Source organism: Tetrao urogallus (genome assembly GCF_951394365.1).
Source record: "Tetrao urogallus genome assembly, chromosome: 2".
Lineage (NCBI taxonomy): Eukaryota > Metazoa > Chordata > Aves > Galliformes > Phasianidae > Tetrao > Tetrao urogallus.
The window spans coordinates 16,818,374-16,890,462 of NC_136814.1; the positions used below are offsets into that span (position 1 = coordinate 16,818,374).

At 38.5% G+C, this 72,089-nt stretch overlaps 1 protein-coding gene across 1 annotated transcript; it reads left to right on the forward strand.

Annotated features, from left to right (window-relative positions):
- Nucleotides 1-26,505: 26,505 nt before the first annotated feature.
- On the forward strand, nucleotides 26,506-52,807 carry ENAH (ENAH actin regulator; the record flags this gene model as incomplete). The annotated part of the gene is made up of 11 exons (XM_079532688.1): nucleotides 26,506-26,573; nucleotides 35,892-36,211; nucleotides 37,402-38,202; nucleotides 39,890-40,197; nucleotides 40,449-40,582; nucleotides 40,987-41,041; nucleotides 41,327-41,375; nucleotides 45,364-45,430; nucleotides 51,237-51,315; nucleotides 51,707-51,764; nucleotides 52,770-52,807. 11 exons carry the CDS (start codon nucleotides 26,506-26,508, stop codon nucleotides 52,805-52,807), a joined length of 1,977 nt encoding a protein of 658 aa, XP_079388814.1.
- Between the last annotated feature and the right edge of the window lie 19,282 nt (nucleotides 52,808-72,089).

The following is a 72,089-nucleotide window of genomic DNA, read 5'->3' on the forward strand; positions in this document are numbered from 1 at the left end:
TCATACTTTGACTGAAGTATATTGGTAAAATTTGTTGGAAGAAGTGAGGAATTGGGAAGGAGTTGAATCAGGACTTACAAATTAAGGGCTGAAATCTTGGCTGTTTTGAAGGGCTTCTAAAATGGCCGTGAGTTGACCCTTTCAAGGAGGACATCAGTAATGTATAGCTTATAAGAGAGAGAAATAATCAACTGTTTAAAAAGTGATGTTGAGAGACTAAAAGGTGTGGGAAAGAAATAGGAGTTGCTCAAAGGAAGGTTGAATTGCACTTGCCAAAAAGTAATTTGAATCAAAGGAGGGTGTATTGAGAAGCGTGTGTGAGGGGCAGGGAAAGAATGAACTGGCCTGAGTGCTATAGCAGTTAACTCTGCTGTTAACCATAGATTAGAGAAGTTCTTGCTGTTACTTTTCTGAAGTAGAGAAGATTGTTAACCATTACATGCACTTCAGCGTATACTTTTGTTGCTTTCTAGAGAAGAAAAATCAGATTAAATATAGCATGGACTAAGTTCCTAGCAGTTCCTGTATTTTAGGGAAGGGAAGGTATTTGAAGAGTGACTTCAGAAAATCGCTGTGTTGCTTTGTCTTTGCTGCTGCTTTGTTACTGTTATGCTATACCACTGTGTGTATGGGGTATACATTTTCAGAACATTAGGATTACTAACACGATGGATGCACTTACCTACTTTTGCAGTTTACTTATAAAAATGTAAGTAAACTTAGTAACAGGAAACCACATTTTTTGTTCAAAAGAGATCTGTAGTCACTTTCAGTATCATAGATCCTGGCACGTATTCTGCAGTGTTCAATAAATACCGATTGCGCCATCATCAAAACTGCCACTCATGAAGGTGCTGTAAGTATTTCCTGGTTTGAATTCTTCCATGAATTTATTGTGAACTTGCAGATAAAATCTGTGGCCTATGAGCTGCATCCATATGAAAATGAATACTCTTCATTACCAGATTTTTATTTTTTTTTACATTGATTACATTTTTTTTGTCTGGCAGGGCATGCGGCAGGTGTGTGCTTGAAGCATATGGGAAAGGAATAGCATATTTTGAAATGGGGCTTCCACAACCTCCTTGGGCAACCTGTTCCAGTGTGTCATCACCCTCTGTGTGGAAAAACTTCCTCCTAATATCTAACCTGAATATCTCCTGTCTCAGTTTAAGACCATTCCCCTTGTCTTATCACTATCTACCCTCATAAACAGTCGTTCCCCCTTCTGTTAAGTAATGTTTGTAGAGGGAGTGATGTATGAGCAATTGAAGGAGCAAGGAAATGTAATTTAAAGAGAGAGGAGCAGGAGAGAGAGGTAAAAGAGTGGGATGGTTACAGCAAGTGTAGCACAGTAGAAATGAAATAGGGAAACTTTGGATGAGGACAAGAGGAAGAGAAAATGGTTGTAAAGAGCTTTGGCATACAGCAAGGTATGACTACTGTAATCACTTTTCTTGGAGCAATGAGTTGAAGATGCTGTGATCAGCCTTGACAGGTATTTTTCTAACCTCTTTTTGAAAAAGAATCTCATGTGAAAGGGAGTTCTACCAACTCCTTTGTTAACTGTCCTGATGCATAACAGCAGTTGTTACTAATTTCTTTTTGACTGAACTTTTCTTATAACTTCCTAAAACTATTTTTTCCTCCTTCCTTTTTCTGAACTTGCAGAACAATGACTCACCTGACTTTTAAAAACCACATTTCATTTTTCCTTCCTTATGGAATTTGGTACTCCTACTTAAATGTGTGTTTGCTGGGTACTTTTAGAACAAGAAGAAAACGAAAGGGGAAGAGTGGAAGCATTTTGGAATGTGAATATGGAGTATAAGATGTTTGGGTGTTTGTCCTTCCACTTTATTCCCCATTAGCAGTGTTTCATTTGAAACAGTGTGTCCATATTTCAATCCCACTTCATTATACCTTTAATAGTTGATATATATTTAATAATAGAATTACAAGAAGTTCAGGCAGACCTATTAATTGGTGAAGACCAAAAACTTTGTTTGATCTAAAAAGGAAAAGCATTCAGATGTTTACTTACCCTTGGATCTTCCCAAGTCCTTCAGTTCCATGTTTTTTGAAGTTCTCTTGCTTGTTTCATCTGTAGTTGAGAACTGTCGTATGTCGTTTTCCTTTCAGGCTCACTGAGTTACTCTTCTAATCATAACATTCTAAAATAGCTCAGTCAGATGCTGTTTTAAATATACAGACATCTATTTTGTAGAACAGGTCAGTAATACAAACACACAGTTCATTTAAACCCCCTAGCTTTAGACACTGAGCAGCAGGACTACTAGTGTTTTAAGGTCTTTCTTTGTATGCTATGGGAGAGGCTGGCTGAAACTGCAAGTGTGAAATGCACAATGTTATTTTTGGGAAGAACATTCCAGTAAAATGAGGTGTTAAGGCAGTCATTGTCATAAATAAGGTACTTTTGATGATATGTCTGCAAATCAGTAGGACCTCCTCAAAGGATCTTTTTTCCTTCTAGAATTTAGTCACTATGGGAGTCCTGGGAGTTGCAGTCCTGGGCTCAATACAGGCTGTCCTTGAAGTTGGGTTGGGTTGCTCTTGGCCTTGTCCAGCTGAATTCTGAAGTCTCTTGGGGGGGGGAGGCTTCCACAGCTAGCTTTTCTGACAGCTTGTTCCAGCCATTAACTGCTCTCCTGGTGTAACTTTTTCTTAACCTGGTTGCAAGTTCCTTTTCTATAACCTTTGGCTGTTACCTCTCATCCCCGTGCACTTCTGAGAAGAAGCTGGCTGTATTCTCTATAATGAGCTGTGGAGTAGTTGAGAATGGCAATTTAGTGCATGCTTTTTAGCTTCTTCTAAGACTAAACACACCCAGCTGTCTCTGCTGCTCCTCCTGCATCTTTTTGTCTAATCCCCTTAATGGTTTTCTGACTTGCTCCAGTTTGTCAGTCTTCCTTGTACTCGGGGAGCTCAAAACCTGACGTGATGTTCCAGATATGATCTCAAGTGTTGCATAGAGGGGAATAATCACTTTCTTACAGACAGGTCGTTACTTTATCTCAGGTGTAGTTTTTTGCCCCTGAGGTTTCTCTCAGCTGGTTCATCCAGCCTGCAGACTGCTTTAGCATGGCTTTGCTGTGCTGCATATCTGCTCTCCCAGTTTGAGACAGCCATTCACAGACTTGCTAAAGCTGTTTCCTGGTCACTAATGAAGACATTAAATAGTATCAGCTTTTGACCTGAGTCATTTGTCAGTAACAGCTTACCAGTGAGATTTCAGACTGCTCACTGTAACCCTTTGAGCCTAAACATCTAGATAACTTTTCTCCATCTGCTTTGTAGCCCATGCATTCAGACCCTATCTATTTAGTTTGACTAGCTGCTGTGGAACACTGTGCCAAAGGCCTTGCTGAAGTCAAGTTACATGACATTTGTCGTCATCTTGCAACAGAAGACAATTGGCTTGATCAGGTATAATTTGTCCTTGAGTATCCTTGCTGTCTGTGACCAGCTGCCTTCTTCACTTCCAGACATTTGTACCAAGGCCTCTAAGAGTATTTGCCCTATCATAGAATCATAAAGTGGTTTGGGTTGGAAGAAACATTGAAGCCCACCCAGCCCCAAGCCTCAGCCATGGGCAGGGCTGCCCCTGCCAGCTCAGCTGTCCAGGGCCCCATCCAACCTGGCCTTGAGTGCCTCCAGGAGTGGTTCACCCACAGCTTCTCTCAACAGCCCTTTCCAGGCTGATCTGTGGCTCCCCGGGTCTTAGTGCTTCCACTTGTTTGTGAAGGTCACAACATGTGCTTATTTCCAGCTGTCCAGAAGTTCTCTTGTTCTCTTGCTCACCTTTTAAAGATGTTTATGACCTCGTGACATCACACTTCAGAACCTCCACTCTCACTGAGTGCATGCTGTTAAGCTCTATATAATTCTGTATCCAGTATGCTGAAATGAAGCCCCTACTTAATGTTAATTTGCACAGGCATTAAGTACTGCATTCCTCCAGACTGCCATGAAGCTTGTGGACCCAGGAAGGTGACTTACTGATAGAGAGTGGGGCTGACAATCTCTAGCTTTTTCTGTGTTCTCTGCTGCTAGATACTCCTTGTTTCTGCAGCAGAGCCCTGTTTTCTCTAATTCTTATTAATATCAATGCAGTATTCAGAAGCAAGAGTGTGAAGTATGCTGTTCACTTCTGTATTTTTAGGTGGAAGCAAGTTTTAAAAAGACGCTTCCTACAAGAATCATTGTAATGAGTAGTGAATTGCGTATCTGTGTATTAATGCAGGGGCTGCAATGGCTCAATCAGAGATCAGCCACATCCCCTTTACAAAGCTCTCTACATCGGAAGCATCCATTATATTAAATAAGTAATGTAAAAATGCTACTGTCGTACTATTCCAGGAGGAACAGGGTATCCTTTATCTGGAAGTAAAGTGAGTTACGTGATCCACAGCAGTGGTAGTGTAATGACGGATTGTGTTGCAGAGTGCATTCAAGAGCTCTGATTGCACTGGCAGCCTGGACTCTGGAAGCTGTGATTTGTGCCGTGTGTTGAAAGTTTTACGAAATCACATAAGGTCATTTCTGTTAAAAGATGCATAGAAGATGGGAAATGGGTGTTAAGTGTTTTTTTTTTCACAGGAAATTGTGAGCAACTGTCAATCTAGTTGCTAAAGATGGTGTTGTTCTTCGTGCCCACTTGAAAGCTTCCCATGGTACAGTTGGGCTCAGATTTATGGAACTGGAGCACTGAAAATGACAAACCATAAAAAGAGATAGTTTATAGGAAGGAAGGAATGCATCTGGCCAGCTTTTGGCACTGGTCTAAAGTTAATAGACTTCAACTTCTAAAGCTATGATAGTTCCTTTTCAGTAAATGTATTGATTTTACGACTGCTAGCTTTGCTCAGTCACAGCACTCTGATGCTTGCAAATTGGTTCATCCTAGATTGTGTCATGGAGCTTGTTATCTGTTTGCTTTGTCAAAAGAAGTGTACAAGCTGAAAATCTGATTTTTCAGAGTGTTATGACATAATGGATATTTTTGATCTAAGAAAACTCTCAAGTTGTACAAAAGATCATTGGTAGCAACCTGTTCTACCATGAAGTAAGATCGCCATCCAAACAGTGCTTGCCAGACTGTAGCAGAACTTTTGGCTTGCAATGCCACTGCGTTGAATCATTGAATCTGCACGGAGGAATCTTAATCTACTTAAATTACCACTTAGATTCTGCATAATCTTTTAGTGTCAGTAAACTCCTGAAATGTGTGAAGAAACTGTGGGGGAAAATAGATTTGCTTTTAAGAGTGGAATATATTCGGGGGAAAAAAAAAAAAAATCTGGATAAATTACCAGGAATGGCATACTTCAGAGAGCACCTTGTGTAAGAGGATAAAAGAAAGCAATGGTATGGGTGAGTTCGTAGCAGAAGTGTAAACTGAACCGTCCCATTTGTGGGTCTCTGGAGTCTAAACATAAGATTTGATTTTAGCAGCATGAGAAGGGTGTCTACAGAGATCTTATTCCTCCTACAAATTGGTTGTAATGAAACAGCCAGCCAGCACATAGTTCAGATATTTTTCAAAATTTCTGTTGGAAAACATTTTGATGATTCTTGATAGGATGAAGAATGTAGAAAATTAGGGGGAAAAAAAGATTGCTTTTGCTGCTTAGAGGTTACTTCACTGAAAAAATATTATCTCAAAGTTAATTAATGAAAGCTATTAATAACTTGAAGGAAATAGTTTATCGCTAAGTTTGTATAGAAGGTGAAGACCAAATCTGGTGTATAAAATTCCATTTTATCCAAACTCTTATTTCTTCTCCTCGCAACTTGCAATTTCAAGTAAACCTGCTATTTCTTTTGGTTTTGGAGCTTGGACAAATGTACAGTGTTTGACTGTGCAAAATAAGTTCTTCATTGGGAACCTCGTCTCTGGAAAGTATTGCCTGTATCGAGACGGTGCGTGCATTCTGAAGGCATAACATTCTAGTGCTGCATTTTTTTCCACACCAAATTATTTGTAAGGAGGCCTTTGAATCTGAATGGCAATTTATGACAAAACTGCTCCTCCTTTACAGCCCCAAAGCAGATAAATATGCAGATAGTATTTTAACACAAATAAGGGAAAAAATGAAGGGAAGCAGTTAACCTGCGGAGGGTGAAATGGTGCGGATGGTGTGTTGGCTTGGACCCTGTTATTTAGCTGATACTTCTCAGTATCTGCAGTTTTATGGAATGCATTGTGTACTATGGATGATCAAAATTAAGGATTTTTTCCTTCTTTTTAAAAAACAAGACGTCAAATTGTCATTTCTTTTGTCTGCTGTAACAGTTTGCCAGCTTAAAAAAGTGACAAGAGCCTTCTTTTGTGTACAGAGTAGTTAAAATTTGTTACTTTTTCGTGTGGTTTCTGTGATGTTTCTCAGTCCTTGTACTGTCTGCATTCAGAACATATTCATTGTTACAATTTCTCAGACTATTTTTGCATGTACTTTATTATTATCAATTAAAACAAACAACAATTTGTACAGAAATTTGCATGTCTGATATTTCTGAAATAATATTCTGAACTGTGAGCATTTGTCTGACTCAAGCCAATGTGTTTTCAAACTTAAATAGCAGCTTCTAATGAGAGTAATTGCTGTATTTTTACGTGATTCAGCATATGACAAACCTAGAGATGGTAATCAGTTGCCAACTCAGTGACTGCATGGCCATTCTACGGAATACTTTCATGGTAAATGTGGTAGTGTGCAACAGTATTTAAAAATATAGAATTCATAGGCTTAGAAATCATATGAAAAATACTTCCATTTGAGATTCAGCTGTTGTTTTAAATGATACTTTCTTCCTGCAGTGATTTCCTTAACCTCTCCAATAGCCACCTGCTGCCAGGTCTGTTGATAAAACTGTGAAACTAAAAGAACAGATCTTCAGCAAAATAAGAATTGTATTCTGTAAGTTAGTTACTATAAAAACAGGCTGCTCTTAAATAATGTTAAATGATTTTATGCAGAAATTGAGAAGCAATTTTCATTGTTGAAGGCATTTTCTGAGAGAAAAAAAGCTGTGCAACAATAAAATTTCAGAATAAACCATTGCAAAACACTGTGCCAAAAGTAAAGCTTTGTTCCTTTGCAAGCTTTCAGTCCCAGCATTTAGGTTCAGCTTCCTTTATGCCTCAGTGGTAGTAGGTTTTATGTCTAGTAGAGAGTTTCCCATGCAGATTTGTCTGGTTTCTGATACTCCAGCTAGTCTGTTCTGAGTAATTCATGAGAAGGAAAAAGTGGGAGAGATGAATGAATCTCTCAGTTATCAGTCAAAAAGAGGTTTTTCTGAGCAAAGGCAAGAATTAACACATTGCAAGAGAGCTGTTAGTGAAGCAATCTGGAGCTGCTTCCTCTGCTTTCACCTCCAAGTTGAACGGTAACTCGTGGATGAGTTTGACCTGTTCTAAGAAATCAACAGCCAGTCTTGTCCTCAGGGTGATCCTAATGTCAGAAAAAGATTCTGCATGAGAAGCAGGCATTAAGTATGTCAGCTGCTCTCATATTGCTCTTATTCCAAAGCTTAGAAAGTGAGTTAAATGCTGTACAATCGGAAGTCCTGGAGTGGCCAAGCCATGTTATTTGAGGTTGGATGCCACAAGGTGACATGGCTCGTTCTGCTGTATCAGGCATCTGGTGCTTCTGTGGAGCAACATATTCAGCTAGGTTTTTGTAGTGCAGGAAAAAAATGGAGGTTCTTTCTGCTCAGTTAGTAAGTTAGAGAGAAAAGTAACTTAAGGGCATTAGAAACATCTTATTAACTTTAATACGCTAGCAAATAACTACTGAATTAAGCCAAATGAGCAGCTTAGAATACATGCCAACTTTGTGGAGTATCAGTTTCAGTTGATAGAAAGCAGTGCTGCAGTACCAGGTATATTTTCTTTTAATAACAGAGTGGAGAACGCACATTCTCATTGTATCATGCCAGTAGGGGTTCAGGAACAACCAGAGAGAATCATCTTTCAAAACTCCACCTAGGTACAGAGCTGGATATTTTGACCTACATTGTGCTGCTTGTAAAATTCTATTTTAAGACATCAGTATTAGGATTGTTTGTGGTTTTCTAGCTATGTGTTGCAGTTTGAAAATCTTAAGTAGGCATTTGGTGAATCAGCATCTTTCCATTCCTTTCTGACCTACAAAGACTGCTCATTTGGGAATGTTGTTTCTGTGAATTGGGAAAATACCAGCCAAAAAAACCACTGAATAGCCAAAAGAAGTGGTAGTGGATATGACTTAACAAACACGACTCTAGTTGTTATATCAGTAACATACTAAAGGCTGAGACTGCTCAGGTTCTGAACCTTCTCCTTGCTTTTGTTGGTAAATTGAATTATCTTTTCTATGGCTGCAGTCCTGCACTTCTCTGTATGCATTTGATCATCTACAACCTTCATCCTTTTTTATCCCTTAATGGAGGGAAAACAAGCAGCCCCTTTGCTGGGGGAGACTTAGCTCAGCAGACTGCTGGTGTCACTGTGCACTGAGCTTAAGAACTTGGAATGTGAAAGAGGGAGCACATTCCATTTGGGCAAAGGAATCATGTCTGTTAGGGGTCAGTTTGCTGTGGTTTTTGAACTTTCCATATGATCTCATCGCTGGAGGAGGAAAGTATATTCTCCCTTAAGAACAATCTTATGATTCATTACTACTATATTTTTCTGTGTGAGCTTTTTGAGTGCCAGACCTCCCCTTACTTCCCCCCACCCCCAACAAAAACCAGCCCCCCTGTCTTCAGCTTTATATAATATTGCTGTAGGTGGATTTATTCAGAATAATAGTTGGCCTCAACAGTCAGAGCTTTATGTCTATAGAACTGTTGCTAACGTATATTTATCCAGATATTTGTTAAGCTTTGAATTTTGGGGAGAGGGCTTGTATGCTTTGTTTCCTAAGGTTTGGTAAGCGCTGTTTAGGCACAAATCTTCCTTTCTGTGGATATCATTTCACATGCTTATTTCAGCAAGTTTACTTGGAAATAGATAATCACTTCATTTAATGGAGTGAAGATTTAGATTGTCACTTCAGTTCTGCAGCCCACTGGCCCAGTGAGCTGGCAGTCAGCCCCTGGAAACAGCTGCGTGTTTTGGCAGCAGCCTTTGAAGCTGGAGGGAGATGTCTTGCTTGTTCTCCCACATACCCCAGCAAGAGCTTCTGTTGGCTAGTCAGAATGTAACGGCTCCTGGGACTGTTACACTGGGAAACACACCAGAAGAAGGAAAAAATGTAGAGATGCGAGTCAATGAAGGATGCTTTAGAAGGCCTAGTGGCATGGCAAGGAGGTGATGACCCTTTTCCATTTGCTCCTCAGCATCACTGTAGAGAACTTGCTCATTCCCAATCTGTCTGAAAATGTGTGCTGTAATAATACCACAGTGGCTTTTAGGTGATGAAGGAAGCTGTCTCCTTACATCTGACAGTCGAGTCCTGCAGTCAAAGAAACACAGGCATTATAGCCTCTGTGGGCTGTAAAGAGGTCACGTATAAATACTGAGATGAGTAAAGACCTTCTTCCTGTTGGAAATACAGCAGGGAAGTGCAATAAACGTGAAGAACAAAGAAAATGATAAAAAGCACTCTTCTGTTTTATTTGGCTCCTATCCCTTTTGAACTGAAGTTTGTGTATAGTGGAGAAATATGAAGAGTATGGGTGAGGTGCTGGTGCAACAGTCGTTGCATACAACTTGGTGCTTTCCTTGGAGAAGGTGGATCAAGGAAAGAAAATAAAGCCTTGTTTTTTATTAGACCTGCCGGTGACGTGGTGGTGAGGTACACTCATGGCTGTTTGGTTTGGTGTCGCCTTGTGAGGTCAGGAGCTCAGGTATGACTCTTGTTTTAAAAAAGGAGAATTTTGGGAGGGAGCCTAGCATATTTAGTTTGTAGTGTTGGCTGTTGTACTCAAATAGATGTCAAAGAGAAGGCCTGAGAATCCATTTCTGCTAGAGATCATGCCTTCCTACTATTCTTCACAATAAGTAGCAGTCATTTTAGAGTGCAGAACTTTTCCTAAGAGAAAGAAATTGAATTCATTTCCCTCTGTGTAGTAAAGTACAATTATTGAACGCTGGGAAAAGACTAGAACACTGTGATGGTTTAATTTGTTTCTGATAGCAATAGTTTCATTTGTCTATCTTAAATGCTGCAGGCTGGTAAACAAAGTGATGGATGGTGGGAGCTGTTAGCAGGAGGGGAGTTTGCTGCCTTCAAATTGGTACCTGGATAGGAAAATTATAGGCATGGAATGTGAAAATTTTAGTTTTAGGATTTGTGTGAAATGAAGGTAGAGTGCTTATTTTGTAATAATCAAGTAGGTCAACTGGAAACTGTTGGTATTTGCCTTTTTTAAACGATGTGAATCATCCTGTATCTTTGTATGGGTAAGAATTACCCACTGCTATTAAGAAAATTATTTTATTTCAAATGGAGCATGAAATATTAGTGATTGAGACTTTTGTATAGTATTTCCAGTTGTAAGGCATAGCCCGAAAAGTGGAACTAAAAATAATTAGAACAGTTGTTAAAGAAAAGCTGGAAGTAGAACTCAAGGCCACTTTGTTTGTGCTTTAAATTGTGCCACTTACATTCTGAATAGTTGTAAAATAAGTAGTTTTTTTCTTATGTTGGAAAAAAAGAAAAATCATGTAAAAACAGAGCTTCTCCAGAACTTAGCCACATGGAAGGACTGTGATAGGGCAGAGAATAAGAAGGCACTGAAAAAGAGCATCTGAATTTGATGGTCTGTACTACTAATTAAGTCTTCTGATCACTGTACCATTACTTAATCATTCTCTGGTACTACCGTGCTGTAATTGGAATGTATTAGCTTATTGTCTCAATTTTTAATAGGATCTAAATGATTTTTTTTTTTGTCTGCCACATGATTGTGAGTCTGAGATGAATTTATTTTTTGATGGGAACTCTGCAGACCACGTGGCTCTGTTTCCAAATCAGTATCTCGGTCCTGTCACGTTTGGTTTATCATGCTTAAGGTGAACCCAGATTCAGATGTAGCAAAACTGTTGTAGGTTCAGAAAAACTACAATGTAATGTAGAAAACCACTGCTGTTTATTTTGTACTTTGTGATCAATGCAGAGCACTTCTGGATCTGAACATTGCCAAGATTGTTGCCAGAAGACTCTAAATAGGGAAATCTAATATGTTTTTGAATTGTGTTCCTCTCAGATGAAGGAACAGCATCTACCTGTGCTGTGCTTTTTAATATGGCTTGTGAAGCATCTGAGATTTGCAGCTTATTTTATTTACAGGATTACAAGAGTCTTTGCATTTCTCTTTGGACCAGATGTGGCCCTTCAGGTCTAAGCGATAGATTTTAAGATATGTATACAGCGCTTCTTTTCCCAGTATAGTTCATACGTTATACTCTTACTCTACTTGTGTTTACCTAATTTCTGTCTGGAATAAAGGTGGCCCACTGAGAGATTGTTCTCCTGTTATGAGCTTAGATAGTGAGATTAGAATACGTGTCATTTTAGAATTGAGAGTGTATTTCTTCACCTGATCTTGAATCTGTCGCTGCTGTAAGAAGCATGATCTCTGTATTCTTTCTTCTTCACCATTCTGGTGTTGAGCATTTACTCTGTTAGCTAGAAAGCCATGGGGGAAGTGTGATGGAAATTGGTGCAGTGTTTTGTCAAAACCATTGTTACTGAAAGCTAGCAAAACAGCTGGATGCATTTCTGTATTTTCTTGTGTCAGGAGATGCAGATGAGATATTGGAAAATCTCTTGATCCTTTTCTTTTTTTAGTAGGAATGTGGGGGGAGTTGTCTTCTCCACCTTTATATGTTATGAACAAATATTTCATTACTGTCCTTTTGTTATTTATTAAAAAGAAAAAAAAGAAGCATGTCTCCTCAGTTTTCTCTGTTCTCCAAATGGTGCACTGCATTCCTTGCAAGCCAGGCATCTCATGTGTTTTCTGTAATGCTGGGTCTGCTGAAGTGCAATGTTCAGAGAATTTGGCGTACTGATAAGAAATCATTCCTTTCTATTTTTATGTCCTGTCTGCATCTGGACTTTTCCCGCAAAGACAATTTGTGTTGTCCCATCCACACCCCTGCAATAAATCATGTTTACAGTACATTCTGCTTTCCTTAGTTTCATTTCTATTATGATGCCATTTGTGATTTTCTGCCTTTAACTTTAGGCTGTACCTTAGCTTCTGGATGACTGCTGTAATCAGGATTAGCTGTGAATGTCAATAAAGTCCTCTGATGTTGAAATTGCAGTTTTCAGTAATTAACAGAACCCTTACTTAGGAAGGAGATGTAAATTCTAGGTGCGAACTGATGTAAAATATATCAAAACCAAAAAGCATTTCATTTATGAGTAGATAAACTTCTGTGTGCTGAACATCATCCTAGCATCTATGTATGCATGCATGCAATTGTGTTCGTTTCCTCATACATATTAACAGGAGCCTGGACATTCCATCTTAACTTCTTGTAGAATTAGTTTCCCCTTGGAAAATGTAAATTGTATGAAGCTAGTACAGCTCCAGATTATTTGCTCTTTACTAGTGGTCCAAAATGTTGTATAAAGAAAACTGCTAAGAAAAGGTGCAGAAAAAAAAAAAGAAAAGTAAATGCTTTTTTCATTAGTAGCTATACTGCATTTGTCTTGACTGTACATGTTCAGAATGATTGCCTGTTAGCAAAATGTCAAAGTGATAGCAGTTTTGAATTAACGGAAAGTAAGAAAGCTGCAAGGAGTGCTACTTCAACTTTCTGAGTGAAAAGAATTTGCCTGAAGTAATCTTAATGTTCTGATCTGAAATACTTGTATGTTAACAGCGAACAGAGTATCTGCCAAGCACGAGCTGCTGTAATGGTCTACGATGATGCCAATAAGAAATGGGTACCAGCTGGTGGATCAACTGGATTCAGCAGAGTTCACATATATCATCACACAGGCAACAACACATTCAGAGTTGTGGGCAGGAAGATTCAAGATCATCAGGTAGGTGAATCTCTAAAAATTTTGAATACGAACGTTAATTTTCTGCTTCTTTTTAACACTAAGAAATGCATCTTTGGTAATGTGGGAACTTCAAGTAGTAAATATACTTTCATTTTGAATTTTTAAAAAAACTTTATTATGACCTTTTCCCCATAAAACTAAGCACTTTGTATACATTTAAAATTATTCTCCTTGTACAGTATTCACCTTTCCTTTCCGGGAAGGAAGAGTGGTAGTGTAGATGTAAATGGTGCGATTCTCTTTTTAAGTCAGAGTTTGGGTCTAAGGACTTCTGTTCTTCCGTGTTCTCTGCAGTTAGCTAAGTAGTTACTCATTTCCTCAGAGAAATTTATAAAAAAAAAAAATCTGCTACTCTGAGAGCTTGAGAAGGGAGCAGAAATGATAATATTGTAATTCCTCAATGAAGAATTTAATAGATCTTGATTAAATAACAGACTGGCACTCTTGTAAAATTTGCTGCGCTTTGTGATAACTTGGGGTGGAGTTGTAGTCTTTTTTTGTTTGAGGAGAATTTCTTTATATAACCCCTTTTCCAGCTTTTCATGAAATGAATCTCTTCTGTTTATCTTCTAACATGTACCTGGGACATAGACTGAAAATACCTTGTGTGATTTGTCACTAAAAACTTGTTGCAAGTAATAAATAGTACCTGTGTATTCATCTGAGGACAGTTTTCTTTTTGATAGTCAGTGGAAAAAGCTGAGAGGATATAGTTACCAAATGCAATGAGATCTTTTGGATGGCTGGTAATAAATGGTTGTTGTACTGGCTAGAATTTATCACCATTTGTGTGAGCTGTAACCATCTTGCAGGATGATGCCTTATGATGCATAGTAGAAGTCCATGTAAACTGCTGCTGAAAGTGCTGCAAGCTAAGGGATGCAGCATCCACAGGAGGAAGGTGATAAGTTCGTTAGAATATATGTATATTTTCAACAAGTACTCTGAGGCTAATGGAAGACCAAGGCAGTCTCTGAAATCTGGATGCATTTGCACAACTACTCTGTTACTAAAAATCAAAACTGTTTATATTGCTCCATAAAATTGAAATGAAACTTGCAATGAAACAGCAATTTTGTTTATTCCATTTGTTAACTGTTGTAGGTGGTAATAAACTGTGCCATTCCAAAAGGGCTCAAGTACAATCAGGCTACACAGACCTTCCATCAGTGGCGTGACGCTAGACAAGTGTATGGTCTGAATTTTGGCAGCAAAGAAGATGCCAATGTCTTTGCAAGTGCCATGATGCATGCCTTAGAAGTATTAAATTCCCAGGAAGCTGGTAAGTCTTTTAACTTTTTTTTTTTTTGGAGGTAGATCAAATAGGGATGAAAACATTCAAATGTTTATGCAGAAAAGTCAGTAGGTCTTCTAGTCATGATTAAGCCTCTAGTCCATTTAATTATTTGGGTGTTTTGTGTACCTAACTGCTACTGATTAATAGTGCTTCTCAACCTGATGCTGTCCGTGTGGATGCAGTTCTAAAAACAATCCATTTTCATGGCATCACTTACATGTAGAAACTTACTGACTCGACTTTTTTTGGGAAACAAAAAAAATGCCTGATCAAGAAATGTGTAACTCTTAATCAGGATATTTTTCAGGATTTCTAAAACTGTTCAATGTTTTTAATACGTATTGGTATTTTTTCCTTCTTGAGGAGTAATTGTTTATTATGAACATTTTAGACTTTTTTTTTTACTTCTGAACTTAGGAATTGGTGTTGTCCTCTTGATAGTAGAATAATGTTCTTAGCATACAGTTCTCTTGCATCAAGACTTCAGATCCTAGGAGTAACATTGAGATGAGCACATACAATTTAGACAACAAATCTATTATTTCATTTGTTCTCTTTCAGTGGGAGAATAGGTGATATTGAAGATTTAATTCTTAATGGTGAATTTAGTGGCTTTAGGTTTTCATGTGGTATCTGTGATCTATTCTAGATAGATATTACAGCAAAATGATCAGTATAACATAGGGACATCCGCAGAGGGAGATTTTATTTTACAAGACTTTCTAGAGACTTTTGTGTTCATGTAATCAAATAGAATTCTTTTGTCCTCATTAAATTTTAAAGTTTGCCCTTGTAACAAGAGAGAGTTCTTCTGTGCCAGGTTGTTTTCTCTTGTGGAAGAGATGCTGTGGGTAACCTTACTACAGCTGTCCTAACTGCAGCAAAAAAAAAAAAAAGGTGACTTTCAGGTTTCTTTTCATTGTGAGAGTTGTTTCAAGAACTTGCCTTTAGATTCTAAGTTGTCTGCACCAAGAGGGATGATGCATTCTGCAGTGCTTGTATATGAGGCCAAAGAATAAAGGGTAGCTAGAATTAAGATGTCTTTTGCCACCTGAAGTAATCCAATTGTGTATCCTGTTCTGCCTGGATGTTTTCTCTTAGAGTTCTCTTTTCCTAAGGACTATTTGACTGTAAATGTTTCATGTGCTCCAGGTGTTTATTATCAAACCATCTCGCTTTGCAGTGCTGGTTGTAAAAGCATTCACATGCATACATACAGTTTGTTTTAGTACATGAAAGGCAACATGCTATATATTGGTTGGTTTTGTTTCTTCTGATTTACCTGCTAGACTTGTAAAAATTTGTATGATGTGTATCTTAGCTGTTGTTGTGATACTGCTTCAAAAATGTGTACCTAAAGAGGAGAGCTTGTCTTTCCTGTAAAATAAAACAAAAGAAACTGCTGTGTTTCTTGGTGTATCTAAAAGAACATTTAAAATCTAAGTAATAAAATCCAGCATAGATAAACCTCACTTCTAGAAAATTGCTTACAGTGGAAGTTTGATTCTTGCAGTATCCTTATTTCCCGCTGTGTTTTTCATTTTGGTAATTCCTTTCAGCAGTTTGGTTATTTTTATTCGTAGAAGGAAATCCAGTTTTAATGCTAGCTGAGTGTACTGTTAAGAAATTCATAAAGCTATGGCTTTATGCTAAGGTTCACAGAAATCTAAATGACTTCTGGGGAATATTAAAGATTATTTTGTTGATGTGCTTTTGGTTTGCCAGGGAGCTGTTAGAGCTTACTCTTTTTTTAAAATTATGTAGTCTTCATCTCCTTCTCCTGCATGTATTGGAAAAATGTCTTTGGTCTTCTACTCGTAGTGGCCTCATTGCAAGCTTAGTTTAGTATCTCTCTCCCTCTAGTGGACTTGCAGGGGCAGACAGGGTGCATGCAGTACTGAGCACAACAGGCTTTTTATCATTCGAATGAGCTTAGAAGGCAGAGTGAAAGTGTTGGAAGTTGGAGCAGAAGAAAAACATTACTGTAAACAGCAATTTCCTGATTTAAAAAAATAAAAAGTATTTTTCTCAAAGCTGGCTTGGCAGTGAAACTGTTTGAAATGTGCTGCATGTCTAGTTTTTTTCTCTCCTTGATCTGGAGTGCTGATTATGTGATTATTGCAATTTCTCTTACATTTGAATGCTGGTTATTGGAATAATACAGAACTGAATGTGTTCTCACTCAATTTTGTGTGGCTGCAGTAGCTGTGCGAGCAATCCCTGTGCTTCTGCTGAGCAGAGCAGCTGGGCCCCCTGCGCACCATATCAGAAGGACAGCATGCAGAGTGGAATCCTTCTGCTGAGACTTGAAGGCAGCCTACTGAGGCTACGGACTCCTGCTCAGGAGATGTATTAAAAGAAACCAAACTTTGTTTCTGGCACTCACTTGGGAAGATTTCATTTCATTAAAGTAATTGTTGCAGGCAGTCAAGAGGTACTACACCTTATCCAAATGACAAATATGTCATCAGTTTAAGAGGTCATTTGAAGAAGATTTCTGGCTTAAAGGTTGCATGCTGTGTGTTCCAGGTATTTGGTAATTGGTCTTAATTGTCTTGAATAAAGATGACTGCTTGCTGTGTAGGTTTTGTGTTGCATTGTAAGTACAAAGTGACTCTGGAACAAGAGAAGCGTGGCAATGAAGGCAAACAGATGAGTAGAAAAGGGAGTTGTAGGTTGGGAGGTAGGAAGAAGAAACAGATATCATTCAGTTTTACTGCAGAATATGTTTTTGGAAGTAGTATTATTTTGTAGCACCTTTATCTTTAGTCCCAGGAAGGCTTTGCTAACAGAAGAAAACAGGTATATTTGCAGTTTGCTTCTTAAAGTTGTTTGCAGTGAAAGCTGGTGAGGGAAAACTGAAAGGTGTTGTACAACTGTCAGTAAGCCTATACTAATTCTTTTTAATATAATCATGCGCATGTAGGATTCAATTTTGGGTTTTTTTTTTTTTTTTGTTTACATGATGTGTTGATTCATATGAAAATCAGGAAGAAGAGAAGAACCTTTTCCTTCCCAAGATGTCTTTATTTTGCTGATCCAACAGTAAAAAGGGAACTGGAAGTCATGTTGCTTTAAAATGATTAGTAACCCTGGGAGTTAGGTTGTTTAGTTATTAAAGAATCAAACCTTTACAGAGGAAAAAATGCATGCTTTATTCACAGCTTTGGAGTTACAGCTACATATGGTCCTTTCTCTTTTGGCAAGATAGTTAGTTAAATCTTTGAGTGGACTTATTCATATCATAGACTGAATAATTTAGCGTCTTTAGGAAATACAAACTGGGGGTGGAAACTGGAGTTGCCTCATGATATTACGTATAGAGATTATAGGAGGCTGAAATGAGAAGTACACAGGAAGTAGGGGGAAGGAGAGCTTCTCCTTGCACTGTTGTGTTTCTCATCATGCTAAAACTTGTATCAAGAGAAAAATGATTCTGCTGCAGTGGTGTAATTATTCAGTACCTGTCCTCTCGGTGACTCTGGAGCAGGCTATCAGCACTCCCTGTCAGAATATAGGAATGTGACGTGGTATTACCTGTGTTGTCAAGAGCAAGCTAATATCTCTGTTTTTGGTAGTAAGCTTTTCCTCTTGTTTTTGTATATTGGATTGATTAAAGAGAGGTTTTTTTAACTGTTAGCTTCTATAATAGCTAATCCTGATTTACATGCCAGAATCCTGATATGAAATAAATTGAGCTGCTGCTTACACAAAATATTTCCAGTTGAGTTGCGTGTAAGATTATCAAAACGATCATCAACTTCTTTGTGGTACTGAGAAGGGCAGGGGGAGTTGCTCAGTTTTCAGTGATATGCTCACCTCTAAGTTTTTACCTTTGTGGTATTTCTGATTTGTATGGTTATTGAGGATAACTGTTATATCACATGGAAGTGTTGAGGTTTGGACTGGAAATCCAGAGAATTTCATGAAAAACTGATAGTTGGTCTTAACTGAATAGCAATCATAGGTAAAAGTATATTAATTTTATGGATAAAGTTCTGTTTAATAAGCATGGGATAATGATATATTTTTCTCCTGAGAGTTGTATTTGTCTTAAATATTCCCAGTAGAATTTGTAGCGAGACTAAATCTGAAGCCTTTTTCAAGCAGCTTTGTCATACAGTCAAGAATGTAATTGAGGAAATATCACTTTGTTATAAATGTTCATTTCTTTAGCATTATACAAAAGCAGTTACTGCTTGTAAGATAGCTATTTAAAGAAATTTTTACAGAATCAGGGAAAAAATGTAATAGCTTGCAGTATATTGATATATTTAACTTTTGACTTCTTTTTGAAGACATACTGTGTGATTTTGTTAAGTGACCTTAGTATTATATTCTAGAAGCTTTTGTCTCTGTTTCCTCCTATGTAGAATGGTGGTAGGGAGGGAAGCCACAAGCGTAAGGTCGCCAAACAAGCTTGTTCCCAAGCCAAGTGTAACACCCAGCAGTTTTATTTTCAGGGCTCTGCTGCTGCTGATAAGGAGGCTCTGCTGGCTTTGATAGAATGCTTATCTCTACTCAAATTCAAATGTATTTTTATGTGTTTTGAAGGTCTTTTTTATTCTTGGCCCCTTTTATTACCTTGATCAACTAAAAGTATCTGTGAAGTGAAATGAAAAGTATTGACTTTCTATATAAAAAGAACGAAAAAAGTAACCTACTTATTATTCTGCTAAAATAAATCAAAATGAGTCTATTAATTCAATTGAAGGCAGTTATAAAAAGAGAGCCATATATGAGGATGTAGATATTGGAAGGATTGGGAAGTCTTAAATGGAAAATGATTAGCTTATGTAGAAGTACTTGAGTAGTGTTTTTTTTTACTTGTTAATGCCCTGGTTTTTGACTGCTGTAGTTTTATTTATGAATCCCTAATCCAAATCTAGGTCTAGGTGAGTGGTGCCACTTTGCTTTTGCTGAGGAGTAGATAGCAGCACTGCCAAGGTTTTATTCTGTGATGCACAGCAGTAGGACAGGCTCTGAGCAGAAGAAGTAGAGACAAATAAGAGCTTACTTTGCCATTGCTACTTTTCCTATTTTAGGGATTGGTAGCGGGAAATAAAGTCTGCTTTCCATTTGTTTAAAAAGATGAAGCATTTATTTTAAAATACACAATTTTATTATTGCATTATAAAAGTTCTTACATTCCACAGCAGAATTGTATCTTTTTGTTCTAGTTTTGAACTCTCATCTGGAGTGTGTTCTTTGCTTGGTAGATCTGTTCAAGTTGTCCTTTATAACCTTTTGGAAAAGGCTTTCATTACTATTCTTAATGCACTTACCTTTATAGCGTACGCTTATACAAATTAACTTGCTGTCTGCTTTCACTACATTTGTCCTTGAAAAGTCATTCCTACTTAGATTGGAATATCACGCTACATAATGGATATGTTATGTAGTTTTGGAGCTGATACGCTGAGGAATTAAGCAATGGGAATTCATAATTACTGGGTTGTTTTTATAACTGCTTCTCTGTATATCTTCACCCCCAAATAAATTTCCTGTGATACAGTTGGTCAAGTTTTTCTAAAGACACTTGATTTTTAAAAGCTTGTATTATACTGCTGTATTCTGAACAGTGCAGTTGTATTGGAGTTGTATTTTTATACGTTTGTTGGCTTGACCTACCCCTGCATGACCAGCTCTGAAGCAAGCCTGTCCTACTAAATGAAGAGATGCACTTCTGTAGCCTTGTGTAGACCTTGTACAGGTCCTTGGATATCCTGTAGTTCATGGATTGTTCCTATATCGAATAGTAGGTACCCTGTTGTTTTTTATGGTTACTGCCTTGCAGGAATGTACTGTCTTCAGGTGCTTTGGCAATGCTACTAAGGTAAAACAAGGGATGTTAAAAAAGGCGAGGTGAAGAGTTTGAAGTAAAGCTCCAAAGCAGGACAACATAATTGCAGATACTGAGGGGTGGGGGGAAAGCAGGCTGAAAGGCATTGAGAAAATCATGCGTTTCTGCCGCCAACTTGCTAGCTGCACCTTCATAGCATTATGCAACTGGAATTAATAAATTCAGCTCTTGAACAGTCATGTGGAGTTAAGTCAATTTTAGAAAGATGATACTGCAGATGCTTAATTTGGCCCATGCAGCTGCCTGCAGCCTGATGTCCTGCTTTGAGTGGTGCCAAGAGTCATCTGTGGGAAGAACCAGGACAGACCCTGACCTGCTGGGCGAGGCAGCTTTGGCAGGCTTTTCCCCTGGGGAGATTCCTGATGCATTGGATTTCCAGTCCATCTCTCATTAGCCAGTTGTCCAAACTGTTGCAGAGAAAGGGGGATGCAAAGGTGAGAACAGGCTGAAAAACGGAAAGCCTTTAAAGGAGATGGATGAAATATGAAATCATATCCTCTGTTAAAATATGCCAGAGTGCACTGTCTGTACATTCCTGAGAGAAGGAAAGATGTTAGATTTTCCTTGAAACTTAAAATGCATGGACCATTCAGCCTCACGTTGTACTTGGTTTCTACTGATCTTTCAAGATAGTAATCCTGCTGCTTCAGGCTTCTTCCAGGCAGGGTCTGTGGTTGCTTCTCTGTGAGCTTGGTGTTACCGAAGTATCCTGAAGCCTCTGAGAAAGCTTTTTATTACCCAGTTCCTGCTTGCTTCTGCTTTAAGTTTTTATAGCATCTTGCCCCCCTTCTGAAGGGTTGCAGTTTAGCAAGGAAATGGTGGTCTTGGCTGTTGTAACAAATGAATTTATAGCATCAGACATGCTTTGCCACTTGATAGGTACCTTTTAACTTGCCTACATCCATCAGCATGGTGGGGTCTTTATAAGTGTGTGTTTGCAGAGAGAAACTTGTTGGTGAACAGGCCAGATGGCTCTGCAGCTCACCATTTCTTTTCTAAAAGCCTTTGTTATGCTCAGGTTGCATTTTCTTATGGCAAAAATATGAGGTACTAAACCTAACCATGTTAATTGTTAGCAGGTGTTTGGGTTTCTTGCATGTACAGATGCAAAGGAAGTACCAGAACTTGCTAGGGTGGGTTGATTAGATTCTGCAAGCTTGGCTTGCCTGTTTTGGCACCATGTATTCTGCAAAGAAGTTTGAGGCAATGAGACACAAAGCTGTGATCCATGGTAGAGCACGATCATTTTAAGTACAAATTCTATTTGTAGAATAACAAAAGCAAGATGCAACCAATCTGTGTTACTTCATTTCCCTCCTTTCCCTTCTGTCTTCAGTGAACACTTTATGTGGGTGTAGGTTTGATCAAGTTGTTTCCACTATGTTATAGTTCCAGTTAGTGAATGAGCAAAGCCATCATCAAAAGTTGTTCTTATTTTTTTCTAATTTCTGTTCTTTGTTTTCTAATGCTTAGACCTATGTGGTTTGTTCAGATAAATGACAGGTCTGATTGAAAGGAATATGTGAGACGTAGCCAGCACTTAGTGGCATCCAGTACCTTTGTGCAGCCATACAGCTGCTCCTGGATAGTGTCTAATTCTAAAAGGCCATGAAAGGCTGGAGCATGGTGCAGACAGCCAGGCTGCTTCCTGGGCTGCCTGAGAGCTTCAGTCACAGCTTAATGGGCATAAAAGCCTGGCAGCTGTCATGCAGGGGAGATGAGCAGAGAAATCTAATTTCAGAAGTTTTAAAGCAGAAAAACTTTCCAGATGACCAGTATATTTCCGTTTACTGACAATTTTATTATTAATTGTCATTATAGGTAGGTCTTCTGCATCAAAAGTAATAAAGATTCATGTTTGTTGATAGCTCTTAATGATGCTCCAAGCAAAAGTAGTGCATCCAAGGCACTTTTTTTTTTTTTGTTGTGCACTTAGACATGAGGGCCTGATGCTCACTGAAAAAAATAAGAAAGATAACATCTGTAATACACTTTCCACTTCTGTATTTTATAAGTAAGTTTGTATGTTACACTTCAACTTTAGGATACAGAAAGTTTTAGCGTATTCAGGATCCATTGAATGCATGATGACAGTGGAAACAATACAGTGCTGTTTTTTTTGAGTAACCTTGTTGTTGTTGTGTTGCCTTTGAACAGAGCACTTGTTTGCTGAATCTGAGGCAGATTAACTGTCCTTTATGTCTCAATGTGTTGCATATGATCTCTTTATGTTTTGGATGACTTTCCCAAGTTCAGATGGCAAACGGCATCTACATTTTGACATTTGAGATGGATGAGATCTCATTACAACCCCCCCACTCTTAACTACTTTTGTGGAATCTTGGCAAGAAATTCCTGTTTTGCTTTGGGACCTCCTTGGAAATGGATCAATTTTTATTAGTCCTGCTTCTCTTTGATTCTAAGTTCTGTAATCTTAGATGTAGCTGCCATCTAATTGATTTTGTTTTACCAACCATTTTAGCTTAAAAAAAAAAAAAAAAAAAAAAAAAAAGCATTTACTATGTGCTGTATGCAATTCCAATTTTCTGTCCTTCAATTTTGTTAATTTTTAAATAATTTTGTACTGTACAGGTATTTGCAAGCAAAGTAGGAAAGCCTCTTTGCTTTTAGAATTGCCCACCAGTAAAAAGTCACAGATAAGTGGTGTCCTTCTCGTTTACATCTCTTGTGTTTAGTAGAGCGTGCAGTTTTTGCAATAGTTATGTGCCTTTTCCTTTTGATACAATATTTGCCGACCCCAAAAGGGATTTTCTCTGATCCAAGTTGAGAGGCTAAAATCTGAATGAATTTTGGTGTGATTTGTAGAAACATACTTTGTTTTCCTTCTTTCAGTATGGTGATAAGCTTCTGATGTTTTTTTCTCCTGTTCTTCCTTTTTTTTTTTTTTTTTTTTTTTTAAACTTCCAGTGTTCTATTTAGGTGAGTGCTATAGTTTTTGAGCCTTTTCTGTTCCTCCAAGAACATTTGCTCACTGTTTTAAGAAAAAAACAGACATGGGTGCTTCTCAAAGCTTTTGTTAAGTCCTATCATCTATAAAAACTTGTTTTGCATTTCTGTAAAAGTTTTATCCATGTGAAATAAATCCATTTTGCAGATCAGATAATGTTTGTTGCAGCTTTTATTTGCTGTATTATGTTGTTGAGCTTGTTTGGCTTACAAAGCAGGAGTAGATAGCTTCTATGTCATGCAGTGGCTGTTCATGTGCCTAGATTGTTGCACTCCTCCCCCACCCCCCCTCACGGAGTAGAAGTCCAAACCACTGATTTATGATCTGTCTTCACTTTTAGGTCCTACATTGCCTCGACAGAATTCACAGCTTCCCTCTCAAGTACAAAATGGCCCATCACAAGAAGAATTGGACATCCAGAGAAGGTATGGTACTGTAAGTGAGCAAGCTGTTCAGTTGAAGAGTGTAGTTGCCCTTCACTGACAATGAGAAATTAAATGATGAGGACTTCCAAACTGTCATAGTCCTTCTTTTATTGCCTGTCAGTACAGATTGGTGCTGTTTGGAGAGTGTCTGGGATAGTAGGTATTTCATAGGTATATGAAATGGCAGGGTCTTTTGGGGTAGTGGTATCAGAGTTGACAGTGAAAAAACAAAGGTCTTGGACTGTCTTCACTGCCTGTGAAGCAGTCCTGGATTGTCTTACCATCAAACCGCTCCCAGAGATTAACTGTTCCCTTCCAGACGGGGTGCTAGGAGTGATTTGGGTTACACAGAGTACAGATGTAAGGAATGGGGTCCTTGAATGAAAAGTAAGTGGCCCAGATTGATGGTGAAATGCACATAATAGTTTTCAGTGCTAACAGGAACAGTGTTAATGTGCTGGGTCTCACTGGCAATAGTACTGAAGATTTTTCTATTTTTACACTTTTTGCTTAATTTATGTGGAGGTGTGTGAAAACAGATGGCCAATTTACAAACAATTCATATAATATGTTACATGAATTCTCTACACTTGTGGAGAAAAGTACTGACATCAACACTGGTCATACTTGCCTGTGTCTTTCCAGCAGTATGTGACACTTCTTAAATCTGAGGAGGAATTGCTTTATCTGACAGTTCACTTGTTTAAAAACGAACATCAAGAAGCTCATTACAAATCTGTCTGTTTAAGGTGTTTACGTGTAAATATGCTGTCATGATAAAGGTCTCTTTTTATGTTTCTTTCCTTTTGACAGATTTTTTAAACAGCTGTTTTCTTTTGATCTTTTTTGTTCCACTGTAATGTTTTTTTAATGTTATTTCCCTTTCTGTTCCTTTAGAAGGCTTTATTAATTGAAATTTCTAGTGCTGAAAAACTTAGCAGAGAGGCACTGTAAATGGATGTCACCAGAAAGAAGTGCTGCCCCGTATGAAGAGCTCTGAAAGTCTCTTCAAACTTCTTATGCATAAAGGCCATATTATTAGGTGGTGTTCTTATGGCTTCACTTCTCATTTGATCTGTGTGCTCTGCTTCTTTTCATCTAATGTAACGTCCTCTTTGAAATCTGGTCCTGTTTTTGATTTGTCTTTGTTTTTTTTTCTGCCCGTGAAAAAAGATGGGGAACTAGAATGAGTACTTACTCATGTTGATAGCCAGATTGTTTGTGGGAAAATACTGCTTTTGTGTCAACAAGCCTAAGAGAAACACAATTTTATCAGAACGTATCACAAGTATTCTGCTGTCTCTGTTTTTTTGTCTTTGTAAGCATATGATTGTAATACAGTTCAATTAACTCTGAGCTACATCTTATGCACTTTCAACTTTCAGTCTGTAATAACAGCAGCCTCCCTATGATAAGAGAATAGTAAATAGTTGGGGAAAAAAAGCACTTATGTATGTATTACTTCTGACAGGTCTGTGAGTGACATTTCTAGTCTCAGTGGCAGAGTGGGCAGAATTGAGTGCTGTGGGGAGCAGAAAGACATGAGAGCACAGGAGAAGGGAATGAATGTTACTGTATGGGAAGGAATATGGAGCTGAGATGCATCAATAGAAATGCAAGCTTTGCAGGATCTATTGCTACTGAAATGTGTCTCTTGGGACGAAGGGTTTCTGTTTACGGTGTGACTCAATAATTCTCTTTTAAGTGCTGGTCTCATATCCCTTCCCTTAAAAATCCCTCAATCCAGTAGTGTTCGACCAACTTCCACATTAAGAAAGTTTAGGAGAATACATTTTGGGTGATTAATTCTAGGTGTGAATAAAAGATCTGCTTTCGTAATAAGTGAAGTTGGAAAAGGACCCTGTAAAGATCATCTGGTCTAACCTCCTGCTTTTGAAACAGGGCTAATTTCAGTGACTTGTAACTTCAGGGCTTCCCTAGGCACAAATAGACACAAGTATTGCCTCACAAATACTTTGCCACAGGAGTGGCCGGTGAAGAATGGCATATTAAAGGGAGATCTTCAACTTGTTGATATTATACTTTGCTTTCATAGCTGTTCAGGAATCTTACTGAATCTGGAAGCTGAAGAATTTAATTAAATCTTTGTCAACAGAAGTGTCCTATATTTTTCAAAGATTGTTGTTTTAGAAATCCTTTAGATGTCTTATGTTTTGAATAAAAGTACTAGAATAGTAATTTTACTTTTCAGAGCGTATTAAATGAATGTTTGCATCAGTTCATATGCATTGAACAACAGTCTATAAAGCCATTAGGACCACATATGCAGTGTAAAACACTGAGGTTTTTGTAATACCAATATTATAGGTTGAGTGGTCAATTAAATAATTTCACCCAGTAAGTTTTTTAATTGTCATTTTCTTAAAAGAAACCCTAACACAGGTACGTGCTTTCCATATTAAAACAAAACAGGGAGTATTTGAGGATAACTTTTAACCTTCCTTAACTTGCAGTGATTTAAATATAACAATGATAAGCTTTAAAACACTTAAGATTCTGTTTGATCCTCAGAAGTGAAGGCTTTCTTTTGTCCTAAGAGTTATTTTTCATTTTGTCAGAGTGCTAGGCAGTATATACAAATTTCACTGGTTATTTGGTAATGAGCAACCTCAGTCGACATAGGTATTTGCTCATAACTTCAGAGTTACTTAACATTTTAAAATACATGATGAGTTCATGACATGCCTCTGTGTGCCACCCCTGAGTATAAATTTACGTTCTCTTCTAGCCATGATAAATATATTGTCAGGAATATGATTCACTGAGTTGGTATCTGGCACGACACTGAGGAATTTATTGAGTTAATGTTTATAAATAACTTCAAAATCATCGCTGCTTCATAAATAAAGAGACCAAGAGCATCAGAAACAGAGGAAGTGTGTAGGTTGTAAGGAATAATGAAGGTATACAAGCCACCTGTTATCTTTCAGGGACGTAATGGACCAAAAGTTGACCGACTTTTGTCGTAAGTAATCAAAACTATTAGAAGTTCTCAAAACTCAACAGCAGAATAGTAGTAGGGGTTTTTTTTCATAGGTGTTCAATATTTAAAGTTTGCTTACAGCTTTTATTTATATCTGGGTTTGCCTTGATGCTATTAAAGAGAACTTGTTTGTGTGACTGCTAGAAAGTAGTATTGATATGGTGCAGTATTCGTAACATCTTTTGGGAGGCTTCTTGGCCATCAGTGGCCAAGTTCAGAGGCTGACAAAGGTAGCAGTTCTAATCATTTTTCAAAAGGCTTAACTGAATGGATTGTATTTTACAGATTAAATATATTTTTTCCTCAAGCTTTGATCTTAATTTACGACCACCTTATAAGGGTCTACATTTTTTTGGTAAATTCATGATTTTGAATATAATTCCTCAACTATTTTAAAAACAGGTACAGAAATGCTGAAGGAAAAGAAGCACCCATATCCTGCAATCAAGTAGAAATCTAGTAGTTAAAATGTAAAGAAAGGAAAGTTTGCCCATCGCTTTCTGTGCTTATAGCCTGATTTCTACTGTTGGTTTTCTTTTTTTTTTTTTTTTTTTTTTAACCTAATCTGTGACCTTTCCCTAGTCAGTAGCTGCACGTATTGTTTCCAGTTCTCTTTTGCCTTTGAAGTTTTTTTATCTGACAACTTATTTTGGGAAAGTAAAATTTCTTTAAAGGCTTACGAACTGATTAGATTTAACTGAGCAAACAGTTACAGTTGAGGTAGGTGTGTGGATTAAATGTAATAGTTATCTTCCTGGTTTAGGTTTATAAATGTTCAGTGGAATACTGCTATGTGTCTTACAAAGTCCACATGAAGTTTACATTGCAAAGTCATAATTTAGATGGAGTCAAAAGATGTGTGGTTTTTTTGTATTTTTGTGTTTTTTTTCTTTTTCAGTGCATATGCTAAGGGTTCCAGGGAGATGAAATTGTAACAACATAGCTTAGTTCTCAGGTTGAGCTTGTTGAGGTAGTTTCCTGGGTCATCCTGAGGTAATTTGGACCGTAATAACTTCACTGTTGCACAGTGGCAAGAGAGGAAAATGAGTCAAAAACGAATGCCCATCAGCATTGTTTATCACATCCTAAAGACTTCATTTTTTTTGCCCTCAAATTTTATGGAAAACAAAGAGTTCTGGTATGGTAATGACACTTTTTTTTTTTTTTTTTTTTGTGCCTCGTTTTATTTCCATTCACAGTTTCTTTCCATTCACAGTAAAATTTTTTGTTAGGTCTGTCAAGTCTGCTTACAGAGACATAACTGATTTTATGTAGAGGTAGCGGGGTGCAGGCTGGTTACAGCTGTGAATAGCTATGGATGTCAGACAACACTTACATATTCAGTAGACTAAGGAAAGCTCTCTTCTATTAAGCAATCTTATAACTACATTGGCAAAATTACTGCCTTAATTGCTGCAATTGAATATGTATGTTACTTGAAGGATGGTTCTGCAAGTATGTTAGTTATGATTCTTGAAAAATCTTGAAATCTTACTATTTCCACACTAATTACAACACTATTACACACTATTTCCACAAAATCTTCAGTTCTATGGGTTTTATTTCTCTGTTTAATGCAAATTACGAAATCAGAATAAGAAAATCCGCGTCTTTTCCAAAGCTTTCATTTCTGTGATTCCATTTTATGAAACTAGTTCTGTTCCAGTCATGCTCATGGAAATACCACTGAGGCATTTGCCAATGAAAGTAGGCTTTTGAGATTCTTATTTTCTATTAAAATCTGTTGTGCATAGAATACTTCTTTCAATCTGGTTTCTGCCAGGTATGTTCAAGTGTTCTGTTTGTCTACATAATAGGTTTAAAAGACCAAGTTAAAGAGAACTATGAGGCCCCATCAAAGTTCATTAACAGACCCCTTTCTCTACTGGAGATTCTGTATGTAATAATCCTTTGGTTTGTAGTTGCCTTCACGTCTTCATTGTGGTGGCTAGTTACCAGTTTTTGACTGATGAAAAACTTTGTTTTCCATCTGATATGTTTTGAAAAGCTTATTACATAAAAGCTTGTTGTTAGACCTTAAATCTCTTTTGATCAAGGAAATGAAAGCTGATTAGTTTGACTTTAGTAATGTGAAAAGCCTTAAAGCTGCATCTAAGGAAAGAATAATTAACCAGATAAAACAGCTGAGTAAACTATGGCCAAATTGTGTTTTCTTTTGTGAAAGACAGCAGGCAATTGATGCAGTGTTCTTTAGTGTAAAACATTTGACAGATACCAAAAGGGAAGTTCCTAGTTAATGTGGATGGCAGGTCTGTTAAGGAAGTGTGAGAAGCAGCAGTTCCTCCTGCACTGGATTGAGACCAGTCATGTTCTATTTAGTTTTCCCAGAGAAACCAATCCTGCTGCTGATGGGAGTTGAGGTACATGAGTACAAAGGAGAGAAGCAGGAAATGGATTATACTGCAGATCTTGATCAAAATGGAATGAGAGATAAAGGGTAGCTGATGCCCTGTTCTTGGACACTTTTAGAGGGAGGGGAAAACCTCCTGTACATTAAATATTAGTTTGGGATATCTTAATGTTAGTCTAAAGGAAAATCAGATTTGACAGTGGAATTGTGGCATTCACTGGCAATCAATTTCAAGGGAAAGCTGCTTAAATAGTGGAAATAGCTGTGACAAATAAACTAGATTACTGTTTCAAAATCATGACACAGGTATGCAGTTAAAATTCCTGTATAATTTTGTATTAAATGGTGTTAAAGTGTCAGGTGTTCTTTGCAAACTTCAGAAAAAAAATATCATTGAATAGTCACCTGTTTAGAGATCTGGTGGTCCACCCGTGTTGAAACTGTAGAGCATGTATTTAAATTCTCTTCATAAATCTCTACTTTTGTTGAACAGTCAAACATTGCAGATCTCCACTGTGTGTTTCCAGCTCATTTTATCTTCATATGAGAGAGTGAGCTCTGGCAAATGTTAAATAGTGGAATGATGGATAAGTATTCAGTATGGAAGATGAAAGAGCAATCTTCATGTTGATATTCAGATTTATTACTCAGGAAAGTTTGTACAAATTTTAAGGGCCGTGGAAGGCACACCTTTTTCCTTTCTGAACCTAGGCAAAAGAAGATTAGAGTATTAAATTAGCAATCTTCTGAATAATCAACTTATTAAAACACGTTTCAGTTTATTTCTCTAGACGTTCAACAGTGATCAGATTGGATTGACTGTATGTAGTTAAACTGATGTCCAGACACTGGGTTGCTGCTCTCTGGTAAATCCGAAAGGCATCGTTGAAAAGCTGAGGTCACTCCTGCATCTGGAGCTAAGCCTCATGTTGCCTGCTTGCAGCCAGCTGCTCTGTTTGTTGCAGTGACTCAGTGGTGGGAGGAGGTTGAGGATCATATGTGATGCATTCTGGTAGGTAGGCAGTGACTGCTGGATTTAGATAATGGTTGGGCTTTCAGCATTTTACAATAAAACTCCAGATGTTGCTATCTTGTGTGTATTGGTCCATATACTGAGACAGGTTGGAGAAGCTAGTACAAGAGCTCAGAGCCCTGAAAACATGGGCATGCCCAGACTGCCTGACTGGAGTGCTACTGACCTTTTCTCACAGTGCTAATTGTGACAATACAACTTCCTAAATTGATAAATGTGCTTCAACTTAATGGCCATGAAGTTTAATTTGAAGTTTTAGTAGATCAAGTGATGTTTCTGGTGACTGTTCAGTGCACTCCTCTTAAAGTGGTTCTTCCCTATTCTTGTTTTGGCTGCTGTGACTGTCACAGCTTTAAGCAGACAAAACAGGGTTGGTTTTCCTCTTCATATTCCTCAGTGACTTGATGCTTTCCTTTGACTTGTAAGTTACTCAGCAAAGAAATAACAGAATATGAAATTGATGTGCTCGTAAAGATGGCATAAACAAATACTAGGCTTTAGCTGCATGCAGCTGACCACTTAGTGCAGCCATCTCTTCAGTCTGTCCTCAGTATATATTTTTTTTCTGCAGCCTTTGTCTTGGTTCCTTGTTCTCTACAGTGAGGTTTAAAAAAAAAAAATATTTCAAGTTATTCTTTGATCAGCTTGGAATGTTGATTTGCTCAGCGCCTGTTGGATTTGGATGTGATAATAAAGATTCTTCTGTCTGTACTGCTTGTGGAAATACCTGTTATTAATGTGTCTGGCTTCGTGACAAGAAGTCCTTCAGGTTCGTGGGTGAATTCTGTTATTGAGGTACATGCATGGTGGTCTTGGTGCAGTTCCGTCACCTTTTTAGGAAAAATTTTAATGGCTTGATCCCACAGCCAAGATCAGAATAACCCGATGTTAGAATATTAAAGATTTACGTGAATGTACAGGGAAAACTTCCACATGAGGAAATAAGGTGGCCTGCCAGGGCAGACATCTGTTTTCTTTTGCCAGCTGCTTTGTGATGAGTGTTATCTGTAGGGTTTTCTTTGTGGCGTTCTGTTCTTGTTTTATTTTTGCACAGGATTAGATTTAATGTTTAGGCAGTAAAGAAGTGAGAAGTTTCATGAAAGAATTGTCTGTCCCTGTACATTAGATTTGTTTTGATATAGAATATTGTTTCACCAGCAAAGGTGAAGTTCCTTAATATAGCTGTTGTTTTTCCTTCAGCCCATGTGGTAATGGTCACCTCTGAAGGAAGCGACTGAGACTTCAATTCTTTTGATTGTATTGAAACCTTTAACAAAGGGACTTGGGGATCTCGCTCATTCATCTACAAGAGCTAACACAACCTAGTTGGCTTTTTTTTTCCTTGAGGTACTATATGGGACTCATTTGGAATAGTTGCATTGTGTGATGATCTGTTACATATAGTACTGTTACTCGCTAAAATAAGCTTATAAAGCGGCCACTCTGTACGGAGGTATTGACTCATTTTGTCTAACATCAGAAGCTGAGCTTATTAGCACTACCTCTTACTTGTTGACTACATGTCTAAACCAGTAAAACAGTACCTACATTGCATGTAAGTGATGTGCTCTCCAATTTTATAGCACTGTGTCAATTGTTCAATGTACGTCAGCTGTTAGATTACATTAATTCGCATTTTTAAAATAATTAGTCAGTTTGCTTTAGCATTTCGCTGTCAGGGAAATAGCATGCTGGGACATTTGCAGTGCCTCTTGAGCTCCATTAATAGTTGTCCTGGTTGGTAGATAGTGAACGTTCATGATCATAGTTGACAATTCTTCAGTCACGTAGAAAGTACATGTGTTCTAGATCTACCCGATTCTTGACATCTCAGAAATGCTTTAGAGAATTTTAAAATTACATTATCAAGTGATAACAAAAAACTGCAGAAACAAACAGATCGTTTATCCTAGTTTTAATAAGCAAAATTAGTTTTTAATCTTTTAAAATTGTTCTACTTGTTATGTTGCTGTTCTTTTTTAGTTTACCAAACTCATCCTTGGTCGTTAATTGTGTTGAGTGTGTTGAAGCAATAGAATTGCATTATTGCATGCTTTTCTTTTGACCTATGCCACTTTTGGCTTCAGATCTGAAAGGTTCACTGTAGGAATCCAGTCATGGGTTTTTTGTTTTTTGTTTTTTTTTCTTCCTTCCATCCTGTTGAAAGGAAGGGAGGTTTCATAGATAAATAGTGAGAATAAGTTTAAATTATTGCCGGGGTTGGTTTCATATATTACTGAATAAGAATTTTGGGTAACGTAGGAAATGTTTGCAAGGTATTTTGCTGCCCTCTCTGAGTAGAAGATCTAAATTGTAAGCAAATTTCGTGACTTGTTCATGGCTTGTATTTGCGTAGTTAGAAATTAAATCAGAATTTTTCTGGATTTGCTGAGTAAATGGAAAATGAAAACTCTCATGCAAAAATGTTAAATGCTGAATCACTTGCTGTTTAATTATGATAATTCTTTTATTCAGGTTGTAGGTAGATAAAAATGGTTATCTTGCAGGCTTTTCTGTCTTTTATCTGGATCTTGGTAGGCAGCCAGTATGGTTTGGTATGTGTCCTTTGCTGACTTAAGTAATTTTTTTGCATCAGATAAATGTTAAAGCATTCAAAGGCTTAAGTACATTTTGTTTTGACATGTGAACACTGTGTGTATTTATAGCTCTCTGAAGAGGACAAAAGCGCAGGTAAGCCTTATGAATGTATTCACATGTATTAGGAGAACAAGTCAGTCTCAACACAATTTAATTTTGAAGTGTATCTTACACTTAAGCTAAAATTGCATACAAATACACAAAGTATAGAGGCGGTGTACTTTATGTACAGTTGGTCTCTTTCTGTACGTGTATGTGTGCATACTTACATATATGCACACACCCCTCTCAAGTAGTCAGAAAAGCTTTAAATAAAGATAACAAAGTCCACCTTACTGGGTCAGAGCAAGTGTCCATTTAACTTAAAGACTCATACAGGTCAAATGTGCAGAATACTTTCCTCTGCTGCTCTATCCTTCTCTGGGCATTTTTGGTTCTACAACTTCCTCGTTACTCAAGATTTTGTATACCTACAGTTGTCTTTTCCAACATGTGGAGTTCTACTTGTTTAGTTATTTGTTGTGTGGAAGCTGTCTGGTACATTTGATGATCGTGTTGCATCTCTGAACCTTTATAGTTCTGCTGGTTTTCCCACCTTCTGAATTAGGAGCACAGACGTGGATTAACCATGGATTTATGAAGATAAAATTATTTTCTGTACTGTTGCATAGTCTTTACTGAATGCATATAGTTAATGTTTTTGAACAGAACACTCAAATGGATGTGTACATAGAACTTTCTTTCACAATTCTCACTCTTTAATCATAGTCAAGCATTTTATGTGAATTTAGCAGATTTCTCCCCTGCATTGTGTCAGGTACGTCACAGTTATTCTGTTTACTAGTTTTATTTCCTGATCACTTGGAATTAAAAGATACATCTGTAATTCTTCACAATCAATCATCCTTGCTATCCTAAGAACCCTAATATTAAGCAGCTTAGATTGGGGTGCCTCACTGTTTCCTTTCCTGATTACTTACGGAAATACAAAATGATGCAGCTCTTGGTATGGCTTATCACCTTGCTCTTATTGTGAGGTTGTGTAAAGGTTATTTTTCTGTTAAAAAATAAAAAAGAAAATTTTAAGTATCTTAAGCAGTTGCTTGATATGTTTCTAAGCGTGATCAATTGTGGATACCTTCTAGCTGCATAATATGACAAGTCTAACTTGGTACCTTATCTGCATTCTCGTTTTGGGATTGACAGTGTGTGTGTTGCTTCCTAGATAGACTGTGCTAATTTAGAATGAATGAGTTAACAAAATGAGTGAAGCTGCTTTAGAACGTGTAAATGCTGATTCCTGTTCTGAATAGCTTTTTTTAGATAGGAAAATGTGTCCACTTGTCATTTATGAAGTAAGAGCCTAAGATGGCTCAGCTGAAGGTAGCCAAGATGAAAACCCCATTTTTCTCTGATGATATTTATCTGAGGAAAGGAGAGTACGGAGGAGAACTAGTTTTGTACAAAACACAGCAAGTAGGAAGGTAGGAATGTAATGCCAAAAATATTTTCATAGTATTTGAACGTTTCTGTGGTCTGCATTGTATTCTCTTGATGTTTGATCAGAGGCAACCCTCTACTGGTACAAAAAAATGTGTTAGTCAATTAATGTAGTTTTTGGTAGAAGTGAGAGGTTAAAAATCAAGCATTTAACATGGTGACTTGCAGCATTAATTTCTTTCTAACTGCCATTACAATTTTGTTGCATGGGAGTGCAGGAGCAGAACTATTTTGCAGCTTCTCAGGGTGTTGGGTAACAAGGTCAGTAAAAAAAGAGTAATTTTCTCCTGTACATAACTGGGACTTAATTGCTTGTTGTAACAAGCTGTCAACATGTTAGTGGCTTTTTTATATATTATTATTTTTAAGGAGGATCATTCTTCTGAGATAAGATGGACCTGAATAGTAGCAGCATGTGGGCTGTGCTTTCCATTTCTGCAAGTATATTCCAAGCATGAATAGAAGTGAGATAGCTAAAGTTCCATTCATTTTCATGCTAGTTTTACAAAGCTGTAAGCCTGTGATGTAGAATGACCAATGACCTTCCTAAATAGAATTGGCCAGTAGCAGTCTGTAGATAACATATGCCATAGATTAAGGTGTCTAAATTTAGGTCTTTTTTTTTTTTTTGCTGCATAGTTAAAAAACTGGCTGTGCTTTATTTGTTGAAAAATCTTCAGTTTGCATCTTAAGCAGAGCAGAAAATGTCTGTGTGCTTAATATATGTATTTTTCTTTATAAATGTGATATTTGGGTGTTTTTTAAATTGAGAATTAAAGTAGTGTGTGATAACTGTGTTTTTCAGTGATATGCTGACAGAAACATAATGGTTGCGTCTTTGAGGAAAAGGGCATGCCTAGTTCTTGTAATATTGAGCTCCCTTGTTTTAGTGACTAGAAACATGCATGTTATGCTTAAAAAAGCAACAGCAAAAAAAAAACACAAAAAAAACCATTATGTGAATATTTAAAAAAAATAAAAATTAAAAAAAAATGCAGATTGGTACAGCCTGTGAACTTCCTACTCTTAGGAAATTATTTCTGTTTCCTCTGCCTGTGTATCTGCTTCTGTTCTTCCTCTCTGCATCTTGCACCCTTGTGCTTTCCTTTGCTAGGACTTTGAGGAGCTGGAATCCACGCCAACCCCCTGCACTGCTTCCCTGGTGCCCACTCCCAACATTTCTTATCACTGCCCTATTTCCCCCTGAAAGGTGTTCTTATCTGGATGATAGTTCAAATGTAAATATGTGTAGTATGCAAGTGGAAAAGGATACATAGTGTGCACTTTGACACATCTGTAAAATTTGGATAAGTACTGGTTGCCTAGCTTATATGAAAGTTTGTTTTTTATTTTTTTATGGGGATTTGTGTAATTGCTATTTCACTATTCTTTTATTCACTACTTCAGATATGAAGTACCGTATGCAAAGAGCAAATGTAACTCCATATTCTCAGCTCATAAGATTGTATCAGCGAGTAAATTATCATCAGTAGCTTTCTATTCTTAGCTTTTGAAAGCTGTCTCTCAGAATGCTAAATTGGTTAGCAAGAAATTGGCTATATGGTTCTTTTTTTTTTTTTTTTTTTTTACAATGAACATACCTTTTACCTAGCTTTGAAAAATAGCATGCAGAGTTCAGAATTCTATGGAGGTGCAAATGTTGCAGTTTTATTCTCACTGTTGCAAAGACTTATTTCATCTTTTTTTTTTTTTTTTTTTTTTTCTCCTCTAACAGTTATTTGATATTTCTGGTTTTCACTTTGCAGCTCAGTCTTTTTCCTTTTTTTCCTGATTGTAGACAGTTGCAAGAGCAACAAAGGCAGAAGGAGCTGGAACGGGAGAGGCTGGATCGTGAACGAATGGAACGGGAGAGGCTGGAGAGAGAGAGGCTAGAAAGGGAAAGACTTGAAAGAGAGCGCCTAGAGCAGGAACAACTGGAGAGAGAACGACAAGAAAGGGAACGACAAGAGCGCCTAGAAAGGGAGAGACAGGAAAAGGAGAGGCAGGACCGAGAAAGACTTGAACGACTTGAACGGGAAAGGCAAGAAAGAGAACGACAAGAACAGTTGGAAAGGGAACAATTGGAGTGGGAAAGAGAGAGAAGAATTTCAAATGCTGGTAAGAAATTCAAAACTGAGCGTGTTTGAGTACCATATTCCTTATGTGTTTGGGTGATGGAGTGAGAGACAACAAAGGGCAGTGAGTATAGCTGTTCAAGAGTAGTCAGTGCTTGACTTGCAATTGCTGAAATTGCTTCATTTCTTATGGGAAGAAGTCCGAGATCTTTGACTTGCCTGCCATAATTGTCCATTAACCCTGAAATAAAATATTTAGATTGTTTGTTCACTCCATTGCTTTAATTCTTGGTTGCTTGAAGAACTTGAATCATACTGGGCATCTCCAGCATTGGTTAAAGTATGATGAGTTAAGATTTCTAAGTATTTTGTTGTTGTTTGCTCTATTAAACAAGGTGTGTTCTCGTCACATAATATGACGAGAAAAGATTAGGTTGAGTGTGTTCATGTAAGGGTATGTACCTACGTAAGGTGAATTAATAGTGTGAGAAATGCCTTCAAGTATGAATTCTTGCTTCATTATGATGGTATTAAATTTCAGTGAGATGTATTTGTAGATAATGTACTGCCTGCGGAAATGCATCAAGCCACAATTGGAAGCTTTCTTACATTGGTAATACAATGGAACGTTAGTGAAGCACTTCTTGGTTGTTCTGTAGCTAACTCAATTTTACATAAGTGATCAGGTCAAGGTAAAATTCAATATATTATGTAAAAAGCTAGCCGTTTTAGAAAAGGGATTTTATTGGTAGCTTTATTCCAAGTACTTTGATGTTTGTGATGGAGTGTTCTGTAGGGAAGAGAAAGGTAATATTTACATGCTGCCTATGGTATGAGTTTGTATTAGCGGAATTGTTTAAAAAAGAAAAAAGTTAAGATCACTACACTTGCTTGCAATTTGCAACAAAACAAGATGATGAAAGCTTATAAGACTTGATTAATCAACCCTGTGTCTAATCCATCTCACAGGTGGGATTTGAGAAAACTTATCCTAGAACACGCTTGTAAATTCAATGTTGGCACAAAAATAGTTGGTAAAATTTAAAGGAAGCTGTTTATGAGATATAAAACTTTCCTAACAGTATTTTCACTTGTGCCTAATCCTCTGGTACTAACTGTAGTCTACATTTATACATTTTGTTTGAATGCTGGTTTTGTTGCTTCATTAGCTCCCTTTTTCTCTTTCTCCTTTTTTTATCCTGCCTTTGCTGCTGCTTTCCATCTTCTGTCCAGCTCCATCTTTCGACAACTCCCCGTATAGCACTCCACTTCCTGAATACTCCAGTTGCCAGCCTCCTTCAGCACCTCCTCCATCATATGCAAAAGCAGTCTCAGCACCAATGTCAGAGGCCACACCGGAGTATGCTGTAGTGACTTCTGCACCACCGACTTCCACTCCCCCTACACCGCCTCTAAGGCACTCTGCATCACGTTTTGCTACATCTTTAGGCTCAGCTTTCCACCCAGTTCTTCCCCATTACGCTACGGTTCCTCGTCCACTGAACAAAAGTTCTCGGCCCCCTTCTCCAGTGAATGCCCCGGCGACGTTACCTCCAAACCCAAAGCCAGTTGCCTGGTCTGCGCCCAGTTTTGCCCCGCTTCCCCCATCACCTCCAGTAATGATAAGCAGTCCGCCAGGCAAAGCCACCGGTCCGAGACCAGTCCTCCCAGTGTCGGCTTCTAATCCAGTGGCTCAGATGCCCGCATCTCCCACAGCTCCTAATGGGCTTTCTGAGAATGTGACTTATGCGATTCCTTCACCTTCTACCTCAGGTCCAACTCCACCTCCGCCGCCTCCTCCCCCACCACTGCCTTCCTTTCCGCCTCTGTCACTCTCTGGACCTCAAGCTTCTCCTTCTCCAAACTCCCCTAATGCCTCGACTCCCTCATCCAAGCCTAGTGTTCTCCCTTCTCCCTCTGCAGCTACCCCTGCCTCTGTTGAGAACTCTCTAAACTCTGTGCTGGGAGACTCCTCTGCTTCTGAGCCAGTCTTGCAGGCAGCCTCTCAGCCGATTGAACCTACGACCCAGCAGGGTAAGGCTTTCTGTTATTGCTACTAATTCACTAATGAGGATTGCAGTCCAAACCAATTTGTATCAAAGCCCTTAACTGCTCTGAAGAATTAATGAAATGCTTCAAAAGTTGCAGTGATCTTAATACCACAATGAAATACCATTTGGAAACTGGTAAGGGAGAAGAGCCGGCAAACTGTGATCTGTCATAAGTAAAATTTGGATTTCTTAAGCTCTCATCGGTTGAGAACAGAGCTTGTTGAATACTTAATTGGTAAATCTTGCACTTTCAGGTTATTGAGATCGTTGTATTAATAGGCAGCATCATTAGTTTCCTAATGACAGTTGAAGCAGAATGTGTATGTGATTTTTGGACATGTGAATGACCTTAAGTGGGAAATAATTTAAACCACTTTGGTACTTGTAATGTAGCTTAAATTTGAGAAAGTAGTGTGTAACAACTGCAGTTCTCTTTTTCTTCTATTTTGATGTATGTGCTGTGTGCACACTTAAGGTCTTCTTATGGTGTTCTAACAGCTTAGCAGATGACAGTCTTAAAAGACATTCTACCAATACATTTGATTTACATGGAGTAAATGTCTGTGTTAAGCTAAATCCTGTTTTATACTAATTTAGCAGATTTAGGTCTTACATACATAAATCTGCAGATCGGCTGAGGGTTTGGATAGAGGGAATCCAGGGGAATAAATAGCTTCATCACACACAGACCATGCAGAATTGATCCTGTTGATGCACTGTCTTGCATTAAGTTGTGAGCTGCTCTGTGATTGAGTTGGCAGTAGGGTGAGTGGCCTTAGTTTTATGGAATGAAAGCAGGTACTTGGATGGTGAGTGACTGCTAAAGAGTTTAAAGTGTGTTTGAATGTACACAAGAGTTGTTAGCATATTAGGAAGCCAGGGAGTCTTGCATGTGCAATTCCTGATTTGAGACTGCAGTTCTGTAGTTGAGTGAGGGAGCAGAAAGAATGTGTGGGGCTGTTTTCTTAATCATTGGTTCTGAAATTGTTCCTATAATATAAATAGTTCAACAGTAATCAGAATATTCTTTGTTCAAAGCATATTTTGTATTGCATATCACTGTCAATTTAAAAGATTAAAGGACTCATAAATAAAAAATGGAGGAGCTTGTCCTCGTCAGCTTAAAATGTCAGTCTTCTAACTTACTAATTAGTGTTTGTGTTTAATTATTGAAGTTGTTTTTTTGAGTTACTTTTTAGAGGAAAGACTTTTGTGCAGGTTTAGAAACTGGTGTTGGAACTCGCACTTTTCCAGGGTTCACATGCTTCGTGTGTTAAATGATGTTGATAAAATGAGAAGTCATTTTCTGTTCAGCCCTGTTTTGAGAAATAATGCGTTTCTTCTGCAGTATTGTATTCTTACTTCACTTGACCATAAAAGCTTTGCCTGTTTCCCTTCAGAAGGTTCTTGGTTGCAGCACAAAACCTGACTGGAAGGTTATTGTTTTTAAATGGCTCTGAAATTGCCTTGTCTCTTACAGCGTGCTGTGTAATAATTCCAGTGCATTAGTAAGAATGGTCTCCCCTGCTGAAACTTGCAGTGTTTTCTTGCCTATTAAAAAAAAAAAGATACTGGTGTTAACCTCTCGCATACAAAGAACGTGTATGGCAAATGAATTATCTTCAATATCCTCACTATAGGCTGTTTTTTTTTCTTCTCTTTGGCACTAGGTGTTGTCCAAGGGCCACCTGCACCTCCTCCCCCACCCCCGTTGCCCCCAGGCCCAGCCCAGGCCTCAGTAGCAGCCCCACCACCTCCTGGCCCACCGCCACCACCGCCACCTCTCCCTTCATCAGGGCCTCCACCACCACCACCACCTCCTCCGCTTCCCAGCCAAGCTCCCACAGTTCCCCTCCCTCCTCCTGCTCCCCCCCTTCCTGCTTCGGGGTTTTCAGCTGGATTTGTGTCTGAAGAAAATCGCCCTCTGACTGGACTAGCAGCTGCACTTGCTGGAGCCAAGCTTAGGAAAGTATCACGGGTAAAAGCAATTATTTTGTTTCTTTTTCTAACTTGTATTTGTAAGTTCTCTGTTCCTGAACTGGCTGTAGTTTTTGTTTCAGATTAATAGTAGTGTAAAATAGATAGGCTTAATTCATTATTAAAAAGCCTTACAGGATGTACTACTTCGTATTCCTTATGCAAGGAATTCTTTCTAATATGCTTTGCTTATTTCAGCTTATATCATTGTCAGCTACAACTTCATTTGCACATACTTTGTGTTTTGCAAAGGGTGAAGACTCCTCCAGTTCAAGTGGAGGAGGAGGCTCTGCTTCATCTAAAACAGACAGTGGCCGTGGAAATGGGCCACTTCCCTTGGGAGGCAGTGGCTTAATGGAAGAAATGAGTGCCCTGCTGGCCAGGAGGCAAGTAACAGTTTCTGTGTTGGAGCTGTGTAGTCATCTTAGAGGTAGGATTTTGGTGTCTGTTTTCAGCCAGCATAAAGATCAAACAGACATCTGCATGCTCATGTGGTTGTTTTGTGAAGTTGAGAACGTTTTGTCAATAGCTCTTTTTACTCAAGTGCAGGTGAGTACTTTTCTTCTCTGTAAGTCTTTGTGCAGCAGTATGGGCTACACACTTCAAAAGGATAAGGAATTGCAAAATCACTTTGGCAAGAGGGCTTTGTCCCTGAGAACATTTTGAAAGTTGTTTAACATTAATATTAAATTATAAACAGCCTGGTATCTAGATATCTTTAATTACAGTGAACAACACCCTTTCATCTTAAAGCCATGATGATCTTGGTAACTTTTTTCTCTGCTTATAGGAGAAGAATTGCTGAAAAGGGATCAACAGAGCCAGAGCAGAAAGAAGATAAAACTGTGAGTTGAGAAATTGTATCTACTTCACATTACTTGATATTTGAAAAAGATCCTAATGCACATAAGATGATCCATATTTTACCATATTAATATACATTGTTTTGTGAATTGTGTGCTTGTATGTTACATTACTGAGCAGCACCATTAAATCTCTATGAAAATTGTTTTAAATATAGGACAGTTGAGACTCATTTGCTGAATTCACAAGAGTCAAAAGTATTTTTTTTCTCTCTGCCACTCACTCCTGCTTCCCTTATTCATCCTTTTCTCTTTCTATTTGATCAGGAAGAATCAGAATCGTCAACCTCTAAGGCTTCTTCAACAAGTACACCTGGTAAGTAGCATAGATTTGTGAACTCTGAGACTCTTAATACTAACTTAAAGATAGATCTCAATCAACTGCATTGCACTTTTGGAATGTGGTACTTACCTCACGACCACTAACTGGCATTTTACTGTAGAATGACATCTACTGAAAGCACTGTGTTTAATATAGCAGCCTCCTGTGTCTAACCTGTGAGGCTGGTAAGTGGAAACATCAGTGAATGTGAAAGCAAGCTATTTTCAGTCATGTAAAAACACAGTGGGTTGCTATTTTGTTTCTATGTCTCACTTGAATGAAAACTTTTACAATCATATGTAACAGTTACTGATTACAGGTAGTTCAGTAAAGGTTCCGTCCTGTAAGTCTATTCTAGATTTAGAAGCCTGGTGTAGAAATTCTTTAAGCACAGTTCTTCTGCTGATACATGACTGTGGCAGTTAGGAAATGTGTAGTTCACATTTCTGCAGCAGTCTTTAAGGAAAACTTGTATGTCAAGTGTTTTGTAGTCAGTCAGTATGTATTATCAGAATGAATACTGTGAATACTTGGATGTCACTCAGGTCTTTGTAATGCAGCGTTTTTTTTTCCAGTCCTTCAGTAGTACCTTCTTAAACACTCACTTCCCTGGCCACCACCCACTGTGCATACAAAGAAGGAGGAATGTGCCATACACCAACATTCAGTATGCTTCAACTTCTTGTTGATTGCTTGCCCATGTGTATGTTCCTTCAGTAGATAATTAAGCCACTCAGAGTTTTGCAAGCCTTAATGTTGAAAATCATTGCTGTAGGGTGAACAAGTTCCAGGTAATCACTGTCTTTGAGATAAAAGGAAGAGACAGGAGCTAAGTATGCTTTAATGGAAATAATGAGAAAACTGTTACTATTGTGATACAGCAGGTCTTCTAAAGAAGTGAGGTTGTGAGGCAATAAATGACTTTCAAAAGAAAAGATGGAAAACTTGATTTCTTTCTTATCTTTGGAATTTGCTCTATTGAGGCAGAGATGTTAACCTTGGGAAAATTGACTGATTTTCAAATACTGTTTCTAATAATACAGACCAAAAAGGGGAAATCAGGAACAGTGGAAGTGGCTTCTTTGATTGTTTCCTTCTGACCAGCAGGGCATTCATTGTTTGCCCCTCCAAACTTTCTGGAAATATCAAATGCATCCAGACCTTTGACTGTTTCATCACAGAGGACAGATTCTACTTCATTTCTTGATGATATAAAATATTCTGACAATGGCATGCATCATTGAACATGTTTAAGAGGATCAAAAATTGAAAAACATAATTGCAACAATGTACTATGGGGCAAGATAGTACAAAAAAAATGTTGTTTGAAGAAAGTTTTGTTAATAGACAAGAATGGAATGCAGAAACTTCCAGTGAGATGTTTAGAAATGAGTATCCTAAATTTTTAGGAAGAAGTAGATCTGCCTTTTAGAACAATAGGTTCATTGCTACTATCATGAATTTAAATGCAAGGATATTGCCATGTCTGTCCCCATTCCCTTACATCACAGAATTTGTCATGGTACCAAAGGAGTCTACTCTTGGGAGGAGGAGCCTTTGGTGAAAGGGTTTTGCTGCAGAAGTGGGGATTGGTGAGGGAATAAGAATGTGGTAGTGGCTAGCATGATGGTTAAAGTTGACCTTTCAGAGGAGCCTGTTGTCCGAAGTGTAGGAATGGAAAAACCTAGTCACATTGTTGCCACAAGGTAGAAACGTATTTAAGAGTTTTTTTATGTAAGGAAGAAGGGTGTTTTCCTTGCTTGTTTGACTTCCAGAAACTTGAGGACAGATAGAAATATCAGGGCTGCCAAGTGGAGGAATTGAGTGAAACTGACATATAGAAATACCACCGTGAAGATGAATCCTTTCTCTGCCCTTTTTGGTGGAGTTATAGAGCGGTGGTCATTTTTGAATTTTGTATCTTTGAGTGAGGAATGTTATGAACTGTGGTGATTTTAGATGCTCTATGTAGTCTTTCTTTATTGATAACCTTCTAGTCATTGTATCAACTATATGCTGAGCAGTCTGAACAGTAGATCTGTCACGACAGTGCTTCTAGTGTTAATTTGAGCAGGCTGCTAAAACATTAAACAATTACTGTTTGTTCAGCTGCAGCATGTGAATGCTTGGTCTAGTTGTGTAATTGTCTAATTACCATTAACAGTATGATTGAAATTGTTATGTACAAACTTATATTTACTCTTAGGTGCTGAGCTTGCCTTTCCTATGTCTTGTGCTGTGAGCTGCCAGTGTTCCAAATTCATTGTCACATGGAGTATGATGTTGAAAGGGGAGAAATTTCTGCTGTTTTGAGCTTGGATCTCTTTGGCTGTATTTTTATATGTCTTAGCTCTTGTAAGGAGTTGCACTCTTTTCTGTTGCTTACAGGGAGAGTTGTGGCTTGATTAGACTTGCTAGTCCATCTCTGCAAGTTTTATATTCCTTGCGGGAGAGTAAGGACATTTTATTTAGTTTTATGCAACTGTATAAGTTAAAACATGTTAAATAACGGAAACAAAACAAGCTCAGAATTATACAGGAGGTTACAGACATGTGAAACTTGAATACTTTTGCTATTCCAGCTGGGTAATAATTCCCATCGTTGGGCAGGTTGTGGCCATGGTGAAAGTTTCCTCAAATAATCTTGCAGATACAGCAAAAACAGCTCCAAGGCAGGATGAGTCCTGAAGTGCAGAACAGCAAATCAATAAAGCCTGAGACCTATTAGTAGCATTTGTAGCATGTAGTTGACTGGCCACAGACTATTCAAGTAGAATTCTGTAGTTTAAATGCTCTTCTTACTGTTTTTGTGGAATTCAAGAGAACTTCCTGATTTATGTGAGGCACAGATAGAATATTTACACCTCTCAACTTGGTCAGCTTAAGCAGAGTTGAAGAACACAAGGAATAAAACCTGACCCATAAGAAATGAAACCTTTGTGGTTTGCGGCTATGTCATGTGGAAGGGCAAAAATCTCATTCACCGTGCGGTAATGCACAATAAGCAGTATTTAATTGAACTGTTCGCCCTGTTTTGCTGTTATTTCTGTCCAGAGTTGAGAAACAAAACTGTTGAGTTAAGCTTGCTTTCACACATTACTTCATGTTGCTGTAATAGTTTCAGCGATTGGGTCAAGGTTTCTTGGAGAGGATGCTGAAAAAAACTAAAAACAGGCTTTGTAATGGAAAGTGAAGCATTAGTTTGTATAAAGATGGAAGGATTGTTTTAAACTTGAGTACAGATTACTCCATCTGTAGACTAGGCCCAAAAGTCCTGTCTCGCAGTGTGTAACAGCATACTTGACCTTCATTGAATAAGCTGCCCATGGAGTAGTAGAGGTGCTCAGTAAAACTTTGTCCAGTATCCCATTGTGGTAGGTAAGCTAATAGCTTTCTGGATCCATGTATAAAATGTACTTTTTTTGAGTTAAAATTGAGTTAATTTTGAGTCTTGTTTTGAAAGAGGAAATTATGCATAGGAACTCAACGCTCATCTTTTTTAGGAACAGACTTTGGTAAATAAATATCTTGCTGCCAAAAGATATTCTAGTTTCTGTGAAGTTGTGTTGCTTTATTGAAACTGACACTGAATTATTGTTACATAATTTGTTAACATGCTAGGAAAACTCTTAGTTTAAAAACATAAAAAACATACTCAGCCAGTATCTGGAACTGACTGGTTATGGTTCCAAAATTCAGTGTTTCACATCTAAGGCAATAATATACATGAAGTAAGGCAGACTGTCTTCCAGCTGGTTTAAGACTCAACAGGCATTTACAATGCTTAGAGCTGAAGTGAGAAATAAGGTGCTACCACAACATAAATGGCTGTAGGATTAAAGTAAGATGAGATAGCTTAGTGTAAAGGAACTAAAGCAGTGTAATTTTAAACAAACAGAAGATTGACTTTGCCAGCTACTTTTCTCACATATTTATACAATAAATAGAAGACAGCAATGTTTAATCTTCTTTTTTTTGACAGAACTAACAAGAAAGCCTTGGGAAAGAACAAATACAGTAAATGGAAGCAAGTCGCCTGTTATATCCAGGTACTCCTTTTCATACCAGCAGTTATCTAAAAAGATATGTTTGCTGTTCTTGCTCATGCTGCTAAAGAGCTTTTGCTGAAGTAACAAGAAAAGAATCATCTTACTAGTATTAAAGCAAGATTTATGGGTTGAAGAATGCTACTGTGAAACTGCTTTTGGCAGTGCTAACTAAGTATGAAGTATTGCTTTTGAGGAATGCTGACAAGTGAAATTTTGGTAATAAAAGTGAAAAGCCAAAAGATTACTTAACAATTGCTGTGCTATCTTTGTCTACACAAGTGTTTTAATTATTTCTATTTCCTTACATTAAGTCTGAAATTTCCTGCAATGGAAACCAAGTTCAGTGCTATCATTTGTATGTTCAGTAGTAGAGGTACTGAATAGCTTTTCTCCTTCCTGTTTCTCTGAGCTTGAAGATTTTAGTGGCGTCCACTGTGCTATATTTCTTTACAAGCCTTGACTTGATTTCTTCCAGCTATTCCTCAAGCTGGTACATCCTGCATGCTTTAACAGAGCTCTTTTATTTTCAAACCCATAAAGGTATGAAAGCATTGTGTGGAGGAGAAACTTACTACATTAAAAAAAAGAACTTGTGAAAGGAATCCTAGAGAGAGTATTTTGGATTTCATATTTTTTGAGACATTGCTGATTTGAGTCTTTGGATGTAGGTTCTGTGTATATACAATTGAAGGGAAAACAGTGCAGTTAATAAATAGGGCATTTTTCCTTATCAGATTGCTTTGGGAGGTCAGAATATCTTTGTACATTCATTTGGCCTGTCCTTACAGCTATAGTTCCTATTAAACTATTGCATACAGCCTATTTCTCTGATGTTTTTTTCAGTTGGTTAAATGGAGAGGTTACTTAGTCTGTTTTAAAAGGTTTTCTGACCTAGAAGAAATTACAGATATTTCAAGACTACTTCAGATACATTAAGAAAATCTCTCCTAGCTTTTGTCTTCATCACCCAATGGAAAATGTTGATAGAATGCAGACTGATCAGAGCCTTGGTTAATGTATTCTCCATAAGCACTTAAAATTAACAATTCCTCGTTGATCAAATATCGTTATTGCTTTCCAGCACTGTCACAACATACCAGTAGGTGCCATAGCATATATTTTAGAATTGCTGGTAAAGTCTTCTAGGCAGTGCTTAGTTTACTGTGCCAGGCTGACGACTCTTTCATGGAACTGAGGAAAGAAAAAGGTATTAATAGAAGTCTCTCTGAATTATCTTTGCATTATTCTCAAAATTTTCTATGGTTTACATGCCGAACTTGAGAAACAGGTTCTTAAAAATTCCTGGAGTTAATTAGTGAAAGGATAGTGCTACTTAGAACTTGCCACAAAGGGAATATCTTTCACCTGCTCGCCTAGAAAACCTGTTTCTGAACTAAACAAAGAGAGTGTGGTCTTTGCCAGCGATTACTGGCAAGTAATCAGAGTTTTCTTTTGAGAGCTTCCAAACAAATAGACAATAAAGGATTTGTGATTCGGAATGAGTGTTCTAAATATTTTGAAATAGATACTATCCTACTTAAAAGTAGGGCTTTTTTTTTCTAGCACAGATTTTTAAGACTTGAGCTATGTGTTTTTCACATTTCTTGGTACATGCAATATAAAACTCTTGGAACATAATGAGACTCCATTGTATTCAAGGTTTTAAAACTGAACGTAAAGAAGTTCTATTATAGCTTGTTAAGGTAGTGTTTCTCCCCCCCTCGTAGACGGGAATCTCCATGGAAAAACCTCGTTTCTGAAAACAGGTTCTATGATTCATTAAACAGGTATCATCCTGTTGGGACTTGAGACTTTGTAATAACTGTTATTTACCCCAATTCAGGGTTGGACTTTTTGTACATCGACTGGTAATCACCACATTATTAGGTCCCTCTTCACATTTTGACTATCTGGTTGGACTCTCTTCTGGAATGATTAAAAGAGGGGATTTCACAGGCAAATTGAAGAACCAATTTAGAATTCATAGTAAATACTGGATTTCTGGTATTCACCTATGAAGTTATAAATTTCTGTTGGGTGTGCCGTGATTTGGGCAACCTGCAATATTTTGAGAAGAATTTTTTCAGAATATGTATTAAGAATTAATTAAGAATTTTTTGAGAATATTTTTTCAGAAATGTTAGTTTAGATATATGGGAATAGCATTCAGTTTTCCAGGTGACTTTTTATTTCTGCTTGCCACAGATTAAGTAAAGGTAACAAATAGATTTTTACCTGACCTAAGCATATGAAAGAATAAAAGACTCATTAAATATGTTTCTTTCAGGGAACCATTCACACATTTTAAAATATCATTGTATATTTCTAAGCTGTAAATTTCAGTTTCTGTGACAGTAATCATAAAATACTGACATTGAAAGCCTTTGGGTTTTAAAAGCTTCCCACAGTTAAACTTCTTATAAGAGTCCCTTTAAATTATTTAGTCATATTCCAGCTTTGTTTTTCATCAAAGCACTCAGTGTGGTGAATACTTCATCTTTTGTATAAAAAGTTCGACTTCTAGCTACTTCTCTTGGGTGGTGTACTCTGCATGTTGGCACGGAATGTCATCTTTATCTTGCATGTTTGGTTTAAGATGCTTTAGGGACTATGAAGATTGCTTCACTGTCCTGCTAGGCGATGCTATGAAAAACCACATGGGAGAGCTCTGTAGCCATCTTAGGGCTAATGGTTGAGATGTTCTATTTGCTAATATTCATAGCTAATGTCTGTCTTAATGGCAGCTGCATTCACCATTCATCTCTCCTCTGAGCAAACAGAAGGAAGAGAAGGATAATTTGGGCAGGGGGAAGGCAGATTTGACTGACAAGTAATTACTAGTTTACAAATTATGGTCTTCTGTGTTTGGTTAATGAAGTCTTGCAAGACTTCTCAGAAAGAGAAAGTTGAATATGTTCCTACAACTGAGTGACAGTTTATAAAGGTGTTCACCTACTGAGCCTCTTGACAGATGCTTGCAGGAGAAGATAGCATACAATTGGCAGATCTATCTTGTTATTGTGGAGATCTGGAGCAGAAGAGTAGTAGATCCTTGTTGTTTGATTGATTTGGGAGGAAATGGATTGTTGGGGATTTTTTGTTATTGTGGTGGGTTTTTCAGTCTAGTTCAGTAAATGGTATAATATTGTTGTATATGGGAACAAAATGATAGCTAATCATCAGCAACAATATACCAAGAATCTGAAAAGCTCATGCAGTTCTATCTGGAGTCAGACAGTCTTTGAACTGCCAGATATTAACCGCAGAAGAAGTATTCTGAAAGTCAGATATGTGATGAAGCATCAACTTACAAAGTTCCCAGCTTGAGAGAGAAATATTTTTGTTTTTTTTTTTTTTTTTAGCAAGGAGTTCTTTCATAAGAAACTTAGCACTGTCAGCACCTAGAGATTTTTGTAAAAGATTTCAAACTGTGGTTTTTTTTCATAGCATTAGCACACACTGTACATCTTCTGGTGGCTACAGGATGAAATCTCTTTTCCAGTTGTTTCTACTGTAAAGTTACGTTGTCTTTCAATTTCTATCTTAATCACTGGATCATATATTTCATTTCAGTGTGTTTCAAGTCGAGTAATGTTAGCAGTGTCCGTTTTACAACTTAGGTTTATTCTGATTTGATCCCACCTGAGGAATAGAGCTGGTATAACAACATGAGATGTTCCTGCATCTGTCTGCCTTACTGCAAAGTCCAGCAGTGGAGGAACAGTTAAACGCTGCTTCTGCTGACTCTGTTTTGTATGGTTAACTGTTGGTAGTTTTCTCCAGAGTTGGTGCCTCTAAACTGCACATAAGTAACTTCTCAGGGCACAGAAATAAGCATGAAATAAACAAAACTGCTGAGAGATGTCTACCACTGACCTGACTGCACTGGTGTTCTTACTTCTGTTTAACAGTGTGAATGGATTCAGGTGTAGAAATGTGAAATGTCATGCCACCAGTACTAGTTGATAGCTATGAATTTGTATTAGAATAGTGCTGGGTCTTGCAACTTTTGTGTTCCATGTTGTTTCTCTTTCTTTTTTTTTTTTTTTAAAAACACAGAGAATCAATAAGAGGTGAAAGTAGGAGAATGCAAACCTGGGGAAGTTTTTATAGTACCAAAATGACAGTTTAGTGTTATTTAGTGTGATGGTTGCAAGTCGCGCTTGAGTTGTTCTTTCGGCTAGCAAATAAGAAAATCTGTTAGATTTTAATTCATCAAGATGTTCTGTTAGTGTTAGAAAAAATAGTATAATTAGGCTATTTCATGAGGGATAAGCCACTGTATTGTAGCGAGTGACACCTGTAGGTATTGATTTTGTTTTAAAAATATAGAGGTTCACTTCTTTTTCTTGAGTGAGAGCACGGCTTGTCTGCTAGCCGTGTCTGCTAATTATTTGTTAATTAGGTATTTTTGAAGCAGTGGATATGCTGCTTGTGTTCATCATGTTTTGCTGTATTCTGGAAAAAAGTGTGTGAAAGAAAATAAGCTGCAGAACCGTACCTTTCCTGCTGGTTTATCTTTTTGCTGTGCCTGATCAACTTCTACCTGAATAAATAAGGTTGCACAAGCAACAAGTCTTGCAAAAGGCAGTGTTTGATTTCCTCCTGTTTCCTCCTGAAGTTTCTGAATGAGAAACTGGGCTTAGACCAGGATTTTTTTGTTCAGTGATGCTACATATATGGACAGTGGAATAGGTCCCAGTTTATTCTACTAACAACTTACCCTTCCTTAAACATAACATACTAAGGTAATTCTAATGTTGGGGAAGCATCTTGAAATTAACAGCCAGCAGTTCATCTAAATGCTTTTTCGTTTAATGCTTTGTAGACTAACAAAGACTGTTAGGCAGGATGTAAAAAGTAATTCAGGATGGCAGAACATTTTTCCTCCTCTTGTCCCACACCATCATTCAACCCTGCTTTAGACAGCCCTTTCTGTATTCCTGCTGTTAGCCCCTAGCTTCCATCTCTGCTCCTAGCTGTTGCGTATGCAAGGCCCTTTGAAAACGTAGTAAGTAATGAATTTGGGAGTTGCATGTTGGGCAAATGGAAGAGATCAGGAAAACAGAAATGACATGATTGAGAATTCTTTTATTTTGGAATTCTGTGTTTTAACAATGCAAAATGATCTCTGTAAGCAAATTTAAAAAGTCTCAGAGTATTACATAACCTAAACATTCCATAGACTAAAAAAATGAGAACATCATCTCAAATATTACATGATTAAACCCGCTGCTGTTAAAATATGTGTTCTCAGAATCTTTACAAAATGATTCATGAACTAATATAGGTTGAAAGGAAGATTTGGAAGCCAGGCACCTGCTCAGAGAAGGAATTAGATGAGGTTATTCAGTCTTGTTCTTGCAGGTGATGCCACAGCATGCTTCTAGTTCGCAGATCGGTGTGTAGTGGTTAGAGGAAATGCTTCTTGGAGAGAGCCTTATCTGAAATAACTAAGTAGTTTAAAAGGGGAAAGATAGAAGTATTTGATAAGGGGATCGGTTTTTCACATACGTGATAAGAAATCAGAAACCACTGATAGTGAAATATGTCTGCTGTTGTTTTCAACTAATAATCTATTCCTACGGTAATCAATATTTACAGTGTGTGGAAGATGTTCTTAGTTGTTGATTCCCATTCTGTGTGGTATTTTGGGTCTAACTGATTTTTTTTTCCCACTTTTTTTTTTTCCATTCTGATTATTTAATATTGCTTTGATGGATGAATGTTAGTAAGCTTGATGAAGAATTATATATGCCTCAGTAATAAATGACCAGTAATTCACTGATTCGTTTTTGTACTGCAGACCAAAATCTACAACAGCGGGGCAACCCAGTGCCAATGGAGTACAGTCAGAAGGTCTAGATTATGACAGATTGAAGCAGGTATGACAGCATTTGGCAATCAATTTCATTATGTCAGATTCCAGTTTGTGGCTGGGACTAACTTGATGCCTGTTCTTCTTTGAACATTTTGCTTCTGCATGTTTTTTTTAAATTCTATTTAGCAATTATGCTAGTACAATATTCTATCTTAACTACTTCTCTTTCTTGGTGAGCACTACTGGAATCAATGTATAGGACTTCTACACATATATCTACTTTTCAGTTTACCTGCAGTAAGAAGGCATGTTTCAGGTTTGGGAGATGAACTTGTAAGATTGTGGAATATAAATTTCAGAATGGTTAAAGGCTTATAGAAGGCTGAAATTATTTTGGATTTCTCTTAGTAGAAAACTAAAGGTTAGAAAGCTAACCTCTTACTCTTCTGTCGCAGGATATTTTAGATGAAATGAGGAAGGAGTTAACAAAATTAAAGGAAGAACTCATTGATGGTAAGTATCAGTTTGTTATCATTGAGTCTCAGAGCAAATAAAAATGCAGTCTTAATTTGTTTCTGGTTTCTGTTCTGAGAATTAAGTATTGGTAAATGTAAGTTTGCTATCTGTTGATATTCTTTCAATTGTGCCTGTGGTGGTTTCACTGTGAAAGTTAGTGGAACTCCACAGCACCACTCTCACTCCACCATCTCAAAGGAACAGGGAGAGGAAACATGGGAGGAAAAAAGGGCTCGCAGTTCTAGACAAGACAGTTTACTAAAAGAAGGGGAAAAAAGGCAAAGGCTGTGCAAAAGCAGAGTGCACTGGCACCAAGTGTTCTGTGTATGTGCTGTATTTGAATACTTTGCAGTTATCATTAGTATCGTGTGATTGTAGATTGGCTATTTCTATCATCAAAATACTTCACAGCTGCTGGAATGTATATTTCAAAACTGATAACGTGCAGACAATGGCTGTGTTTCCACCTTCTACACTTGTCATGCTCAGTCTTCAACGTAAGATTCAGACAAAAGAATGTTCACAATTTTTAATTTTTAGAAGAAGATACTAAGTGGTCTTCTGTAGTCATGGGAAATCATTTAGAAAGAATATTCCATACATCCATGAGTCGAGTAGTAAATAAAACTACGTCAATTGTAGCGGTGTTTTTTAACGCATTAGTGTAGATTTCTTTTTCCTTGTGGAATGCACTAAACCTGAGTATGAGAGAGGCTCTCATTAAACTAAAACCAAATAAGCCCACACATGTGCTTCTTGATATCTCCAGCAAGTCTACCATTGAGATGCAGGATGGAAAAATAAAATGTTAATGAAGACTGCAGAGGGGAGAAGGGCACTGCCTAGCTGAGAGTTCACATCATGTGAAGCTCCATTACATATGATTATTCACTTTCTGTGACTGTTTTAGAAGGCTGAGCTTTCTTTAAGAAGCTAGTTATGTATGCTGACTTTCTTCCTTGTTTTAAAATGTATGATTTGTTCATTTCTCTTTCTCTATAGCGATCAGGCAGGAACTGAGCAAGTCGAATACTGCATAGAAAGACTAGTACTAAGCCGATGTGACTCTTTAACTTGGTATAAAACTGACTACGTTTGTGAGCTGTTAGAAGAAAATGGAAACAGACACTTGGAAGGAGGGAGAAACATCCATATTCTGAAAAGCTTCAGACGCATCACTCTGGTGATATGCTATTTCCCTCCTGGTTTGCAGCTTTTTTCTGACCTTTACAGCAGGGTGGAAAAGAGTCTTAAGGTTACTGTAATGATTGTGCAGAAATTCCTACACCTTTCAGACAAGATCACAGTGCTTTGAAGTATACTCATGTCAAAATAAAATTGCACATGTTTCAGAATTTGTTGTTAAAGAAAAAAAAAACAACAGGGAAAAGCTGGGGAAGGCTTTTCAGAGAGGTTTTCTTTATTAATGAAGGATTTAGCAAGTTATACTGTTGTACTTCAAATGTATCTCAGGTTTGTCTTCCTATCATATCTGATGTTTTCATGAATAATTAAAAAGATCAGATGTGTGTAAGTTCAGTTCACAAATATGGAACAATTAGAAATATGTACTTTTAAAGGGCAATATTTGTAAGTGAATGACCTAGACAGTGTTCACTTGTGAAGATTTTGGAATTTTATGATAGGAAGCCTCTCTAGTTAGCCTTCATGCAATTTTATAGGAAAAAAAGAAAAAGCAATTGCAGTCCAGAGTTTAAAGATGTAGATGCCTTCCTACATTGTTACAATGCTTTACCAAATCTAAGACTTCTACATAAAGCAAATCAGCAGTCAAATGTAAATCATTAGTATGTTGTAGATTTACAGTAGATTTTTGGGCTTTTTTTAGATTTATGCATGTGGACATTTTTGTAATGTAACACAACACAGCTTTTTAATTAAAAAAAAAAAAAATTGCATGTCACAGATATTAAGTAGCCTTTTCATTTTTAAGGCTTAATTTATGCCCAGAAAAATGTGGGATGAGGGAGGGGGAAGGTGACACATTTTTTTATTACTTTCTACACTTTTTCTTCATCTTACATGCATGTGTAATAATGAGGAAAATGTGACTTTATCAGTAACCATGTTAATGGAACCAGGTACTTAGTCCTTTTTTGTATCTTTTTTTTTCCAGTTTTGTATTTGAAATTCAGTAACACTTCCATAATGGTTCTGAAACTCCCATGAGAATCTAACTCATTTTTTGATGAGAGAACAAACATTTAGACATCTAAATTACTGAGGATTACTGTACAAGTGCGTGATTCTTTACCTTTTTACCATGACTCTCTGCTTCACTGTTTTCTGAGACTCCTTTTCTGATTGGTTAATGAAACAAGACAGCAGTTAGTTACATTAGAAATATGGAGCATCAGATCACAGTAGATCTCCCCTTCTAATTTATCTGCCACCTTCCTTCCAAAAGAAAAAAAGAAGGGAAAAGAAAAACCCTACCAAAACCACCAACAACAAAAAGAGCTGCTCCACACAATCCAAACTGAAAGACAGCAGTGCTGTACCATTGGTTTCAGTCAGTAATTTGAGAATCATTTCCAGGGAGGATGCCACCCTTCTGTTTCCCCAGGTTTTCAGGTTTTTTTTTTTTTGACTCTGTGCAATTTGGTGGCATAGAATTCCTGTGACTTGGACCTGTAGTGTTTTGGAAGAATAATGCGGATCGAAATCTTCCCCTTTCCTTTGCACTGTCAGTTTTTCCGAGCCGTAACAGTGCCATGTTTGCTTTGTGATCTGTGCTAATCTGAAACAAAAGTTTACTTGCGACTTTTGGAGAGAATGATGTTTCAGCATAAAAGTATGCGCAGCTCCATCCCATGGGCAAATGCTTTTGATGACATACTGTCTTAAGTGCTGAACACCAAAGCAAAACAGCACTTACTGGTTTAGAAAAGCTTAAGTTGGATTTTTTTTCTCCAAACATTTCTTTTTTTCAAATCCTGAGAGAAGACTACAGTGGAAATATTGCCTAATTCAATTCATGAAACCATTTTTTAAAAGAAGAAAAAACTGTTTTTCTGCATGCATTTCTTGGAGGCGTTAAAAAAAAAAAAAAAAAAACAAACCCGTAGTAACCTTGTAAAATACTGTTTTTCTCAAAATAAGAGGAGGCATTTTCATCTTTGTTATCGTAACTTTGTTTTACACGGACATTTTCAGCATTAGGGAAGTTTACCCTTGTCAGAAATCATGTTGGGTTTGTTTTTAGGAGAGTTGAGGAGTAGCTTAGTGGGATAGTGTGAATGGATATAAGTGGTCCAAAATTAAACGAGAAGCGACTAGGTTGTGCAAGGAACTGGCTTATGCACTAAACGTTTTGTGCCTTGGTCTAAAATTAACATGATTTCTGTTCAAAAGAAAAGGAACAGATGTCTTCTTTCGTGCTGCTTCTACATACATACTTTCTATGATCCCAAGTTGCTGAATTGGTTCTTTCAAAAAAATCTGATTGAATTAAAGATTACTGTAAACATTTCCTGTCATACTGACAGTTGCACCATTTCCAGAGATTTCAGTATTGAAAATGAGCTACAGAAGCTAAGGTTATTTTGCCTACTGGTAACTAAGTTCTTTGATAACCATATTGTGGTGGTTCTGTGCTTTTGTATAATGGATGTCTTAAACTGAGGACAGTTTAGGGGATCCTTTCTGATTCCAGGAAAGCGTTGCTTTCCTCAACACTGTGATCTAATCTGTGATAAACCTGTACTATATACAAGTGGCTAACAAGTCAACCACAAACAAACTGAATGTAAAAATCTTAGTGCTGGTGCTGAAATCTCTTCAGACAGTCATAATTTCCAGTTCATTGTTTTAAAAAGTTATCAAGCATCAAGTGTCAATCGAAAACTGAAGACGATCACTAATGAATGTTGAATTTTCATGCATTTAGGTTTACCTTCTTTTTAGTTTCTCAGTTCATTCTCTGCTATTTTTACCATATTGTGTCATTTTAAATTTCTTACATGCTAACGTTTTGTTTGAGCGAATGAAATAAAATTGCAATATATACACGTTGCCACATTTCTTTATGGAACTTCATGGAAGAATCTCCTATGTTCAATACTAAAATTCTCAAACACTTTACTGACTGCTGATTCCGTAATCCTTGGTTTCACCACTCATTTTTGCCTTTCCTTTGGAAGATTTGATAAAGAAAATGAAATACCTTACATGGAGTGTGTAACTGCAGGGACTGTAACGTTCATGAATGATAATGTACATAAATTCCAATTCATTTTCCATGGGATTTTATTTTTGTTCTAACATGGCACAGTTTGGTCTCTGTATCTGCAGAGAATTTGGAGGGAAGGGAAAGGGAAGGCTGATGATGATTTCTGGAGTGTTAACACATTTGTTTTGGTGGTTATATTCATTATTCAGTCCTTCAGCTTGGTTTTAGGTCATCCTCGTTCACCAGGAGTTGGAGTCAAAACGCAGTTTCAATGCAGTACTGGTAAAACAAGTCCCGTGAAGTGGTTTTGGTTGCAGCAAGGTACAAGATATTTTATAAATAAATGGGGTAATTCAACTTTGGCAAACATTGACACCAGTGCCATTTATGACACCAACTGTAACAGCTGTTAAAGGGTTGAGCTGTTTTTTGTTTGTGGTTTTTTCTTTGTTTTAGTAAAATTGTCACTGGATGATAAAGCAGTCTGATAGAACCAGGGTGGCCTTTTGGCAACACTCAGACAATTCCTCATTTAAATTTCTGAATGCTATAGTGAAATCCGTCCATCAGTGTCTAGAGATGTATGACGTTTGTTCTTTAATGTTGCATACTGTAGAAATAGAGAAAGTGGTCTGAATCAAACTGATGATTATGACATTTTATACTGCTGATCATGACACTATAACACTTTTAGAATTCTTGCCAGGATATCTCAATAACAATCATATAAAGCTTGCAGAATGAGAAGATGCCCTCTTTTTCTAGTAGGTGGACATAACTAAGCTGTTGGGGAGCAAGGAAAAAGCTTCCAAAGCTATCCCTGTGCACAGGCTTAACAGTTCTATATTTTTCTGACCTCCTAAGTTCTTACTGTTGGGTTTTTGGTAAAGAGCAGATGAAAAAGAAAAGTTATTTCAGTGGAAGTGAGGCCAGAGCATATTACTTCAGTTAACATTCACTGAAATTGTTTAAGAACTGTCTTTGGAATATGGAGACACTGAGGATTAAACGATCTAAATCACATGCTATTTAAGAAGGTCTTAATGGAGGGGGGAGAAGTCTGACTATTGCATATATTACTGCTTTTACACATTTGAAAGAGTGTTTCTTTTGTCAGACGTTCATATGGGCTGATTTCAACTTAACTATTTACTTCAGTTTTGGGGGATGGTCACCTAAGAATGTTGAAATTGATATATGACTGGCAATATGTTAAAGTTGATTTATAATCTTAATTTAAAAAAAAAAGTATAGCTTGTTGTAATTGTCTGAGATAGGGAAATAGAGCTTAATTCCTAAATTCTTTGAAAGCTCAGCAAAAGCTTAGGCCCAGGAGTAGTGCCTGCTTGTTAGCTGGTAATCAGCACCTTCAGGTAGTAGGTCGGCACAGTGATGTCAGAAATCAAGGAGCTTTGTGGAATTGCCTCCATTTTGTAAGTGGATCCGAGGTGTTACATAAATGCCTTTTCTAACTTTTAGAAGCTTTGGTGTCCCAAATTTTACTCAGTGAGTATTTTTTTTTACCTTCTGTCCTACCTTGGTAAACTCCGAAGTAGGAAAGATGATGAGTGATTACTACAGTAATTGTTCAGCTACAGGGACCATCTCCTCCCTTCCCAGCTGTATTAGAGCTGTTCCTGGTCAGACATTTTCACTTACCGTTGTGACAGCATTTCTGTTCTGCATTTGCTTAAGCACAGTAGAGTTGGAAGTGATCTCCCATGATCATCCCATGCTTAGATTCTTAAGTGTATTTCTTTTATCAGTATCGTGTGCCTGCTGGAGCCACTTGAGTCCTGACTTTGGACAGCTTTCAACTCGGCAGTAAAGTTATTGTTGCCAATTATGCCACAAGCTGAGGTGACTCACCAGGAAAAGAAGGAGAGCAGATGACTTACTTATATATGACTGAGCCTCTTACCCTCAGTTAGGGATAAGTATTCCAAACCTCTGTCTCAAAGGTAGGAAGATTTACATCACCTTTGTAAAGGATTGAGTTGTATTGTTAATGGATGATTAAGGGCCTTCTTTTGGGAAGACCTTTTTGGGAGGAGACTGCTTCCCTCACTTTGCTAGGACTATGGGTCTGTGGATGGTCTATGGCAGTTTGTCACTCCACAAAGTCCACAAAGCTTTGAGGCTGCAGCAGATGAGAAACTTGAGAACTTTGTCTCTGCCAGGGTATGATGCTCATATCTGAGGAAAAAAATGGCCAATGATGTGCCTTACAATCTCTACTGAATAATCTTTGTGTTTCTAATGGAAGAAGCTCTCCACTGCTCTCAGTCCTGCAGGCTGATAACATGCTAAAGGGTCAGAAATGGAGAGGGACTCATGAGGATTCCGGTCCCGATAGAGTTGCTCCATCATGGGATTTCGCAGGGTAAGTGAAAAATCTTTCCCTTCGTATGGTGACAGGTGACAGAAGAGGAGTCCTCACTAATTGCACAGTGCTGGAAAGTCATTGGCAGTCTTAAAGGGCTGTTGTCACCTGCACTGACTTTATCAGGAGGTCTTCAAGAATTGAAAGTGACAAATGAGAGAAGGACATCTTCCAGTTCATTCTGCCCTTTGGTAATGGAATATTTGCTTGCTAAGGCTTTCAGGCTACGTGCAAACCATCACCGTGCATTCAGTTCTTTAATGATGGACCTGCTCTGTGAGTCTGAAGCTATATGTGTGAAGTCAGGCTCCTGACAGTTTGTGTTTGAGCTGGTTGTGGGGAGGGGGAAAAGGACTGCATAGGTTTGTTTTCGAGAAGGATTAAACATCTTTTTTTTAATTATTATTAATTTTAAATTTTGGATTATCTGAGAAGAAACTCCGTCTTTTTGTTACGCTGTTTACCATTAGTTGCATGGAAGTGTCTGTCTCAGTTACAGAAGGTGAAGCAGATGCCATTTCACAAGTTCCTCCTCTTGAAACTATCTTTTTTAAAATAGGAATTAGTCACAAAGTGGAAGTTAATGCTGTTGAACGACTTGAGTGTATACAAAGGGATGATCACAGCACCCAGTAGCAGCTGAGGGGGAGGACAGTCCTGGCAGACACAAGGAATTAAATGGCAGGAGAAGTGCAGTGCCTGATAAAGACTGTGTAGCTGGAAGGGGATTGTAGTTAGCGTAGGGTGCACGGCCATCGTCTGATTATCAGATGTTCTTATTCCAGCAGTAAAAAAAGAAATACTCATTGCCTTTTTCCTTTTTTTAATCTTTATTTTTAATCTACTTTGGTTGTGTTGCTTCTTGTCCACACTGTGGTGTGACAGTGTCACATCTTTGCAAGATCACATTACTACACAGATCTCAAACTGCACAAGGGGTGAATGTACAGATTGCATACCAGTGACTGGCAACTTTCAGGTTCTCTTTGTGTAACAATAAAGCATTCTTAAGACAAGACTTCTGTACAAAATAATTTGCAGGTGGAAAACATCCAGACTCTGTAACTTCTGTTGTATCTTGACAGTGCTGCTGCATTATTTTCTGATAGAACCAGCCCCTGAGATACAGGTGTTCACTTTGTTTTTACATAGTCTGTTAGTCGACATTAGTTTTCAAATGTATTTTCAGCTGTTGTTTCACTTGTGTAAATGTTCATGAGTTACTAATTGTAATTGTAGTAGAATCAGGAAGATGCTCTGTGCTTGCATTCAAGGACAAATGGTTGTCCTCAGGTTGAGTGAAACAACTGGGTTTGCTAAGCGTCTGCAGTTAGCTCTGCAGGGTTACTGGGAAGAAAAATACAGGAGCTACTTGGTCATAGAATCATTAATGTTGGAAAAGACCTTTAAGATCATCATGTCCTGCCCCAGGATGGATGACAACCCATCCCACTGTGCCCACTGACCACATCCCTCAGTGCCACATCTCCATGGTTCTTAAACACCTCCAGGGACAGTGACTCCACTGTGGGCAGCCTGCGTCACTGCATCACAGTTATCATAACCAAGCGCCTCTGCAAGTAACCTGAAGGTGCAGATCTGTGCATGTGAGTGGGGGATGGCGTCGAGTGGTGTGCCTTCAGGGAAAGGAGATCTTAAGAGTAAATCAGAAGCACAGAGAAATGGTAGAAAAACTTGAGGACTTCAAGTTTCTGTCTGTCACAAATGCGGTGTTTTGAAAAGGAAGAGAACTTCAGAAGGCTGTGAACGTGGCGGTGTGCTTAGTATGTTCAAAATAATGATTGTGGAGTGGAGTGTCTGGGTTTGGTGAGTAACCATGAGTTGTTAAGGAAAGCAGAGAAGGATGATGCATAGCATACAGAGGAGAGGAGGAGAAATGAAAAAGGAGGGAAAGTCAGAAGTGGAGTATTGCCTGTGGTAGGGCTAATTTCCTGTTAAGACTTTCTAGGCCTTCTCAAGCAAGGAATGAATACCTCATAAAACACTCAGTTTCTTGCTGTATTACTTTGCACTTATGCTTTTACTTTTCATTACCATAGAAATATAAGGTGAAACGTAATTTGAATCATGTGTTTCCAGTATTTGACTAATGTAATGGGGAAGGAGTTCAGTTGTGAAGCCAAGGTGCAGAGCCTTTCAGCATTAGAGCTGAACATCGGGCAGACGGACCCCAAACAGTTCATCTGTGCATACCTGACCACAATTAGGGCCTGCTCCTGCAGTGAAGGTCTGGGTTTTGCAGCGTGTAAGAGATTTGTTGACTATGTTTTGTGTGAGCTGAAGGTCGGCTTCATTTGCTGTGAAGTCATTGGTCCTCTGGAAGGAAAGAAGCGATATCAGTCTGCAACTTTTGGAGTAAAAGGGTCATCACGTATTTATCCTCTATGTTGTCATAAGTGCAGTAATTTCATGCTTTCAGTGGACCCAAATTGCAGAAGTTTCTGTGTATGCTCTCAGCTATGATAAAATACTGTGTGTGTTCAAGCCCTGAGTCTTAGCTTCTCTGAAGTAGATACACATTGTGTTACACAGTTTGGTTTTAAGTCTCCATGTTTCCAGACATCAGATGTAATTCTGTCTTTGAATATTAGTGGTCCTGTATTTTTACAGCCTAGTAAATGCTGTCCATCTTTTTTATGCATCTATAAAAAAAGAATTGCAAGCAATAAAACACAATATGAATTGCAGGAGGTGGCTGTTTTTCTTTAAACTGGAGGCTAGGAATGCCGCTGCTCATACCCACAGTGGGCAACAGAACAGCTCATGCTATTTTCAACTGCATACTTAAAATCTCTATGCTCTGGACTTGCATGTCTCATCTGTACAGTGTTGCATGTGATGGATATTCCAGTATCTTCAAATAATATTAACATGACTGCTACGTAGCACCTGTAGTATGCTGTGAATAACCAATAAATGATATTTGACAGCATTTCTTCAACCAAAATTGATTTGCTAATTAACTCAAACACAGATACTGAATAAATAAGTAGCAATTTCTCACCAGTGATAGATCCTTTTAGAATAAGGAGCTTGGTAGCCTTTACGACTGGTGCAGCTTGGAGCAGGAGTTACAGGACAAGGAGAGATTACACATCTGGGAGTATATGGGAGTCTTTGGGTTCTGTCTGCTACTGATTTTAGTCATACAGAGTTTGATGGAGGTAAGGAAGACAAGGCTTTGTGTGGAGAAATTCCTCAGTAGTAATTCAGAAAGGACTCAGTGTTTGCTTTAGAGTAAGAGTGAGAATGCTCCAAGGGTGGAGTTCTATCAGCCGTCTTTTCTGATGTGCTACCATCGCCCAAGCTGGTGCTCACAGAGGAGAACTTGGTGCAGTGCTTCAGGGACGGATTGGAGCTGTGCTGAGATGCACGAGACAGCCACGTGGTGCATGTAGTTGTTAGGAGCTGGGAGTAGATATCACGTTCTCTTGAAGATGTTCATTTGGAGACAGAAGCTCCTATTAAGTCTCAGTGATAACTAATTAGCTTTTTTCCCTCTTCACACCCATGCTTTCCTGCTTATAAAAGGTTCAGTATACAGTTCAGTATCACTTTTTTAAAATAAACACTGATAATCAGAGATGAATGTGAGGATGTGTATTTTTTTTTTTTTCTTGTCACTGGGTGCTGGTTTTGTGTGTGCACCATTGAAAGGCCATTCCACATCACACACACACACACACCCTGTGGCTGGCAGGGCAGGCACCAGGAGAGCGTCTCCTGTGTGATGGGTTCCTTTCACAAAAAGTCTTTAGATGCTCATCATGTAGAGCAGGAAGGGAAGCCAAGAGGTTTGTCTTAAAGCTGTCCCTGATTCAGATGAGGGGTATTCCACATGGCAGTTCAGTGGCACGGACCTGTTCCCTGGAGGATGTTTGTAGTCTTAAGTAGCTTCAGAAAAGGCAGAGGATGGCTGTTCAGCCATTCTCTTTTTTTAGTTTTATTGCGATGCCGTTTGATGGCAATTTGAATTAATTTGTATTTGTGTACTTCAGTGGTTCTCAACTCGAGTGAAATGTGTGTCTCTCAGCTCTTGTCCCAGCAGGACAAATCTTTCTTGATTCCCCAGTTCCCCAGTTACTGTCTGGGTGAGCACGCTGGATAATCTATGTGCAGCAGGCAGCTCCTCTGCTTGCCAGCCTGCTTTGTTGCAGCTGTCGTGAGTTCCTGTACCTGCTGCCTTAAGAATCAGCTGTACAAAACTAAGGAAGGGATTTAAAGACGTCATTGACCTTTTTAAGGTTATAAGTTATTTTTAGATGGCTGAATTTGCTGGTTGAAGTTTTGCTCTTCTAAAGAATGCTGGAGCGTTTCAGTGGGACTCTGTTTGGGTGAGAGGTGCGAGGAGGAAGGTTCAGGGAATTATTGGCTTTGTTTCTGATTGGGCCTCAATATTGCTTTAAGAGAATGATTGAAATGCTCTATCGAATATAACTAACCCTACAAGTGAAATATAGGAGAGCCAAAAGGAAGTACAACTGGACCAAGTCCAAATGATCAACGCAAAGATGAGTAATCTATGAAACCTTCTGGAATGGCATCGTGGAAGAGTTGCAGGAGATCCATGCTTTCCAAATCACGGTTTGCAAATTTATGGTTATAAAATAGATGAAATACGTTCTTTTTAGTAATGATCTCAAAATACTTCATTTTTCTTCTAAAGCGATTCTGAAGCCTGAGAAATTAAAATGATGGGCAACTTTTTCTTATTATATTGACAAAGCTCAGTATATGAATTCTGGTAATTTTCTCCAAGAACTTCTATGAAAGAACCCTACTGTTGAGTTCTTTTCAGTGCTGTGATTAATGAGTACTGATTCATACTGCAAATCAAATATTTGCAATAAAAATAATCTCCAAGTAATTTTGTTACTTATGAATTATGATCTGTCTCTGAGACACTCTCACTTGAAATGAGAGCAGGCAAGTGTAGGCCCTGCATTCATTTGGTGTGTGATCCAAGCCCAGGGCAGCATGCAGTGAGCCTGCAGTGTTCCTGTCCCTTATGCCCATGATAGGGATTCTCTTTGATGGCTGGTGGTCATGAGTTTCATGCATGTTGAAGATGCCTTATGAGCTTTAAAAAAAGAAAGAAGTAAATGAGCTTACACCCGGGTTCACAATGATGCTTAGATACCTTTACGTACCTAATTCCCAGTTGTATTAAGTGCCTCTGTACTGAAGTGTGGAGTTTCATGCTTTTCTGCTGGCACCTCAATTGCTCTTCTTCCATAGCAGGGTATTTCCTTTGTGTGGTGTGTGTTACAGTTACAGGTTTGCAGGGATAAAGAGATTCATGTGGCTTTGTACAAAGAGAAGGATTTTGACTCAGTGCTTAGTAGCACTTCTATGCTTCAGATCATAGATATGAACTCTAGAGTCTGCCTCTTAGATAAATCTACATAGAGATATATAAATATATATGTAAAAGCTGCATTCTGGACCAAACGATAGAATTTCAGTGTTAGTGAGCTTGCAGCAGCTGAGATGTTCTGCTTTATTCAAGGCAGAGTCTGGAATATATTTTTGGCAATCCTCATTTGAGTCAAAGAATGTCTCCAAACGTCTGTAATCAGGAGCTATTTTGAAGATCTCTGCTAAGGTGACTTGTGTTACACTCATTGGGTTCAGGTTCCAGGTGATCTGTGCCCCACTGCAGTTTGTTGTGAGTTAAATAGTGATTGTGTGCTGCTGTAGTGTTGGTTCCCTGCAGCTGAGAGTTCCACCATATCAAGATTCCTGCAGTTATATCTTAACAACAACTGCAAAAGTGATGTGATTATTAAAGGAAAAATGATGTATCTGCAGCTGTAGAGAATGTGGGGAAAGGGAGGTGATGTAACTTGTGCTGCTTGACATAATGCTGTTTGCTTTAAACATGTAAAAGATACCTACCTGCCAAACCACAAGAGGCAGTGGTGCAAATACTCAAGCATTTACTGCGGTATGTAGAATAGAATTTAAAAATGCAAATGTACAAAATGCTCCACAGAATGCTTGGTTCAGGCTGTAGCCTCAGCTGTGGGGCTGTGTGTTAATGAGCAAGTAACCATTTGCTGTGAAATGACCCAGAAAAGGCGGCTGCTCAAGCAAGTCGTGGGGCAGTTCCACTGCAAATACAATGCCCAATATTGTGCTGTGTCATGGGAAACATGTAAAATAGCTGGAGTCAACGAAGAGGAAAAATGCTATCTGTGGGAACAGAGGTATTGCTTACAATGGAGGGGTTACACTCTGCTAACTGCAATGAGGCAATTAGGGGAGACATGTATGATTGCCTATTCCAAAGTATATAAAAATCTGTTTAAAATGGAAAAAAAAAAAAGAAAAGAAAGAAAAGAAAAAGAAAAAAAGAGAAAAAGACATTTCCAGTGGACAGTAATGGAATTGATGAGATGATGATCTGTGGGATATAGAAGATAGAAGTGTAACTGGCAAAGCGGGACCAAGAAGGGGAAAAGGTGCTGTAGGGAGGAGAAATCAGAGCAGTAATGAGGCAGCAGTGACAGCAACGTTAAGAAATGGCTGCACCAACCTGGGGATGGGCCAGAGGAATTGGAAAGGGCTGCTCTGCCCCTGTGCTGATATACCATTATCAGGATGGTGGCTGCTCCTCCCTGCTGTGCCACAGGCCTGGTTGGTCTGTGCCACTTCTTGTGTCCAGAAGCCCTGGAATAAGTTGTGTGTTTAATCACCTATTTAATGCCTCTACTTAAAAAAGGTAACCTCTTAATAGCAGCTCCTGATTTTTGAGCGCTAGCTTCTGCATTCAGAATTCTAGCTGCTGCTTCAATGTAAGCAACGACAGAATGCTACCACACTTCAGTTCTAAGGTCTCTACTGGCATTGGATCATTTTAGTGCGTGATATTCCATGAAGCCAACAAGTGCAGAACCATAGCATGATTAAGGCTAGAGGAGAATCCTGGAGTTCATTTGTTCCCCCCCATTCCTTAAAGAAGCTTTTCTAAGGCATCTCAACACTCACAATATGAATGTGATCATAGCTTCATTGCTTCTTTATCTCATTATGTGTTTGGTGGGCTTCAGAAATACGTGATTTTGAACACAGACAATTGTTCAGTGCTCTGTGTGTATCACTGGATTTTTGATAATGTGGTCTCCAACACCAATGAGAAGAGGCTTGAAAAAGGAGACTGGAGGATCTATGGACACATTAGCACTGGAACAGACTCCCTGAGGCAGAAGGAGTGTCTGGACAACATTCTCAGGTCTGATTTTTAGGTGGAGCTGTAAGGAGCCAGGAGCCAAATGAGCCTTGCGGGTCTTTTCCAGCTCAGATGTTCTGTGACCTGTGATCCTTGGGAGATGCTGACGTTATTAAAATGTGATTATAAGCACCTGTAAGGTAGGTAATTTGGCTTAAAACAAATCGCTATCACACACTTGAAGAGAGCAAACCTGTCCAAACCAATTCGTTTGAATGAGGTCATCTGCTTGGTTGATAAGGATGAAGACATCAAGATTGTATCTCAGCTTTAATGATGCTCTGAGAGCATCCCACAAGACCACACAGGAGTGGCAAATGATGTTTCAAGCTCACTGCTGTTACAGTAATGGCTCAAACTAGTTCACAGGATGCAGTGAAGATGATTTCACATTAATGAGTCTGAAATAGTTCACAACATTCTTGTGTTCTTCACTGAAGAGTTTTGTTTAAGGATATCAGTGATATTGGCCGACGGTTACATGATGGTACCTCATTGTAGGGGTTTGACTGGATGGTTCAATGCATACCCGCATTTCTGTTACATTTATAGAGACTTTGCTTGTAGAAATTCCATGCAGGAACACAAAGTAGGCAATAGAGGTTTTTATTAGAGGATCTAATCCCTCAGTTCTCATCTCAAACCAAAGCTTTACCAGTGTGTGGTCTGCAGGCTTAGACTTTTTAAAAGGAATTCTTCATACTCAGGATAAATAATCCCAGCAAACGACACACATGATATTGAAGGAAACTTGCAAGTTCATACTGAGTATCCAGGCTTTACTTGTGGTAGCAGTATCTTGTGCTAGGAGAAAGAAATGAGATGCAGTAAGCTGTATTTAGAAAAATGAAAGCCTGACCTTGACTGACACCACTGTATTTCTAACAGCTGACCCCAAAAACTGCTACTAAGACTGCAAGAAAAAAAAAAAAGGAAGAAAAAGAGAAGGAAATCTTGGTTCTGTGGTTTGCATTATTTCCTGATATGAAGCAACATGTTCCTTTGCTGTATACCTACACTTAATCTAAGTGCACAGAAAAATGCACTGCGTAGGGCATCTAATCTCACTGATGCATTTAGAGTCAAGATGTTAAGTGTTACCATCTTGGCTCAAGTCTAGTTGAATGCTGGTAAGGTAAAAAGCTTTGGGGGTCAGTAAAGTTGGTTGTTGCTCAGAGGAGCAGTGCTATTTGTTCAGCTGAGTGCTTGGTCTAATCCACCAGTTGCTTAAACAGCAGGGTGTGCTGGGCACCTGTTGCATCAGCATCAACCCTTTTTGGCACAGATGTGCTCTGCAGTCTCCTTAAATGTCTCTTGACGTTTGCGAAACTGTCTTCAGAGTGGCAGTGTGTTAATTCTATGATTTGAAGGTCCAGTTCCATATCATTTGTCTTGTTACAGCGCTGAATCCACGGCTCATCTCTCCTGGTGTCTTTACACGTCCTTTGAAACAATATTTTTCTTTTGAAAAGTGAAGTGCAGGAAGTCAGGGTGTGGTGAAGCCTGGCTCACTGTTGTGGTGAGCTGCTCCTAGGATAAGTCACAGCCCACAGCTGCCAGGGCTCAGCACGATGTTTTGGGCCTTATCAGACTCCTCAGGAGCACAGCTGGCAGCAGAGCTTCTTCTATCGCTCGGTAACTGTCTCCAGTATAGGTTAAGGCATTAAGATCAGTTCTTCCACCCTTTCCCAAAAGGAAAAGATGCTGAGACACAGCAGGCTGCCACCAGTGTCCCTGCTTCCCAGTGCTCTACAGTGTCTGGTGTTGTGCACTGAGCATCCTTCAGGGTGGGTTAGGGGAAGTGCCTGGCATCTGCCACACACAGCCTTTCTGCTGGCATCAGATGATACCTTCACTCTTTGCAGTGCTGTCGTTTTGATCTGTGCTACACTTGAGAACATCCCGGTCTCTGAGAAGGATGGTAATGCTGCAGGATTTGGGGGATTTTATTCCACTGACCAAATGGTGATTTAGGTAATTTTGTAAAGTTTCTGGGTAGATACTATATCTAAGATGTCTAAGATGTGCTGGTTAACAAGAGGTCTTCGTTAAGGACTCTGCTGTGTATTTTATAACAACTTGATTGCAGTGGCATCTGCTGGTAAGACCTACAACTACAGGGTTTGCAGCGATAACAGATAGGATATCCATGTGTTAGTACAGGCATTCAGGAATGTTTTCTTGAGCTACTTAAAATGCCGTATCAAGGACATCTAAAGCCCCGAGTGAGCAGGCCTGGCCTGACCTTATAGCTCACAGTGCTGTCAGCTGCTGCTTAGGCTGGGCTGCCCAGCTCTGCTCAGCTGGAATAACCCAGCGATGCATTTACAAGTTCAAGCCTTTGTTTTAAATATCATGCGATACAACATGCTTGCTACGTTTTATTTACTTATTTGAGGGATTTGCTTTCCCTGAGACAGTGTCAGAGGTAGAACTACTCAGACCTGTTTGAAATCATCTTTTTTCAAAGTCCAGCACAGATGGAAAATGTGCCCCGTGTGCACGTGATTTCCTACTCAGGCTGGGTAATACTGGTGTCTTTCACTGCAGTGCTCTCGAAGAGCACAGTTTGTCCTCAGAGGGGAAATGCAGGCAGGAGGAAGAGCCTCAGGAAGTGGGAAGAAGGAGTGAAAGGACCTGAGGCCTACTGAGGGTACAGCACATCGCTGGCTGTTTGTAAGCAGTTCCCTGGGGCTTGTCAGTGCAATGTGTGCAGCCTGTAGGTCACTGTATGTCATGGAGACAGATGTGTAGAGGAGAGAACAGACACAGTACAAGATACTCTTGAATTAATGTTGCTGTGAAGACCTGTCAAATACCACACAAGGCTGGGGGGTTACATTTCATACAAAGCCTATTTTTCAGTTCAGCAGGGCGGGGATCTCAGGCATTTCTACTTGGGTCTTCACTAACTTTAGTGCTAAAAAATTCACTTTCTAGACAAACATTCAATCAGACAAACAAAACAAGCAATTGTTTCTTCTTCCTCTTTCATTTCTTCCTCCCCACATTCTCCACCAGAAAAGACCTCAATTTCACTCTTCTGAAAGGACACAATGTAGTGCTGTTGTTTTTCTTAAAGCACAGAAGGGATTCAACCTTCTGAAGGTAATACAAAAAGATGTGTTCAGTTAAAACATATTTTTAAAAATGATGGCATTATATATAAACCTATAAATATTGCTGATAAGTATAGTGGTGAGAGACTCAAAAAGCTACATGGGCCTCCTTCTGTACTATGTGGTAACTCATCAAGAAAACGTGTTGTTGGTGTACAGATCAAAGGCGTATAAAAAGAAATACTGTCTAACTCTTTTCTGTAGGTTTGCAAGAACCACATGTGCAAGCAACTTATTCTCTATGGTAGGAAACAATGGATAAATTAGGTACAGCAAACATCTGCTCAAGCTTTCGGAAAGCTGTTGTGCTTAGTCTTGGTGCCATGTAAATGAAGCTGCTTTCTGAAGGGCTGTACTACATTTCAGAGCTACAACAACATAAACCCAGAAAAACTGCTATGATTTTAAGTGAGCATAATTTGATCCTAAGTGGTGCTTGAGGTTTGGGGAAAACTCACTAAGACTGATGCTCTGATACAGTGTATTCCACTCTGGGGATACTACAATGGTATCTGTTTTTGAACAGTACAGCCAAAGCCCTGAAGTAACTTAACGCTGACCTAAACAGTCCAATATATTATTTGAAAGCAAGTTTTGCTGTGCTATTTGGGTGTTTGATTCCTGACAGCTTACTGGAGCTCCATTTGGTTTTGACCAAATCCTCACTTCGTTGTGAGCACTTCAGCAACAGCACAGAGAAGTTAACGGGCTAAGGCAGCGAGCAGGAAATGATCTGAAGCACAGAAACCACACTGCTGGGACAGTTATTTGTGTGTGCTGCTGAAGGCTTTCATTTGTGACGGTGGAAAAAAAAAAAAAAAAGATGAAAAACAGAACAACCGCCTGCTGCTTCCTCCCCACCTTTCAGAAGGCATTTGGCTTGTCCTGATGGCAAGCAAGAACGGAATGGGGTTGGAAGTACTGCTGCAAGCCTTCACACCGTGTCATAAGCATGTGCGCCTGCTTGGCACAGCTTCAGGAACCCAAACAAATCCATTTCCTTATGAAGGACTCGACTGTGGACCGTGTCTGGCTCCACGTGAAAATTTTAGTTGTGTTTTGTATGAACTTTCATTGAACCCAAGCCATAGTTCTCCTGGTTACCATGTCCACCGCTTGCATCAGTAGACAAATCCTTCTGTCAGACAGAGCTCTGTGCAGAGGTCTGACCTGATGAAGCCCACATGCAGAAATAGGTGTGCCAGGCCAGGATGTGCAGCTGGTGCACAGACACAGATTGTGTGCTCCTCTGCTACACAGAGAGTCCTGCACACACCTTCCTGCTTCCAGACGTGCTGAGAGCGGGAGATCTGGATTCTCCTGACTTGCTGAACTGGAATCTTGCTGTTCCTAGAGGCAAATTGAACCTTACTGGCTTCTCTGTAATGCTTTTCCTGAAACACTGCATGGCAACAGAGGATAATGAAGAAGCTGAAGAATTCTGTCAAGAATTGTCTCCAAAAGTGACAGAAGTATTTGTTTTGCATAAGTTAGATGTTTAGAAATTCAGATACATGACAAGTGTATCTGAAGTGCATGCTACTTTTCTTGGGGGAAGGGGCAGAGGGTTAGGAAAGACAGCAGTAAACCAAAAGCTTTCTACAGAGGGCTGCAGGTGTACCTGGATCCAAAAAATCAGAACTATTTTCTGTTCCTTTTTTCTAAGGAAGGAAAATACTACAAAAGCTGATGTTGTTCTGCTGTTTATCTAGAAGTTTCCACTGTAAATGGGATGAAACAAGAACTGTCAGGTTTTAGCATGAAATGCTGTCTCACCCTGAAACCAAAGCTTGCCCCTGTGCTACCAAGCACAGCCAACGAGGCCGTAGGTGTAAAAATTAAAGAGATGACACTGGTTCGTTCATACAGAACTTCCAAAGTGTTCAAAACATTCATTTTCCAAAAACTGCCATTACTTCTGAAATCTCTTAGAAAATATAAATTTCATTGTTCCATAATTCATAGTTTCAGTGACTCGTGGCAACTGGGGATGTGGGAGAGGGATCAAGAATTAAATTAGTATTCTGCCACTTGAGGCTAAGCCTCAAGCAGAACCACTCTTAAATGTTTCGCTTTGCAACACAAAAATGGCCCGAGAAGTATTCACTTTCTGAACACTTTCTGAGTGTTATGGAAGTTGTATTTTAAAGTATTTCTCCTGAAGTTGAGTTCTGAGCTGAACTAAATCAATTCTGCAAATGAAGTGTATGTGGGTGGGAAATCCATCAGGATTTGAATTGGACCCAACCCTAAACATATGGATTATAGCTGATGTGGATCTTGAATCAAAAGAAATGCCAGTTTGATTCCCTCCCATCCCAGTTCTCTTCCTACTCCTTTAAACCTATTTCAGTAATACACTTGTTATTTCCTTCTGAGTTACTGTATGCTGGTATTGTTCTTATCTATATGTTCCCTTGATTACGTGGCTGTGTGCTGAGCCTGTCAATGCTGTTGTGGTTCCATTATGTGTGTAATTATTTCTCGGTGGGCTGCCAGAACTGCTAATGATGCTGCATCAACTGCTGCTGCTGTGAGAGCCGACGGCTGTGTGTTAACTTCCACGGAGTGTAATTAAAGGTAGTGCCTCTATGGAAAGAGCAATGTGGGTCAGTGCATTCTCAGGATTCACCCTGTTGAGGCACTGATGGAGTAGGGGTTTTTGCATCATGTTCCCAGTAATGTGCTCCATGAGGGATCTCTGAGTCTCCTGTGCTTCCACAGCAAGCATCTTTTTGGTAGCTTTGGGTTTGTGCATTGCATGTAGATTGAGAGCTGCTCCTTCAGTGTGATTGTGATGAGTAAATTTACCCCAGTTCTCCAGAGCCCAGCACTGATTGCTTTGCTTTTTTCTGGTCTAATTGTAGCACATCAAACCAGAAGAAATGCCAAATGCTCACAGCACATGCTCTGGCTTGCGCAAGAGGTACCTGTAAGTAGTCCCCTATGTTTTGAGCCTGCTCTCTTTGCTGTTGTCCAGAGTTGCTGTGGAAGAGTGGTGCTTTGGGTTTTTTAAGACCAAACTCCTTTAACATGGAGAAATGGAGTGGCTCCTTAAACACGGAGTGGCTCCTTTAACATGGACATACCCTTTAGGATATAATACAACAGTAACGCTGACCCAGGGTGGCCTTTTCAAGTCGAGCCAGTGCTGCAGGCATCATCTCAGATGTGTGTGCCAAATCCTCGTTTCCACATCGACCATGGAAGTATAGGTTTGCTAAATATCACCTCTCGTGTGTCCGTCCATGTGAAATGCGTGTTGTGCTTGAGATCGCTTTCAAATGGCTTCCTCAAAGATCAGAAAAAACAAATAGATGTACTGAGAAGGTGCTGGATGCGGGGCTCCAAAAGCAATTGCCTCATGCAATCATCT